This window comes from Natrix helvetica (genome assembly GCF_964273705.1).
Source record: "Natrix helvetica genome assembly, chromosome: 4".
In the NCBI taxonomy this organism is placed as follows: Eukaryota; Metazoa; Chordata; class Lepidosauria; order Squamata; family Natricidae; genus Natrix; species Natrix helvetica.
In genome coordinates, this window is record NC_138550.1 from 92,887,258 (window position 1) to 92,959,346 (window position 72,089).

At 39.3% G+C, this 72,089-nt stretch overlaps 1 protein-coding gene across 2 annotated transcripts; it reads right to left on the minus strand.

Moving 5' to 3' along the window:
• Positions 1-5,604: 5,604 nt before the first annotated feature.
• RNF152 (ring finger protein 152) lies at positions 5,605-55,621 on the minus strand. 2 transcript variants are annotated; one of them, XM_081949946.1, is made up of 3 exons: positions 54,930-55,621; positions 53,065-53,185; positions 5,605-7,168 (listed from the first exon to the last, which is right to left on the minus strand). In XM_081949946.1, the coding sequence occupies exon 3, from the start codon at positions 6,994-6,996 to the stop codon at positions 6,385-6,387; it is 612 nt and encodes a 203-aa protein (XP_081806072.1). In that variant the 5' UTR covers positions 6,997-7,168; positions 53,065-53,185; positions 54,930-55,621; the 3' UTR covers positions 5,605-6,384. The 2 variants fall into 2 exon arrangements, with proteins under 2 accessions (XP_081806072.1, XP_081806073.1); XM_081949947.1 differs by lacking the exon at positions 53,065-53,185.
• Positions 55,622-72,089: the final 16,468 nt, after the last annotated feature.

Sequence of the window (72,089 nt, forward strand, 5' to 3'; positions counted from 1 at the left end):
TTTGTTGGATATCAAGTTCTTTGTTACCCTTCTGCAAAGCTTCAACCCCCCCCCCTCGCCTCCGCCACCCCACCCTCCACAAGGTCCAGTCTCTGTGAGTTCTTATAAATTTGGACTTGATTCTCTTTAATTTCCTCCTTCATTTCCTTCAATTGTTTCTTAATTTCTTCCTGGCCTTGTATGAGTTGCTGGAGCATTTGTTGCAAATCCATCTCTGTACTCTTGGGTTGCATCAGTTCTGTAATCTTTGACTGTGTGGCAGGACTGGATGTTGCAGATGTCGGTGCAGAGGTAGCAAAGCCAGGTTTTCCAGGTGGTGGTCTTTTTGGAGACATAGTTTATAAAACAGAGAGATCAGTCAGTGTAGAGACTGGACAGCTGAAGAAGTAGAGCAGGCAGATGAGTTCAGGAGGCAGAAGATCCAAGCAGCTGGGAGTTTCTTTAGTCAGTCTAGTAATAGAGAAAAATTTTCTCTCCAGAGGGTTCAGAAAATGACAATCCACAAGAGATTTTTCTGGGTGGCACGGAGACAAAGACCGGAAGCCTGAGTTTTAAAGGTGGAGTCAGGTTTCAGAGTTCATGAAGACAACGGAAGTGTGCCATCTTGCCCTGCCAGCTTTGGGCTCAGAGGCATAGCAAACTTTTAAAAGTTCAGAAAATTCTCAGTTCACCCATAAATTCTGGAGCTAAGTCCAATGAAAGTCACTTTTATAGGGGTGAGGCATCATTAGTTGGCTCTCCCCTCTCCTCCTTCCCCTGGGGGCGAAAGCAAAATCTTTTCAAGCCGCTTGTCCAAGGGAGGGGGGAAATCCCCCTCCCTCTAGCCGCACCTCCAGCAAGAATCCGAAAGTTAAACTTTTTTAAAAAGCTGAAAAGTCCATCAATTCAAAAAAAGGGGAATGAAGAAAGGAAGCCTCTCACCATACCGCCGCTGCTTCATTCAAAAGTGCGTTCTCCGATCGGCATGGAGTGAGACGCACGCGCACCCTCCAAGACTGCTCCCCGATGCCTAGAACGAAGCGGAGAAGCCCCCGCCAGCCGACGACGACGCCAGGACCCTCCGCGAGCTGTTCCCTCGGCAGGACGCCTCTCCGGGGCGTCCTGTGCCCCCCCAGAAGCGGGGAAAGCCCACCGGGAGAGCGGGAGCAGGCAAAGGCTTGCCTGTCGCCGTAGCCGCCGGAACCAGAAGTGCTAATAAATGTTTTTAAGGGGAAAAGAATAAAAGCTTCATTCCAATATTCCCCTCTAACCTTCAAATGATTGGCTAATAAACATCACCTAAAATGTTTTGTCTCAGGCATAATGGCCTTTTTAAAGCTGCAATATTTTCTTTATTAACAGCAACTCTATGCTCTACTGTACTGACCTCCAAATATTAATTGGTAGTGATGGTGTAGAAAATAGGGGTAGAAGTTTATGTATTGCTGGGATCATTTTTCTTCCAGATATAATACTTGGAAGTATTCCTGTTCAAGAGAATGTTTAAGAACATTTTTTAAAAGCAATGCCTTGGTGGAATACTTTCAAGTATGCTTTGAAATTGTATCTTCCAAATAATTATTGTTACCTTTCTGTGACCCAAACAAGATCTAAATCCTTATTTGAGGAAAATGGGGATGCGGTGGCTCAGTGGCTAAGATGCTGAGCTTGTTGATCAGAAAGGTCGGCAGTTCACTGGTTTGAATCCCAAGTGCCACGTAATGGGGTGAGCTCCCGTTACTTGTCCCAGCTTCTTCCAACCTAGCAGTTTGAAAGCATGTAAAAATGCAAGTAGAAAAATAGGAACCACTTGAGTGGGAAGGTAACAGCGTTCCATGAGCCTTTGGCATTTAATCATGCCGGCCACATGACCATGAAGACATCTTCGGACGGCGCTGGCTCTTTGGCTTTGAAACGGAGATGAGCATTGCACCCTAGAGTTGGGAACAACTAGCACATATGTGCGAGGGGAACCTTTACCTTATGGACCTGAACCATCAGGCAATTTATCCAACTGCTTTGAATAAGGATGAAACAATGTGCTTGAAGGTCAGTATTGGCTTGCAAATATTTATTGTTTTGCCACACTGGGTTGATACAGGGAAGCTGAGAGATGAGCAAGAAAGAAGGGAGGGGAAGAGGCTATCAAGCAAAGTTCAATAATCTATTAAATATCTTCTGTAGTTCTGCCACAGATTCTTAGGTAGATAAATATTATCTCAGGAACAGCTCTTTGAAGTAATTGTATAATTGCCTCTTCATAAAAGCACGGATTAACCAAGTGTTTCTATGCATTGTTAAGATCTGATAGCTCAACATAACCCTGAGATTTATTAGTAGAATCTTGATTCTACTAATAAATCTCTGTGTTATGTTGAGCTATCAGATCTTAACATGGAAATAGCCCAGCAATTTGTTACATTTCTAGGATTAAAACTGGTAGAGTTCTAACTCTATTATTGGTGTGCATTGCCGCAGAAACCTTTGAGAAAGCCAGCTGCATTTTGCATCCAAGTTGGAGTTGGATGTTGCAAGCAGAATTGAGCCATTTTGTGGCTGAAGTAGTGCTGACTTCGTGAACAATTAGCACACATAAACATCAGATACGTGAGTAAAAACAAAACAAAACAAATCCTACAAGTTTGTCACTTCTAGGAAAAGTATACTACATGTCTGGCCTCGAGACGCTGTCTCTCCAGTTCCTCAGAAGTAGAAAAATGAGCACAGCCTAGAAAAGAATAAGTCAGGTATTTCTCCCCAAAGTGTAGATTTCAATTTGCATGATTCTGGCAACTTATTAAACGGCATTTTTCATGCCAATCAGAATAGGCCAGGGTGGTGACAAATATGGAAAAATGGCTGAGGGCCACAACAACAAGCACAGTGAGAGCCAACTCCTCTATTAATGCCACCATCTCTCTTTCTCTCTCTCACACACACACACACAAATGTGTCTTAACTGAGTGATTGGTGGAATTTAAAATACAAAGTTAGAGAACCACTGAGGTAAATCAATCTCTCAGGATTGATGGAAGGTTAAAAATTCAGGGAAAGTATCATTTTGATTTGGATTTCCTTTAAGGTATTTTTAAATCTTGCCTTTATTATTTTTATAAGCAACTCAACCCAATTTTCCCCACAGTAACAACCTTTGAGGCGAGTTGAGCTGAGACAGTGACTGGCCCTAAGTCAGCCACCTGCATTTCATGCCTAAAGTGAGGACAATTATATCCTTATGATTATATCCTAAGTAGGTTATATTTAACTATATTGCTTTGAATTCCATGACGAACAAAGCCAGTTCTCACAACTCTACTTTATAACCCTGCATCTAAATTTCTTCTTCCCAAACCGATTTGTAACAATAGCCCCACTTTGGGCAACTGTTGAGTCTATACAAGTAGTCCTTAATTTACGAAGACAATTGAGCCCAACATTTCTGTTGTTAAGTGAGACATTTGTTAAGTGAGTTTTGCCCCATTTTAAAACCTTCCTTGCCACAATTGTTAAATGAATCACTGGAGTTGATAAGTTAGTAACCTGGTTGTTAAGTGAATCTTCATCACATGATCATGGGGATGCTTCAAAGGTCGTAACTGTGAGAAAATGGTCATAATTCATTTTCTTCAGTGCCATTTGAACGTTGAACGGCCACTAAATGAACTGTTGTAAGTCAAGGATTACATCTAGTCTCAGCCCTAAAGGTAATTCATATTGAGTTCTTTCACAACAGCAGTCTCAGGACTTTCTTCTTCAGATTCACATTGAAGCCAAACTAAGCCAAACACTCACAGGTCCTAAACACAAAGACTGTTGTGTTTTCAGGGAAGCTCACCATAGTTACAAGCGAGACATATTCCTTTTCAATCAAAACTTTAGAATGTGGCCAAAGCTAAGTCAAGGTAGACTGTATTGTTTGATATCCACAAGTGCTTAGTTTTTGTGGCCAATTTCATACATGAAATATAAAACAAGCACCATTGCCAAAGTCCAATTAAAGGTAAATAGGATGCTCATTACTCATTCTGTTTTTTAATCTAAGTTATGGAGAGAAGTGACATTTTCCTTAATTTTATTCTCATCTCCACTTATTTTAATTTTTAGCAGTTGACCTGCAATCCACACACTTTGATTGTTAAAGACATATATATCTTACAGGATTTATTATATGTTGTCTTCTTTGGTTGAATTCTTAAAAAATGAAGAATAAATGGTAATTATAGTAAATATAGTAAATAATTATAATTGTTTCTTATCCAGCCCAGCCCTGAGTCCAATGAGTAGACAAGCATTTAGATTAAAAATGGTTATCTTTCAACCTATTATTAGCAGTTCAAAATGAATCTCATGATGCATAATGGCACTTTATGAATTAGGAATACGAGTTTATATGCATCTCCATAGGGACATAGTTCATTAACTTTTCAATTCCTGATATCTATTAACCGTGTTAGATTCTGCCTCCTGAAAACCCTACCAAAACCAATACTGTACATAGGGCACCATTAAAAGTAGAAATAGAGGGATATGAGGACCGATCAAGTGAAGAATGTATCATGGAGAAATGAAAATTGTGAAAAACAGATGCTTCCTAACATTGGTGAAGAAATAGCTATGTCCAGTCCTTATACTCATCGGAAGAAAATGGGAAATGTGTTCAAAGCTTACTATATGATAAATGGCAAAAATGGAGGTTAAGGCAAAGGATAAAAGCACCTCCGTTTTTTATTTCTTGGTGTCTCCCTTATGTCTCTTTTGGAGCTCCAAGCCCTCAGTCCCTTAGTTAACTGGCTGTTTTCTCTGGCAGCTTCCCAACTTGCCTCAGTTGGAGCGATCACACTAAAATTAACGTGCCTTTTCTTGAACATCTTGAGATAATGAACAATGTTTCCTGAAAAAGAAAGACAAGTTAGTAGTTTCTTTGAGCAGATGATAAACAGCAATCATTGGTTCCAGATGGCATGACTCAGCAGCTAAACTGCTACCAATACAGGTTTCATGCTTTCCCTTCAATATTAAAGCCAAACTTTTTTTATGGGAGCCAGACTTTCCTTCCTTACTGCTATGAACACAAACCCTTTCCTAATTATGGACAAAGTTGTCCAATATCTGTAGAAGACAATTCATCCTGGTAATACTTGTCAATATGAACATTTAAATAGTGCCTAAGGAAAACCTGCATGGTTTTAACTTCAGTTGGATTATCACTCATTTGACTATTATGCCCTTATTTTGACCTCTTACTTACTTTTGTAATGACAACATTTTCACATTATAAAAGCCTTTCATTATAAGGGACAGCACAATATAGGTGTATCTATTCTGCATTACATCCATAATGCCCACCAATATCTCATAGCTGCAATAATAAATAAGCATCAAAAACATAGCTATTGTATTATATCTCCTTTGATAAAGTAACTCAAACTTGTATTCCGGAGGATAAGGAACTTTAATAAAAATCATTAATTTTGCCATTTGGGTAAACATATTCTCTCTTGGATAACACGATCTCTGCTATTTCTGAATCATATATGCATGTGAAGTACCATGTTGAGAACTTACATATTCAAGTAGTGTTTGACAGAAAAACACAGAGACAATCATTTTGGCCAGACATCTAGATATCCTTCCTAACTTCCTTTATTGCTATTATGCTTATGGTCTCATTTCAATTTTTAAAAAACAAAACAAAACAAACAAAATCATTTAAACTACAGAAGAAAATAGAATGAGCATAAACATACACATATATTACATCTAGAAGATTTTCAATACTTTAAAAAAAATGTTCCCTTTCTATACCTGTGCACAAATTTTTAAAACCACTTTCATGAATGTGCAATTTGAAAGATACAAAAAAAGTCCTCATGGCCTAAATGATTACATTTCATCATTTTCCCTGCTGCTATTGAAAGAAAATAAAGAGAGAATTACATTTTTGCTATGTCTGGAAAACACTGGGTAGATTGAACTGTCTTCATTCCAATGTTTAATTCTACTTGAACATACAGCATTTTCATTTGTAAATCAACTACTCTGAAGAGACAGAGAGAAAGAAAGGGAGAGATCATGACCTGTACAGTAGAACCAGCTAAATAGACAACTTTAATCTCATAACATGATGAAATCATTATAGATTACAGATCATTTGTTAAGTGAGTATGCATGCAGTCTTCTTTGATATCATCACCAGCAGAGAAGCACCGGATATGCCTCACATTCTATTAGCGGGTCTTGCTGTCCTACTTTTTACAGCAGACTCTGGACTGTCAATCAGCTTGCCTGGCATCAATGATTCAGTCCATGTGACAGCATTTCTCCTCCTGGCCTCCCGTCACCATCAATACCACCCTCCCAAATCCCTAAATCTAGCTCACAAGAGGAGCTTGCTGCAGCCTTCTTTCAGCCGCAGGAGATCACAGTGAAACGTTTGGAGATGCATGACATGTTGTGGAGGACAATACCAAGAAGAAAAACTAGGACACAGGCCACCAGGATGACAGTGCAAACCCCTGACCAGGTGGAGCTTTTCACAATGCCCCTCTGGTCTTGCTCCTCCTCTCCTGTAACCTGCGGCATCCCAGCCTGCAGTGGCTGTTGCTCGGCTGGGATTGTGACCACAGTGAGAGACTTCTGTTGGCTGCTTGGCAAGAGACGACAGCCAATGTCTCCAGGCAATAGAGACCTCTCTTTGGAGATGGGCAAGGGCAACATGTAACACCCATTGCTAGGAAGTTTGATGAAGACTGGAGTGTGCTCTGAAGTGTGGGGTATTGCAATCACGGCAACGACGTCCGGATCATCTGGCAACTGGGAGACAGAGAAGCCAGGTGGGAGTTTAGTGACACCTCGGCACCATGGACACCTCAGGTCCTTCTGGCTGGTCCTCATCTGCTGAAGGCAAACAGAGCAACAAGTATGCTTACAGTCCAATAACTTGGGTCTCCTCCGTGGGCTGTAGTAATTGAAACAAATCTGACACTCTAGAAGAATGTCCTGGGATAGATTCTCCATGGTTGCCCAACTATTGAAAAGCAAAAGATATCACGCTGACTTGCAGTCCAGTCCAAAACCTGGTGCCCAGAGCTGTTCTTGTCCTCCCACAATGACTATTTTGTATTCTGCTACCAAACAAATGAAGGTATGAAGTCTAGAAGGAAGCATCTGACTGGAGGTCCATCAGCATCTGCGGGGGGAAAAATAATGAGAATGAATCATAAAGATCTATTAAAATACCAGAGGGAGGAAGAGATTTATGAATGCAGAGGAACAGAAAGGGCTTCTCAACTTGAGACTCCCCTAAGCAGTGTCACAACAACAGCAATCATTAAAAAAAATGCAGGCTGCAGCCAAGTAAAAACCTTTAAAGAAAACCTTTCAAGCTAGTGCCTGAATCTCCATGTGTATTCAGCCAGTAACAAAAATACTATTTGCTTGCAGGAAAAAGAGAGAAGAGTGATTAATTATTATGAGCTTGAGAAAGAAGCTTCATCATTTGCTTTAAAAAGTGCTGAATGATACAAGACAAGTGGAGTAAGAAACATTTAAACAACTTCTCAGTCATTATGTTGCAAGTTATCACATGTCATTTGATATATGCCTTGAATGATCTTCTGTTACATTTTAATGGAAATGCCCATATACATAGTACACCTTATGTATAGTGTAAGAGCTCACTGAAATGGATTAGAACAGAGTTCTCCATTCTCATTCTTTGGCATGGCTTGCTAGATATTCTGGGAATTGTATCCCAACTGGTTTAGCTAGGTACTGCTTGTGTTTGGGTACAGCACCAAAACGTATACAAGAGCTTGCATGTTTAATAAATACAGCAACATATTGATTTATGCAACATCTATATTTGCAAAAGCAATCCTTGGGCAGTGAAATCAGCAGCTGTGTGTGTTATGTTAATGGAGTGGAGCTAGTCCTCTATGTTAACTTCTAAAGCAGGACTTTAATAGAATGATACTCTGGACAGGACCAGTTTCATAATATTTTCCTTTCTTTCTGATCATTGCATTCTTTTCTCTTTAGATAATAATCAAATAAAAAGAGCATCACAGTCGTGCCAATTCTATTTAACTTCTCTTTTTTTGTTTGGAAAGTGCTATGGAAGTGTAACTTGTGCACCAAACAAGTCAAATGGGGAACCCCCACTGTTGGTAGCAATATGGGAAGTAGTTACCGTAAGTAATAGTAATAGACCAAACAGGCAACTCTTCCAGAACATCACAAGCTTTATGTGTGAACTGTACCACAAGTCCCAGCAGCTCAACTCTGTGCTTAGATTGTTGGTAGAGTTTTCCAGCGTTAGAATAGACGGGAGATTTCAACCTCAATTTTTGGGTGTGAAGAATGAAGCAGTGTGGCCATTTATGGCAACCATAGACCTGATCCAGATTATTTATTTTGTTAATCAAAGTTATACACTCCCCATCTTACTACTGAACAGACTCTGGGAGGTTTACATAAAAATTATTGAGGGTCAAACACTTGTGTGTTATACAGTGAATATGTTTTTGTCTGTTTCTTTTTATGTGATGAGGTGATCAGGATTTGAGGGATGCTAACATCTATCCCAAACTATTCTCTGATTACTACAACCGTTGCTATGCCTTGCATTCTTTCCCTGCATCTATTCAAATCTACATGACACTGTTTTCATCAGTCCACTACAGTAGATCTACAGTAAAACACAAAACCAAGACATGAAAAAGCTGAGATAACCACTACTAAGTGAACACCATGGTGATTCCAGTTGTTTTGGAAAAGATGGTGTGAATGTGGGTGTCTATGTGCGCGCACGGGCACACACACACACACACACACATGGGAAAGAAGTGATGTACAAAAAAAGTTACAAACATGACAAAACAGAAATACAGGTTATATCTAAATAGTTGGCATACTAAGCCAACAGAATGGATTTCAGGCAACAAGAATGAAAGAAAAGGCAGGGAAATAGCATCTTCCTTTTAAAACAGCTTGTAATGCATTAGGTCAAAAGATTCTAATTTGGGTTTTGGTACTAGAGACGTTTGACAATGGACTCATGTAAAAAAAAGTAGCTATCCACCATTCATTTATCTCTTTGTGTATTTGTGTATTCTGTATTTTTTAGCGTCTCCTTTTAATAGGTTACTTTAATACTATTTTAATTTTGTTTGTTTGTCTTTCAATGGTTCTGCCAAGACTGAGAGGTATACATTAATTCAAGAATCTTAGAATAAAGTTAAATAAAAAAACAGTCTCTATCAAATCCCTGGTAGGGTGTTTCATGGTCCAGTGGCCATAAGGCATGGCAAAGTTAGCATAATTTCAGTGCGTCTGTAGCCTAGCTCACTACCCCTAGATTGGAGCGGTATATAGATGTAAATCCTAAGCAGCAAAAGTAAATAGATATGTAGATTAACTCTGTATGTGTGTGTTTATTCATGAGAGTATGCACATTTTATATGTATGCACACATATATACTACTACCAAATACTATAAACCACTATCTTAAGAGTTACTTTAACATGGATTGAAATTATTAATATATAATTTCAATAAAACACATATAGCAGAGGTTCTCGCAATGCCTTGATTGTCCTGTGCCCTGAATGTCTCATGAATTTTTTTTCACATCACCCCTAAGCAAAAACTATGTACTACTTCAAGCTAGTAGTTCACATGGGGTAAAATTTTAAATACGCTGTTACATCCGTGTGAGTTTGCTGCGGCACCCTGGGATGTCACGTCACACACTTTGGGAACTGCAGACTTAAAGTGATTTTAAATGCAACCCTTAATATCATTTCGGTGCCTTTTGAAGCTTTCCTTTTGCAATTGATAAAACAGCTTTTCTTCAGAGAAAAGTGCAGGAAGAGGAGAGATTTTGATTGTCTTCAAGTTTTGCAGTATGGATTCAGATATATAACCAGTTGTGAGGTCCTTGGTGCTCTCTTAGCTTGGTTGTTTTCTTGCAGACATTTCTTGCAAACTAGGTAACATTTTCAGTGCTAGTAAAGTTGTGTACTGTGGAAACCAGATGGCGAACCAAATGACCTTTAATGATATAAAGCCTGAGTTAAAGTACAGATAGTACTTTTTATCTGAACCCTGCTCAAACTGAGAATGCATACATACAAACAAACACGCCAATACATACTCACCTGTGCACGTCATAACATGAATATTTTTCTGGTTAGTTTAGACTGAGAAATAGCTGCTGTACAAGGGTTAAAATGGATTTGAATTTACATCTACTGCATCTTAATTTATATGCAATGAGACTACAACTTGGTCTAGTTTCCCCAAATCTAGCACTCCCAGATGTGTTGGCAACATGGCAACTTCCAGAAGACCTATCACATCAGAAGCCTGAATACACCTATAGGTACCCATTTCGGGGAGACTCGTGTAAGCCACATTCACACACAACCCAATACTTGGAAAAATCCAGGATATTCGTCCCATCAATAGCGCCAACCACATTTGCTGTTTGTGCTTGCAAAGACGTTATGCACAAATTTGCTCAGATCTTGTATGAGGGTATAGCTGACTTCAGCAGCAGTCAAAAACACTGTTTTGTCATTAGTACTTTGGACTATCTGATGACAGCCAAGAAAATATTGCTGACTGAGAAAGACAGTCAGGGATATCTTTAGAACTCTTAAAGGACGAAGAGTAGGAAGAGAGAAAGGCTGGAAGGCAGTGACACTCAAGTGAGACCAAAAGACAGAGACAATCAGAATCATGATTAATATCCTTGGTTAGTGCAGATTTCATAGCAGCTGAAAGCTCTGCAGGCTGAGCTATATCTACTAATGTTAATAAAAGCTAATGGTGTATGAAAAAACCACGGGCAAAAGTCTCCAAGGAAGAGAAAGAGGTGCATTAACAGCAGAAAGGAGTAAAGAGGGGGAAAATCACAAATTAGTTGAAGCTAATTTTCTTTAAGAAAAAAAAAACGATTATTGAAAGTGACATTGTTCTTGAAATGTAAACGCAGTTCTTCACAGAATGCCTGCTGGTCTGGTGAAAGAGACTCCTTAGCAAATTCCCCTATGACTCCTGAAGTTGCAAACTCTGGACATGGGTATTCATTTATACACACTACTATTTGGCAAGGTTAAGCTCAAGCTTGTAACTAGGCAGCACATTACCTTTACCAAGGAAGTTTCAAAATGCAAACTCCTCCAATACATTAAGCTTCCTTAGAAACCATTACACACTATGCATGATTTAAATATGGCCATGCTTGCTGCCCTAAGGCCATGGAGCAGGATGGGGGTGGGGGGGCAGAAAACAGGAAAAAGGAACAGTTCGGGGTTGCACTAGAGAAATTTACTGCCGGAATGAAATGCATTAAAATATAAACAGGATGCATATGCTTGAGTCTTCACAAATTAATTTACAATTCCTACCCTTCTGCTATTAAAGGTATCTTTAACACTTTCACAAGGTCTGTAAAACCTGTGGTTAGACACTAACCTGTGGAAAATTACCAAGCAAGTGTGTTTCGTGCACTGTTTGCTTCTCTTTAACAACTCAAATAACTTACATAGGTACATGTGGACTTTTCAAACAAATGCATCAGGACAGAGAGATAGGGATGAGATTTCAACTTTTGGAGCATCTTAAGCCATTTGTCTAAAGTAAGTAGACAGGCCAATTTAGAGTTTCTGATTATACAGCCTCCACACCATTTTGCACCTAACACACTGTATAAAAGGCATACGAAGGAAATTACTATCACTTTTTTACTTGGTGATATTAAAAGCCCTTGTTTTCTAACTGTTCGGAAGACATCTGTCTGATTGATGGTGTGTAAATTAAACAGCCACTTGTGTTCTATAGAAAGCCCACCAGTCATTTAAGGAGGAACAAAATGAATGTGTTGTTGTGCTGTAAAACAACTTAAAAAAATTAAAGTAGATAGTTGGGCACAGGTGTCAACAGAACATTAGGGATTAGTGTTATTTTTTAAATCAAAATCTACACAGCTGTATTGAAGAACAAGAATATCACCAGCATGGTATTCTCAGATGCCAATAAGAGCTTTTCTTTCTAATAAAATATTTTCTCTTGTTTAGCTCTAAGAAGTTGCCAGCAAATACACTCAGGAGCGAGTGTTACTTGTTGGTAAACCATAACCATCAAAACTGCAGGTATTAGCTAGCCTCTTCTCAAGAAACTGGCCTTGAAACTAGGAATTTGCAATAGCTATCAGCAAGGCCACAGACACCTAGATCCCTATAGGCCGAAAGGTAAAATACAAAAAAATAAACAAATATTTATTCAATAAATAACCTTGTGCATAGTCTTGTGAAAGGAGATGGTGTAGAACTGAACCCCCTCTCGGATAAATTTAATTTAAATTAGACTTCAGGTCTCATGTCTTCACCCTGATGGATGACCTATGCATGAAGAGAGAAGGGCTCTTGGTCTCATTTCCTTAGGTATCCAACCATTTTCAACAGAACTAAAGATAGTTCCTGTCATGAGGGTATTCTGGGTTGGAAATTATAGGTACAATACTACCTATTACTGAATACTAACTATTACTAAATACTAATAATACTAATACCTAAATACTAAATGTCTACTTTCACTTTTCATTTAAATCTTGTGGAAATGAAATCTGATGGTATACCTGCAAATGCTGTGAGAGAGGGAGAGGAGGGGAAATTGGTCTGGTATCAGCTTTTCTATTCTTCAAACAGCAGCCAAAAGTATTATTTGGTTTTGGTTTTTCAAACAAATAGTTACCAAGTTTTTCATTTGCTTTGCTAAAGTTTTATGTGCCATTTTTTAAATCATATCACTCTCCTGCTATTATTTTTTACTTATGCTTTATCATTATTATTAAAGTGTGCCACAATCATTGGGGAGAGGACACTATTTCTTAATATATTTTGAAAACACTCTTTATAAGAAAGCAAGACATTTTTTATTCCCTGTATTCTATCCTTCATTCAATAGATGCTTTTATGGGTGCGATGGCTCAGCACACATAAAAATATGGGTGAGCTTGTCAAATGGAAAGCTGATAACCTGGGTTCAAGACCCAAGTGCCGCATGAAGGGGTGAGCTGTCATTACTTGTCCCAGCTGTGGCTCAACTAGCAGTTGGAAAGCATGGTGGTGATGCAGTGGTTAAATGTAGTATTGCAGGCTAACTCTGCCTACTGCCAGCAGTTTGATCCTGACTAGTTCAAGATTTCATCTTGCCTTCCATCTTTCCGAAGTTGGTAAAATGAGGACCCAGATTGTTGGGGATAGTATGCTGACTTTATAAACTGCTTAGAGAGTGTTGCAAAGCATTATGAAGCGCCGTGTAAGTCTAAGTGCTATTACTATTGCTAAATGCAAGAAGATAAAGAGGTACCACCATTCTGTGCACCTCAACGTATGGTCATGCTGACCACATGACCACGGAAATGTCTTCGAACAATTGTTCGCTCAGTAAGAAACAATGATGAGCACCATCCACTGGACTAAGACATGACTGGATAGGGATCTTTACATTTACTGTTTTATGGGCAAAAGAGAAACGTTTCCTGCAACCCTCCTTGCCTTCTCAGTCAACATCCAATTTTAGTATTCTCTTCACAGATACTCTGCCCAATGAAGCAATTTCAGTTAAAATAAATTACTTTACAAAAACTCTTCTTACCAATCTAGCGTCAAGTCTTCCCAGGTAGACCAGGCAAGAAACAGAACTAATTCTACTTTATTGTAAGGCTTCCTTAATAGAATCTTGCAAATCTGACAGTAAAAATCTCCTGCCGACTCTTATACAGTCTGGGAATTTAGGGAGGATCCTTTCTGAGTTTCGTTCTCTGCCCATTAGGCAGCTGCAGGCTATGCCCTCTCTTATCTGATCTTACCCTATGCAACTCTTTACATACACCCAGCACACACAAATACACACAGATCGCCCAAGGTCATTCTCTCATACCATTTCACACAGATTGCCAGATAACCAAGCTGAAATCATATAAAATCAGGATACATTAAGCTGGCCAACTTATTACAGAAATTAATTATAGTTGTTCCATGCAATGGTAAGACGTACACTATTATAAAATGCATAGACATATAACCATATTATGTTATTACATATTAGAAAAGCAAATTTTCCTGTTCATCTAAGGAAAAGCTCCTGCATGGGGATTTTCCAAGTCTTATAAAGTTGAACCAAGTAACTTTGCTAGTTGTTGTTGCCCCAGAAAAAAAGTGCATCAATAATTTTGCAATATGGAGTTGGAGGCACTGTCTCATCTAGCCTTCTCCTGCCCCAGAAACCAAGATGCCACAACATCATGGTGTTTCTCCCAGTAGTTCCTGGCTACTTTGAGGAGACATTGTGCCTTTCCCTCAAAAAGCAAATAAATGAATTGAAGGTTGAAGATGGAAGGCTTGTTATCATGTTGATGGTGGACATCTGGAGAGGTGAGGTGGGGAAGAGTGGCAGGGCAAACTCCATGAATGGAAATATCCAAATAATGTCTTTATTTGCCTGCTACTCTGTTAATTTTTCCATGACCATAGTTGTTAAAATGACTCTATCATGGTTTGTTAAGGAAATGATTTGATATTATAGTTAGGGCTGAGACCAGCACAATGGAACCAGTGATTCCCAAATTAGAGAGAATTATTATGTAAACACTCTCAGCAGCCTCCTAAGGCATCAAGGGACCAGCCAGATTTCTGTTAACTCATAAGGAAGGAAAGAAAATGTCTAGCATTTAAAATCTGCATCAGAGACAGCTAGAAAAGTTCTGTCTTCTTTGTACCACTGTCAAATGTTTAGTTTAAGGCTTCACCCTTGCCTGCAATAAAGATTCTAGTCTAGCCAAGTCATGTCTCGATAAAGGAGATTTCAATAGACAAACTAGGGTAATGAAATGTCTGCAAGAACACAACCAAGCTCAGAGAGCACCAAGGATTCCAAAAGTCATGTCTGAAAATATTGTCAGGTCAAGCCAAATGTGAGTGTAAAGAGAACTGCGATTTACTGAACCAGACAATTTCTATTATCATTACTACTACTACTAGCACCAGCACTACTATTACTGCTCTCGGAAATCAGACTCCTAGCTTTTGTGTATGTAAAATGTTTGTTTTAACACATTCCTGCAACTAATTTTCTATTTTCTGAGAGTCCTCTGATAAATCTCCATTTAGACTGGCAGATCTGAGCGATTAAAATCCAAGCGGTCATTAGATTGGGGGGGGATATAGATGTCTATATCTTTTTGCTGTCATCTAATGGTGTCCCAGATTTTTGCAACATAGAATTTATAGTCCCATTTAACTAGCAGAATGACACAAAACATGCCTTAGAGAAATATTAAAACTTTGGTTTAAAAAATTGACTATGAAAGAGAATAGAGTATCATATTTTGGGTTCTATTTGCAATGGGAGAAGGAGTTGGCCCCTTCCAAGTTCAAATGCATTTTTTTCATTCATTTATTTATTTTCTTTCATTCATTAAATCAATCAATCAATACCTATGGCTGTTCATTTCAGCAAGTGATTCTGGGCATCATAATAATCACTATACAAGAATTAAAATGCACACAGCGGTCAAGGAGGGTGTTACAGTGTTTGGTGGTCAACCCACCAGAAAATAGGAGTCTTCACACACTTGGAACTACAAGCACATAACCAGGACTTTAGGACCTTATGAAAAGTCAGCAGGCTTCAAGCCATCCTACTATCTGGATAGAGGATGTTCCATAGGGCGAGTGCAATGGCAGAAAAGGCAAACCTCCTGGGCCCCAATGTCACACACTGGCCAATGGAACATGGCGCATGTCCATCCTGCCAAATGTGATTAGAGAGACAGAAACAAATGGGAAAAGATAGTCTCTTAGATAAGTGGGTCCCAAAACATGAAGAGCTTCAAAGGTGGCAGCCAGCACCTTAAATCCCATCTTAGAAGCATGCTGGCAACTAATGTAGTTCATGGAATCACGGTGTTAAATGTGCCAAGTAAACAGCACCATTTACTACTTGTCCAGCTGCGTTCTGCACCAGTTGAAGCTTCTGAATGCTCTTCAAGGGCAGTCCCATGTAGGGCACATTGCAGTAACCCAAATTTATCTCATATATCTGAAAAAACAAAAAATGAAACAAGCAAAACCAACAAACCAATAAAAGAATCTCTGTTCAATTGTAGTTGTATCATTACACCAGGGTCAGGTTTCAATACTCCGTGGAGTCAAATTTCTCATTCTTGCAAGAATCTGGAAATAGGTAAAGATGAGTAAAAAGTCCAACGAGGCAAGAGTAAAACCCGAAGATGCCAAGTATAACAGGCTAAGCGAAGGAGCAGCGTGGAGTTGCTGATAGTGCTGTGGAAATGATAGAAAAGATTCTTTACTGACTTCTGGTTTCTTCACAAAACTGTCATTCGTGTTTCCATTACCTGAAGAAAACCTTCTGTCCATATCTTCAAATTGTACCGCAATCACAAACTGCAGTGCCAAAGAGCAACAATCTGCTTCCAATAAACCAGTGCTGCTTGAACATGGCCTTGTCTGCTCGAGTTCTCTGTAAAGACCAATGGTATAAAACACTTCTGGCATTTGCAGCTCAAATCCCAAGAGCTTGGCCTCCGAGAACTGGAAAAGCTGCCAGTCCAAATTGGGAGAGGCATAATTGAGTGAAGCGCAGTTCATGAAGTCAATTGGTCTTGACTGGAGACAAATCAAAAATCCCCAAGCTCTCTTCTTTGAACTGCTTTCACATGTAGAAAAACAAATGGGACTTGAAACTTACATTTACTGCATGTTTCCCAGACAAATCTATTATTAAAACCCACCCAAGTCAAGCATGCAACGAAATATATTACAGAGGCAATATAAAATGAAATGTGTGTCAAGCAGTCTTTTTAATGGCAATCCACCACCCATCTCAAGTATTCTCCATGTGAGGACAATTCAGATCTATTGTTAGATTTCCTTTACATTGATTTACATAGTGTTTACAGTTTACAGTAGTTTACACAGTGGTTAAAAGTGCAATATTGCAGGCAAATGCTACCCGAAGTCTGGAGCTCGATCCTGACGGAGGCTCAAGGTTGTCTCAGCCTTTCATTCTTCCAAGATCGGTAAAATGAGATATGGTCGGGGGTGATATGAAAATAATGCTTCTATATTGTAAACTGCACAGAGAGCATGATAAAGTACTATTTGCCAGTATATAAGCCTAAATGCTATTGCTATTGTGATTTACTAAGATTCCAGATTCCATCAGTCAGAATCATTCTGAACACACAATATTGTTTCAAGCTCACAGGCCTTACACATGGAATTCTATTGCTGCATAGTTCAGACTTCCTTCCTTTTACCAGTACAAAGAGAAGTGAATCATTCGTGGTGGTGTTATTATTAAGCTTTAACTGTGAAACTTGGAAATCTGGAAAATCCTTAGTTAATCAAACCTGAAACCTTGGGATCTTAATACTACATCCTGGCCTATTTGTTGCCCAACCTGGTTCCATCATTCAGTTTAAACATTTACAGGTAGTCCTCCACTTACAACAGTTTTTTCAGTGACTGTTCGAAGTTACAACGGCACTGAAAAAAGTGTCTTATGATCATTTTTCACAGTTACAACCTTTGCAGCATCCCTAGGATCATGTGATCAAAATTCAGATGCTTAGCAACTGGTTCATACTTATGACGGTTGCTGTGTCCCGGGGGTCATGTGATCACCTTTTACGACCTTCTGATAAGCAAAGTCAATGGGGAAACTACATTCACTTAACAACCGGGTTACTAGCTTATCAACTGCAGTGATTCACTTAACAACTGTGGCAAGAAGGTCTCACTTAACAATAGAAATGTTGGTGTCAACTGTGGTCAGAAGTTGAGGACAAGCTGTATTTCCTATGTTTGCAATGCACCATATATTTTCAACTCCTTTTCTCTTACATCAAGTGGCTCCAGTTGTGCAATTGTGGCTGCACTGAAAATAAATGAATTTGGACAGATGCACTCTTGTGCTAAGGCACATTTTTGTGAAAGATCAACTTCCAATCCAGTATGTGATACCTGGTGAAAAAAAGAAATCTTTAAACAGGAAGCAGGTCAACTGTTTAACCAACTATAAAAGAATGCTTCAAACAGGTTTTTTGAACCAATCTATAGTAAGGAAGGATTTCAACCAGTAAGCAAGCTGTGCCAGAAAAATAAAAAATAAAATAAACACCGCTGCTAATAAATCAATAGTGCTGTGTTAAGCATCAGTGTCAATGCATTTTTCATTCTTATTTTTAAATGGGTAAACAGTGGCAGCAGAAAAAAGCAGTGAAAGCAAAATCTTGGCATGTGTAGCGTGCGTGGAACACATGCATCAAAAAGACACCTTTGTGCTAGCAACAAAAATGAAATGCTCAACTATTTGTACTGGACAAAGAAATTGTGCCTAAACCAATCCATATTGTGCAGGATGCTGTGAAAAACAGGATTGCAAAACAGAATTTTCACACTAATCAATGACAGCACTGCTGCATACAGTATTTGCAGAATTACATAGAAAAACAAATGATGCCGTAGTCTTTAAAAATAATCAACAGAGGGATAGAATCAAGATCACGTGAAGTGTTAATACCACTTTATAATGCCTTGGTAAGGCCACACTTGGAATACTGCATTCAGTTTTGGCCGCCACGATGTAAAAAAGATGTGGAGACTCTAGAAAGAGTGCAGAGAAGAGCAACAAAGATGATTAGGGGACTGGAGACTAAAACATATGAAGAACGGTTGCAGGAACTGGGTATGTCTAGTTTAATAGAAAGAAGGACTAGGGGAGACATGATAGCAGTCTTCCAATATCTCAGGGGCTGCCACAAAGAAGAGGGAGTCAAACTATTTTCCAAGGCACCTGAGGGTAGAACAAGAAGCAATAGTTGGAAACTAATCAAGGAGAGAAGCAACTTAGAACTGAGGAGAAACTTCCTGACAGTTAGAACAATTAATCAGTGGAACAGCTTGCCTCCAGAAGTTGTGAATGCCCCAACACTGGAAGTCTTTAAGAAGATGTTGGATAGCCATTTGTCTGGAACGGTATAGGGTTTCCTGCCTAGGCAGGGGGTTGGACTAGAAGATCTCCAAGGTTTCTTCCAACTCTGCTATTGTATTGTATTGTATTGTAAACCACAAAAAAATATTTGGCACTGTTTCTCATAAAATTTTACTTTTAGAGTAGTAAATTTAGATTAGAATAAAGCTTGTCTTTGAACTGTCTATATCCCTGCATGTCATTTAACTAACCATTGGAAAGGGGACAGTATAGGTAGTTCTCCACTTACAAGAGTTCATTTAATGACCATTCAAAGTAATGACATCACTGAAAAAGTGACTTGTGACCATTTTTCACACTTACTACCGTTGAAGCATCCCCATGCTCACATGATTAAAATTCTGATGCTTGGCAATTGTGTCATATTTATGATAGTTGCAATGTCCCAAAGTCACATGATCACATTGTATGTGATTTTCTGACAAGCAAAATCAATGAGGAAGCCAGATTCACTTAACAACCGTGCTTAACAACTGCAGTTCACTTAACAACTGTGGCAAGAAAGGTTGTAAAATGGGGCAAAATTCACTTAAACAAATGTTTCATTTGGCAACAGAAATCTGGGGCTCAATTGTGGTCGTAAGTTGAGGACTACTTGTATAACTGTTCATTACAAATGCAGGTGAGTTTCCCTAAATGTAAATATTTGACCTCTGCAGCAGGATATAAGTGGAATTGTCCTTCATTATCAATTTTCAGAAGTTAATTCATGCTTCAAATTGTAGCTCAGCAATTCTATATTTCAGTTGAAATTGCCTGTCTCCTTAACTCATTTCAGCCTGCCTCATTCTCAAGAGATAAAGGTTTATTCTCTTTTTAGAGGGTAGTCTTGACCTTGAGGTCTTTAAGGTTCCTAGACCTTAAAGGGAACATGCAGAGCATGCAGTACCAATACATTTCAATGTGGTGCGAAGTCTCTTTAGTACCCTATCTGGGCATTGAATCTCTACTAGGAGGCAGCATGCCCAAATCTAACAATATCAGCGGACTGAGAACAAAAATCAATCAATCTACAATTCGGCTTGCATTAGCATCAACACAATTCAATTCTTGAATTTGTGTAGGTCTCATCTACACAAATCAGAATGAGTGCTAGACAGCCTATTACTGCTTAACTATTAAATTGGCATACCATGCATTGATTTTCGCTATTTAAAGTGCTGGCTATGTTTTTTTAAAGGAGCAATCCCCTAATAAAAACATACCATCAATTCTATTATTAAAAATTGAAAGAATTGAACAAGAACCACACAGCATTTTTAAAATATTAAACATGCTGAACTTTTTAGCACTGACTGATAATAGCCTAATATCCTTTCTTCTAATTTTAGAGATAAAAATGTCTTTTGACTTCACTGAATGAATAAGCAATATTTTTTTCCAACTCGACTGCCTTTGAGTAAAACTACCATACATTATCGTCTTTTCTTGTGAATATCATGGGAAACTGAGAAATTCTCAAAGGAGAGAGGTAAAAAAAAAAAACAGAATCTTTTTAAATATGATTTAGTGACTCATAAATGTGACATCTGGATTAGATTTATTTGTTAAAGTCCCCTTCAAACCACGCTAAGGCAGGATAGATTTTAAATTAGCTTTCCCCTTGCTGCTAACCCACAAATATGTTGAGATATTTAACTTGAAATTTTGGAGTTTAATTTCAAGGTATTTGGAAGGTGCTAAATCTGAGAACAATTAGGAACATTTTTTTCTAACCCAGAATCACAGTTGCCATAAATCATTTAATGATACAGCTTCAGCAATTATGGTCATTCAGCAATAATAATCATTTGAAAAGTAACAAATTTCAAGAAACTGTGCAATCCATTTTGTATTCCTAATTATGCCATTGAGTTTGAATTTTTCAGTGACAGAATGCCAGCTTACTATTAAATAACCTGAAATAGTTGTTGTAAATCAGACATGTAAACAATACAAACTGGATTATCAAGAAAATCTGTTGCCAATCAACCAAATACAGAAGTGTTTATATGCTGTGATGTATTTTGTTCTCTTAATTTGCTACTACTTGCAAACAACAAACCTAAGTTTCCATCTCGAGGTGAACACCAAGAAATCCAACAGTTTAAAACAGTGGCTAATTTTAATTATTTGGATAATTAGAGAGAGTATAAACCAAGCTAGGCTCCAGCAGTATGTGGACCGAGAACTACCAGAAGTACAGGAAGGATTTCGCAGGAACTAGAGAACTAGATTGCCAACATATGCTGGATCATGGATCGTCATCTGCTTCATTGACTATATTAAAGCCTTTGATTGTGTGGATGGCAACAATTTGTGGCAAGTTCTAAAAGAAACAGGAGTACCACACCATCTTATTTGTCTCTTGAGAAACCTATATGTGGGTCAAGAAATAGCAGTGAGAACTGGGCACGGAACCACTGATTGATTCAAAATTGGGAAGAGAGTTTGGCAAGGCTATATACTGTCACCCTAACTATTTAACTTATATGCAGAGCACATCATGAGAAAGACAGGGCTAAATAAATCACAAATTGGAATTAAGATTTCTGGGAGAAATATCAACAACCTCAGATATGAAGATGATACCACTCTAATGGCAGAAAGTGAAGAGGAACTAAAGAGCCTCTTGATGCGGGTGAAAGAAGAGAGTGCAAAAGTTGGCTTGAAACTCAACATTAAGAAAACTAAGATTATGGTATCCCTCTCAATTCCTGGCAAATAGATGGAGAAGAAATGGAGATAGTGACAGTTTTTATTTTCCTCAGCTCCAAGATCACGGCAGATCTCTTGGACTGCAAGGTGATCAAACTGGTCAGTCCTAGAGGAGATCAACTCTGACTGCTCTTCAGAAGGCCAGATCCTGAAGATGAAACTCAAATGCGCTGGTCACCTAAAGGGGATGAAGGACTCACTGGAGAAGAGCCTAATGCTGGGAACGATGGAGGGCAAAAGAAGAAAGGGACGACAGAGAATGAGTGGCTGGCTGGAGTCACTGAAGCAGTAGGCATGAGCTTAAATGGACTCCGGGGGGATGATAGACGACAGGAAGGCCTGGAGGAATGTTATCCATGGGGTCGCGATAGGTCGGACATGACTTTGCAACTAACAACAACAATAACAAATAAACCAATTTATAGTTTCAAACTTGCAGAGATTACTGGCACCATGAAAAGTAATACAAATCCAGGCAATGCTTTTAAAAAATCTCTAATTCTGTCTGCCTAATTTGAATTGGAACAATCTGGGGAATGGTTATCACTTTCTTTTTCACAATCAATATTATCTCTTATGTTACGTGTTGTGGCTAAACATTTCTCCTTCATTTTGAATGTATGGAACATTTCCTCTCTTTTTGCTATATTTCTATTTCAGTTCCATTCTCCTAATGTTATTGTACAGAGGGGAAGATTAATTCAAGAGAAGTTGCATGGAACTTTGGATCTTAACCATTTTCAAGGTTATTCTTTTAAATATGAAAGCTACATATTAGCAATAACCCTCTCAGCTGCATGCATTCAGAATTAATTTCAGGTTTAATTTTCAACAACAAAATCTCTGAGAGGAAATAGTACAAGTAGTCACTGTTTAGCAAGCACAATTGGGACCAACAACTCAGTCATTAAGCAAAATAGTTGCTAAGAGAAACCAGGGCTGCGCCTATGAACTTCAGTTTTTTTTGGGGGGGGGTTGTTTTTGCTTTATAGACTTGTGAAGGTTGCAAATGTGAGGATTGGTCACTGAGTTACCTTTTCATCACTGTCATAACTGTGAACAGTCACTAATTGACACAGTCGCTAAACAAGGACAGACCATACTTGAGAATGACTGTTGAAATAATGAAATGATGGATCAGGCAAATGCAAAGGAAAGCAAAATCACAGGAGTGATTAGAAAGATTGCCAACAGATGCTTTTAATGTACGTATGTATGTATGTATGTATGTATGTATGTATGTATGTATGTATGTATGTATGTATGTATACATGGAAAGAAGAGATACAAAACACACAGACATTAGAGGGCATAGTGGCATTTCCACGGTGTATGCAGCACTTGCAAACCTCATCAGAAGCTGCCATGAGTAATCTGTAGATTTTGAATTAGAGCAGGTGTCCACAGAGTGTGATCAAAAATGTCAAGATGGTAGTTAAGAGTTTTACATAGGAGGCGGAAGAGGGAGGAGAAAGGAACATTATATATGTTTTCCACTTTGAGTTACTCATAAAGTAATAAAGGTGATGTCAACTGTCCCATTAGTATATGCAGCAAAATCATGATTTTACCAAGAGTATATAATTTTAGTGATAGATCCATACAGACACAGAAGAAGCGAAGCTAGCTCTGAGGTTTTTGCACAAAAAACAGCAGTCAATTTCCCCTAGTTCTCCATGTGGACCACCCACTGTTCATTGTCCACCAATCTAACATTTTCCTTTTATTTTGGGGGGACAGTCTGAAACTATGGAAGGTTCCCACTGCACGGCCTTGAAGTGTCAGGATTTCCTCAGGCAGAAAATGGCTCACATACATTCCTCACCTCCCTCCCAGCTTCCAATACATTCCAAGCCTTCCCCTCCTCCCTTTCTCTTTTCTGTTGTCAAATTGTGAATAGAAATGGCTTACGAGTCAGTCTTGACAGGCGGGATAAAAATCTAAAAAATAAATGTTTTTCTGAGATATTTCCCCCCAATTATCATATTTCAACCTAATTGAACATATGTATTGTCAAAGAATGGTCACAATATAACTATGATTTTATGCTATAGTTTTGTTCAAAAAAACTGCATAACACAAAATGTTCCAATCATCTAAAAGCAGAAGGGCAGGTAAGTTTCTATATCTTTCACTGGTGGTCTGTCTTCAGTTCTCTACTTCATATAGAATTATGAAACAACACATACTGTACATATATCAAGATATGTTCTAATTTGTAATAAATTAAAACTGTTTTAGTCAACTAAAGTAACCAGAATCATGTTATAATGCATTTCAAATTTCTTTATCAACAAGAAGAGATGCATGCATAATTTAAAAAAGGATTTGTGATAATTTTACATTTTAATTGCTTTGCAAAAAAGTGATGTGCAGACTCTAAGGAGTCCTTAAAATACTTTATAGTTTTACACTTTTTACAGCTTTGCCTGGATTATATAATGTTAGCTTGAGAACATACTAACCATATGGATTTGAAATGTACATATTTGACATGGAACATACTATCCAAGAGTAATGACTGCAAAATTTATAACTAGAGCTCTAACACTTAAGTTCAAAGATATTTCTAGGTCACAATCCTTACCCATTTTACATATTGCATAGACCCAGGATTTTTAAACAGAATTCCATGAAATTCTAAATTCTGTGAGAACTTTATGGGGTAATGTAAGACACTAAGGGCAAAATGTAAAAAAAAAAAATCACTCAACACAGCCAATTTTTTAATCACTACAGTTTGACCTGCGAGTCCCTTGGACTGACAGGCGATCAAACTGGTCAATCTTAAAGGAGATCAACTCTGACTGCTCTTCAGAAGGCCAGATTCTGAAGATGAAACTCAAATACTTTGGCCACCAAATGAGAAGGAAAAACTCACTGGAGAAGACCTAATGCTGGGAAAGATTGAGGGCAAAGGAAGAAAGGGACGACAGAGAATGAGGTGGCTGGATGGAGTCACCGAAGCAGTAGGTGTGAGTTTAAATGGAGTCCGGGGGATGATAAGGACAGGAAGGCCTGGAGGAACGTTTTCCATGGGGTTGCGAAGGGTCGGACATGACTTCGCAACTAACAACAACAAAGTTTGACCTCTTTCTTCATGGCTTGGAAACAGTCTGAAAATCCCTGGTATCTGAAAATCCCATGGATCTTAACTTCTGCCTTCTTAACAGAATATTTCCCAGGCACAAGCCAATAATCAAAAGTCCACTCACAATACAAATTCACCTCACCATCAACTGGTGCAATTTTACAGTATATTATGGGTTTGATCTTTACATAGCACATGCACTTTGTCAAACAGTTCCATGCCAAATGTCATCAAAGTGTGAGTTCTTCCTCTTGTAGAGTAACTTGGAACCTGAAAGTCTTCATGGCACAGAGCCAAGTTATTTGCAGTATATATCTGAGGATATCTGTTGCCCTGGTGCCACCAGATCACATAATGTGGGTACACTCCAGATCACTTTCCTAGTAGGTCCTAGACAACATGCCTTCTCCGCAGCAGTCCCTCACCTATTCCCCTGAGCTCTGGCAGGCTGCTACCCTATAGACGTCTGGGAAGCCTCAAAGACAATACTTTTCTCATATGGGTAGAGTGAAGATGGAGCCCATCAGCAACTGTCTTTGCAGATGACATCACAATGCCAAACCATTTATCATATATTGATATATCTCAACTAAGGGCGAGTAAAATAACTTTGGATGTTCTTATCTGGTCTCTTAGCTGACACTGATAATTAGGGCTCATCTAAAGGCATTTAAGAACAACTACAACTCTGCAATAATAAATTTCTGGTAGAGAATAAGACCTGCACCAATTTATTATTGCTTTAGTTGTGAAGTGTTTTCTTTTGCAACACTTTGAAAGGCTGACTTGGTAGACAATCCGGTTTCTCCACTGGTAGAAACTCTTTTTCATGCCCTACCTCCCAGCTTCAGAAGTTCAACATTATATAACATTCTCTTTTCCATCTACCCATATAATTTCATATTAGAATTTGTCTCCAGGGTGACTGGAACTCACACAGCCTGGCACCTTGGAGTACAAGAAAAGAAAAATGCAGAGAAAGAACACTTGCCAATTCAATCCCTTTCTTTTTCTGAGCTATTGTGCATCTAGGAGTTGTCTGCTAACCATCAAAGCCTGGATCAATCCTGGCCGCATTCTCCTGTTTTGTCAATGTAGCAACAACGAACTATGATTACAGTGATTGTGAAAAGTATCTGGTTGCAAAAGGCCAGCTTCACAATGAATTTTAAATAAAAACAGGAGGAATGGTGGCTTTGCAACAAGTAGGTCCTCCCGATAGCAACTGTTCAGATTTTTCTTGTACCCAACCAGATAAATTTAGAAGCGAACTGAAAGCATGAATGGGATAGTTCTAGTAATTTGTTTTCATTCCAATCTACTGTCAAGTGGGGGCAAAGGATCTCTTATTGTTTAAGATATTGCAATTGTTCAAAGATGACTCACTGGCTGGCATTTTTCCCCACTCTCCTATTGATCAATTGGCAAGAGTATTAAATGGTTCAAAATATTTGCTGGCTGTTTTCAATATTAGTTGCCTGCACAATTTCACTGCCATGGAAATTTGCCCAATTCTGGCAAATCTCCCCCTAATGCAAACTTATAGCATTTTATTCTGTGTCTTACATGATCCCACACCCCATTAAAATATAACAAAGTAAGATACTATATTCTCAGCTTTGGAAATGATGTTAATGAAGGTAATATGTGTGCTTTACATTTTAAGTTTTAAAGTGTTGCCCTTATTAAAACAGCACCTTACCACAAAATATCTGTGGTGTGCTGAACAGAAGCTTCTGGAGTCCACTGTAAGGGCTGAATAAAGGTTCTAGGTTACCCAATCCTCTTTCAATGTGACCCAACCCTGTTTTGAAGTAACATTATTGTTTTTCATGAAATAGGTTTTTTTTTTAAAAAAGAGTAGAAGTGAGAAAACATAAACCACATGTGACTATGGACCCAAAACACTGCCTCAGAATGACGGAGCATCACGTGCACTTCTCCAGACAGCAGAAATTTCCACACTACCCGATGCACAAGCACACGGTGTGATTACAACAAGCAAATTAGCACAGAACACAAAGGGGGGAAAGCCCCTTCATCTTTTTCATCTTCCCCATTCATCTTTCTTTAATTTAATATAGCCCACTCTTTTGTTCAGAAGGTTCTCAGGCAATTTTATCATCGGGTAAGAAGAACACAATATAAGTATGTCACAAATGGTCAGCAATGACAATAGATAGATAGATAAAATATGCATACATAGAATTTAGGTACTTTATTAAAAAGTCTCTGTTAATTCAAAAATAAACTTTTACCTATGTGGCTCCTCTGGTGAACTTCAGCAGAGAAAGAGTTTCCATGATTATTCTGGATAATCATTCTTTTTGCCATGACCCTTTTGAGAAGGATCTCAATCTCAAGCAAATGCTTTGCATCAAGAAAAGTACTAGTAAAACACTGGAATGCTAATCATTGACAACTGTTGTTGTTGTTAGTTGCAAAGTCATGTCCAACCCATCGCAACTCCATGGACAACATTCCTCCAGGCCTTCCCGTCCTCCACCATCCTCTGAAGTACATTTAAGCTCACGCCTACTGTTTCAGTGACTCCATCCAGCCACCTCATTCTCTGTGGTCCCCTTCTTCTTTTGCCCTCAATCTTCCCAACATTAGGCTCTTCTCCAGTGAGTCCTTCCTTCTCATTAGGTGGCCAAAGTATTTGAGTTTCATCTTCAGGATGTGGCCTTTAAAGAGCAATCAGGGTTGACTGCTGACAACTGGCATATACAAACTGCACACTGACAACTATGTATATACAAAACCTACCGTTCTCAAAACTGAGCATTACAGAGACTGCTGGGATGTTTCATCAATCTATCTATTCCGGGATAACCAGCAGTTTTCAGGAAACCAGTTTTACAAAGAGAAACAGTTTATAGTCCTCAGATGAAGAAACAGGATTGTTTCAGAGTAGGACAATGTCCTGAACATCACTTCTAGCTTGGATGTTTGAGAAAACCATTGCAACATACAAGTAGTCCTCAATTTACAACAGTTCATTTAGTAACTGTTCGAAGTTACAACGGCACCAAAAAAAGTGACTTATGACCATTTTTCAGACTTACGAGCATTGCGGCATCCCCCTGGTCACATGATCAAAATTCCGACATTCAGCAACTGACTCATATTTAGGACGGCGGCTATTGTCAGGGGAAAAAAAACGCCCTGGGATCTGAGATCAATGGATCGGGCTGATTCCCTTCCGCATATCTTTTGAGATATTAAGAAAAGTATATTCTAATTAATAAACAAACTTTAATACGAAAATAATAAAAGTAAATGAAACAGAAAATAACTAATTGTTACATTTTGATAATGAAAGCTCCGGTTGCCAAGTTGGCAGCCGAACAAAGAAGAAGAGAATTCTGGAACGTGTGACGCATGCGCAATAAATCACTTTCAGATAAGAACTTTTATGACCTGCGCAATAACTCTTTCTTAGTTTAACTCTTGAATGTCAGTTCATGCCTAGCAAACTTTTTAACATCGTGACAGCTATGTCCCAGGGTTATGTGATCCCCTTTTGCAATCTTCTGACAAGCAAAGTTAATGGGAAAGGGAGTTTTGGTTAACAACTATGTTGTTAACAACATAGTTGTTTGGTTAACAACTATGTTGTTACTAACTTAGCAATTGTGGCAAGAAAGGTAATAAAATGAGATGAAACTCACTTAACAAATGTTTTACTTAGCAACAAAAATTTGGGATCCATTGTGGTTGTAAGTTGACTACTTGTACACAGACCAGTAGGATTGAGGGTGAAAAAAATCTGTTTTGTAGATATTGACAATAGTAAACTAGACATTTTCAGATCAGGTGTTCTAAACAAGATGTAAGAAATTACCAGAACTAATGCTAAAGAATTTTAGATAATCATCAGGGAGGATTTGCTGACAAGTACATTCTTTTGCTTCCATATTATACTGAATTTTTAAAAAGACCCTGGTGTAAAAAAAAAAAAAACCCTCTACATACGTTAAGTGATAAAACTGAATGCAAATTGAGTTTAGTAAGAATTCATTTACTCCAGAAAGCAGTGGAATAAATGAATATTTTTCATTTTGTTCATTTCATTATTTTTGCTGCAAAAAAGGGCTGAAAATTACTTACTGAAAACTGTGGGAGAGAACTACACATAATTGTCTTTCATTATATCTTATTTTGCTCTTGCAGCAATCACAATAATGATCAGAGGAGTCTCCTTTTGACCCAGAACGTGCTGCACTTTTTTACAATGAGTCAAAATTTAATAATAATATTTAAGTTACATTGTAGGCTAATACACATAGATCAATTTGAAAGCACTGAATTGCTTGTAAAAAATGTTAACCCACTTATAACATGTATCTACAATTCCAGTCATATAAAATCAGTCAATAAGAATTATTAGGCTACCAAAAAAATTTAACTAGCACACTTGTCACTCTCCCTTTTAGTCTTTTATGTCATGTCTGTGCTCTAAAGATGTTCGTATAGGAGAAGTTTAACCTGCTCCCAAGATCATCTCTATATTCCTCTTTTGCAATACTTTTGTATTCTTTGGCAGCTGAGACGATGCTCTGCTGAAGAACTAATTTTCAGTTGCAAATTCTGAAAATTTGCAAGTCTTGAGGCAAGCTTTCCCCAATTAAGCTTTGAAGAGATTTCCTGCCTCACTGCACCTGTTTCTTCAGCTTTGACCATTCTAATAAATCACGGGTGTCAAACTCGATTGCATCACGTGACATATTGGGACTTTTTTTGCCTTTGCGGAGCCAGTGTGGGTGTGGCCTGCACGTGGCGCAACCAGCCCATGGACTGCCAGTTTGACAGACCTGTAATATATCTTCTAAGAAGAATGCTGGCTTGGTCCCTTCACATCAGTGACGTGCAGTCAGGTGAGGCAGGTGAGGCACAGCCTCACCACTCTCATCATGAAAAAAAAAAAGTAAAAGGAAAAAGCTGAGCTAGTTGCTGCCTCACCGTGGATGACTCTGCTTAACCTCATTGGTGCTCTCCCTCCCCAAGTGTAGTGACTTCCTCCCCAGGCCCCCATTCATTTCTCTCTCTCACACACACAGCTGGATAAAACTATATAAAAATCTAGCCCAGCTTCACTGATTACAAGTTTGAAAAGGCAACGTGGCTCCACCTGCAATCAAACTACACTTGGGGAGGGAGAGCACAAGCGAGCACTGAGGAGACCACAGGAGGAGGCAGGAAGCCAGGCAAAGAGCCATGCTGTAGTACACACACTTCCCCCCCAGCCTCTTTCTTTTGGAAGGCTCTCAGCTCCCCTCCAGCTTCTCTGCCTCTCCTCTCACCCCAGCCTGCCAGCAGGAGGTGGTGGGTGGGCTTTATTCTGTTCCAGGCATTTTCCACCCAGACAGCAGGCTGCATTTGCAATGGTGGAGGTGTTTGGGAAAGGCATCAGGGGAATGGGGGGGGGGATGGCAGAGGAGCTGCTTTCAAGCCACTGGAAAAGATATCCAATCCAACTTTTGTGTGTGGGGGGTTTGTTTGAGAGTGAGTGAGAGAAGGAAGGGGTAGGAGAGATAGTCCAATCCAACTTCTGTGTGTGTGTGTGTGTGTGTGTGTGTGTCTGTGTCTGAGAGAAGGGGAGGAAGGGAGAGAGGGAGGAAGGAGGGGAAGGAGAAGAAAAAGAAAAAGAAAGAAGGAGCAAAGGAGAAAAACAAATGCTGTCGCTTTAAATTGGAACTGAGCATGCCTGGCTGTGGAATTCTGGGAGTTGAAGTCCACAAGTCTAAAAATATTTGAAACCCAGCACTGTGTCAGTGCCTCACCAGTCATAAACCTCACCGCACGTCACTGCTTCACATCAATGTCTTGGTTGTCAGGTCAAGCAAAAGAATGAAATGACAGAATTCTGTGGCTTTCCCCCCAAGTTTTCATAGAGTACCTGCTGCTTATCCTCCCTTCCTTGTCCGTTTTGTTTCTGCTAGGGTGAGAATTTTGTTGTTGCTGAAGAAACTGTGGTCACTTTTTGTTCTCCGCATTTTTAAGTCAGCGAATGTGAAGATGGTCAAGAGCAATTTTAAATCTGTTTTGGAGATATTTGGCAATAAAAATAGCATGTAAGAAATATAAAAGCAATTCTTCCCAATTTTAGGAGACAGCATGAAACCAATTGAAATAATGGCCAACAGGTTGTAATCTACCACACTTTATATTCAGAGCCTTCAGTAAGGTAGAAAGACTGAAGCTTTCTGATCCAAAACAAGGTTCATCTTCTTATTTCAAGTATTAGTGGAAACAAATATTTCTGCAAATGTATTTTAGACATCTAAGATACTTATAGGCATAAAAAAGCATATGCTCCTTGCTTAAGAATTGAATCACAATTAGCGTAGCAGTGTAAGAGGGGAAAGGACATAAGTACACAGATTTTTTCCCTGTAGAAGTGCAATGAAATTCTCAAAACTGAGTGGTGTTTCTTAAGTCAGATACCCCTACCTCCATTGCCTCAGATTGTTTGTCTATGTGGGTTTATCCATATGTTAAGGAACACACACATTATATTGCAAGTCATTCTTCCCATTCTCCCTTACCCCCTGGTGTACAACCTTAATCTACTTTAAACCACTTTGATTCAAGAATCTAATTGTGGCTGACAATGCCTGGATCAGCTTCGTTTTGAAGTTCAGCCATAAGCTAGTGTGCAAGCAAAATAGGTTTTCCTACTGTTACAGTAAGCAATTATATAAAGGCTGGGAAAATGTTAGTCTTCAAATATACTATCAACTGAGATGACCTAACCTAAATTACAAGAATCCTTTCTCTTTTAGCCTAATTGCTTTATCTAGCTCTATCACATTAAAAATTCTTATTATTTGATAATAAACTATTACTACTACATTATGCATTAAGAACTATTAACCAAAATAAGAACCATATATGGATTGTAAAACATATTTCTAAAAAGTAGGGAATTGGGATCCTTAAAAAAACAGCATGTCATATGGTTAAACAGTTATAACAAGGAACTTACCATATTTTTCAGAGTATAAGACGCACCTTTTTTCCTCAAAAAAGAGGCTGAAAATCTGGGTGCGTCTTATACATCAAATAAAGCATTTTTTTGCCTCCCGAAGCCCCGCCCCTTCACCAAAATGGCTGTGCACAGCCTTATGGAGGCTTTCAGACAGCTCCTGGGGGCTGGGGAGGGCAGAAATGAGCAAAAAAGGGCCGTTTTTGCCCCCCCAGCCCCCAGCAGCACTCTATAAGCCTCCATAAGGCTATGCATGAATTGTTTTGACAAAATAGCCAATTTTTGTGAAAAACGGGCCCTATTTTTGCTCTTTTTTGCCCCCCCCAATCCTCCCAGGAGCACTCTGCAAGCCCTCCCCAAGGCTATTCATGCCTTTTATTTGAAAAAAATGGGCCTGTTATCATGAAAAATGGGCCGTTTTGGGGAGGTTTGCAGAGTGCAAAAACTTTTCCCCCTCCTTTCGGAAAGCTCTTTAATTAGAGTGATTGATGAGAATTACATTGATCAAGTGATGGGCCAGCAGAAACAAGTCCTAGGTGCTGCAGGTTGTCAGTGATTTCCTTCTCCAGCACAGGGATAAATACACCTGGAAACATCTACCTACCTACCTACTCTCTCTCTCTTCCTACCTACTGTATTTCTCTCTCTCTATCCCTCTATCTACCTACCTACCTACTCTCTCTCACTACCTACCTACTGTATTTCTCTCTCTCTCCCTCTATCTATCTACCTACCTACTTTTTTTTTAATTTGCCTCTTCAAAACCTTGGAGTGTCTTATACTCCAGTACATCTTATACTCTGAAAAATATGGTAATAACCTAAGCAGAATCCTATTCAGAAAATATTTTCCACCAAACTGAAGGAAAAATATCACTCTTAGTTTTAATACAGTACTACATAACCCTGTGACACATGAGTCATCCTTTGAGACAAAAGTAGTTCAGTCTGACATGACCAGAATGAATATTAAATTTTAGATTTATCATATCTTTTTTTACTCCAATGCTCGAACGGTACCATGATCAACTAAGAACATCTATATAAATAAAAATGTAATGTTTGTTTGTTCAAAATCTCAAATCTCCTAAAGTTCTTCACCGATTGCTTTGAAATTTTGACACAACGTTGCATTTGACTACGTGCATGTTTTTATATATGTATATTATATAGATGTCACACCTGTGACAGGTAAAAACATGCTTTTTTGTAAAAACATGCTTTTTTGAAAACCAGTGCCATCTGCTGGACGTAAAAGCAACACACGCTATACCATAGCGTTCATTTCTTGAGTATAGTATATTCGGAACAGTTCCGCCTCTCTCCAGCTTCATCCCGACTGTCCCTTTATGTGTGTGGCTGGGCTGCGGCTGCACCCTTTCCCCTTTCCGCCCCTCCTCTGACGAGCTTCGCCATTTCCACTAAGGGGAGCCAAAGCCTTTCGGCCTCCCCCTCCCCTCTCTCTCCTCCCTTCCCGCCAGGCCTTTGATGTCTGCGGTGGGGCGGCGCCCCATGCCTCGGCCGCTTCCTCCCACCCTTAAGCTGGCCTCCCCCCACCCAGCCCAGTGGAGCTCCAGAGGAGGTGAAGCATCTCCTCAGCCCAGCCGGCTGTGCGCGCTCTCCACCCCCTCACAGGGAGCCAGCTACGGCCTCACCAAGGCAGCTCCGACAGGGCGGCAGCGGTGTCAGCCTGAGGCGCAGCGGGGCTGGGGCGGCCGCTGGGTGCCCCGTGAGGTGGCAACTGCAGCGGTGATGGCGTGTCTGGATGGGGCCGCGGCCAGCGGGGGCTGCCTCGCGTCCGCGTCGCTAAGGGCGGCTCCTTCCTCCTCCTCCTCCTGCTCCTCAGGGGATGCCGGCCGCCTCCTCTCGTCGTCACCGCTGAGGGAAGCCGGGTCGGGGGCGGCAGCCGCCTCCTCCTCCTCTCCTCCTCAGCTCGGCCAGGCCGGGGCCTGTGGGAGCACCCTCCATGGCGGCTCTTGCAGGGGCCACCGTGGCTCACTTCCATGCAGGGGCCGCCTCTGCCGGGGGACTTGCACTTTCTCTTTTCTTTCTTTTCCATTTAACCAGACTGGGCCATAGCAACGCGTGGCCAGGTACAGCTAGTATATCATAAATATAAAAGCAATTGTAATACTTTTGAATACAAATGAACTTCAATAATAAGTCAATATTAAGTTACCTAAACCAATAAACAGAATGACCATGGAAGGGCAAAAGAGCGGTGGGAGGTGGAGCAACTTCCAACTTCCTGCGGGCTTCCCCACTGACTTTGCTTGTAGGAAGCAGGCCAGAAGTGTCGTAAATAACAGCCATATAACTCGGGAACACTGTAACAGCGACAACTTTGCAAATAAAAGTGTCTGAACATCATGGAAATTTCAATTCCATAGGAGTAATGCGTCCCAGATTTTTTACACATTCTTTAAAGTTAGTCGATGTTAGGTACTTGAGTCAAAGACTGTTGCAGTATAATGCATTATTTGGGATATCTTGAGACTAAAAACAGATAAATTCAATGAATTTTAGTAGATTATAGAGAGATAACGTTGATTCTCATCACAATGAGATTTGTATCTGTATTTTCTTCTATTTGATGAGCAAGGTCACAAAATAAAATCGGAGTACACATTTTAAAATCTACTAGATTGCCACTTTTCCCTGAACTTTTATAGTTTTCTCATCCATCAGCTTTGAAAGCATGTTAATGCAATGGCTGATCCTTTCTACTCCCATTGATTTAGACTATCTGAAGTTCTTTGCCAAAGTCATTCAAAATCCCTGGAAGTAACAAAGAAAGTATTAAAATCTCAGTTTCAGATGATTGCTTTGTAAAACTAATACAATAGTGTATGACATGTATGTGAATGTGGTATATATGCATTTGGGTCAATATTAAAGGTTGTGGGGGAAATGACATTGCCATAGGTCTATACTACAGGCCACCCAACCAAGCAGAGGAAGAAGATGAACTTTTTGCTAGTCAGCTAACTAAGGTATGTAGGAAGCACACCACAATAGTAATGGGAGATTTTAACTACCCTGACATCAACTGGGAAACAAACTCTGCACCAAGTGGAAGATCCAACAGGTTCCTAACAAACCTAGCAGACAACTTTGTTTTCCAAAAAGTAGAGAAGGAAACAAGGGGATCAGCCATACTGGACTTAATTCTCACTAACAGAGAGGAAATGATAGAAGGTGTTGAAGTCATAGGAACCCTGGGGGCAAGTGACCATGCAATATTGGAATTCAACATTATCCAAACACAAGTAGTAGAACAAAGTCAAACTAGAGTCTTGGACTTCAAGAAAGCTAATTTCAATAAACTTAGAGAGAGCTTGGGAAAAATTCCATGGATGAGAATCCTCGAGGGGAAAACAACTCAAGAAGCTTGGGAAATTTTGAAAAATGAGATTAGAAAAGCCCAGTCTAACACAATACCAATGAAGAAGAAAAACAACAGCTCCCAAAAGAAACCAGCATGGCTGCATAAACAACTATCTGACAAACTGAAAGACAAAAAAAGTAAGTATAAAAAGTGGAAGGAGGGGGACATAACTAACGCAGAATATCAGCAAATAGCCCGAGCCTGTAAAGATGAAGTGAGGAAAGCTAAGGCTCACAATGAAGAAAGGCTTGCCACAAAAGTAAAAATTAACAAAAAAAGCTTCTTCCAACATTTTAAAAACAAGAAAAGGGTTAAGGAAACAATTGGTCCATTGCTAGGAGAAAGTGGCAAGAAAGTGACAAGCAACAGGGAGAAAGCAGAACTATTTAACTCATGTTTTGCATCTGTCTTTACACAAAGGGATAAAACAGTCCAACCTATCAAAAGCAGCACCACAAAATTAGGAACACAAATTGAAATAGGGAAGAAAATGGTAAGTGAGCACCTGTCTACCCTAGATGAGTTCAAATCACCAGGACCGGATGGATTACACCCCAGAGTTCTGAAGGAACTAGCAGACGAGATCTCAGAACCACTGAATTATATCTTTCAGAGATCCTGGAACACCGGGGAACTACCAGAGGACTGGAAAAGAGCTGATGTGGTTCCCATCTTCAAAAAAGGGAAAAAATTAGATCCAGGAAACTACAGACCTATCAGCCTAACCTCAATACCAGGAAAGATTCTGGAAAAAATAATCAAGCAACGAATTTGCGAACACCTAGAAGCAAACAAAGTAATAGCCAAAAGCCAACATGGATTTGTCAAAAACAGATCATGCCAGACTAATCTTATTGCATTCTTTGATAATGTGACAAAATTAGTGGACCAGAGGAATGCCGTTGATATAGTTTACTTGGACTTCAGTAAGGCTTTTGATAAGGTAGACCATAACCTACTACTAGATAAAGTAGAAGAATGTGGGTTAGACAGCATCACCACCAGATGGATTGGTAACTGGCTGACCAACCGCACTCAACGTGTAGTTCTCAATGGAACTGCATCTACATGGAGGGAAGTATGCAGTGGAGTACCCCAAGGCTCTGTTTTAGGCCCAGTACTCTTCAACATCTTCATCAATGATTTGGATGAGGGAATAAATGGGGAACTCATCAAATTTGCAGATGATACCAAGCTGGCAGGAATAGCCAACACTCCAGAAGATAGGCTTAAGATACAGAAGGATCTTGACAAACTTGAACATTGGGCACTATCTAATAAAATGAAATTCAATGGTGAAAAGAGTAAGGTTCTACATTTAGGCAACAAAAACGGAATGCACAGGTACAGTATAGGTGATACCTTACTCAGTAGTAGTAACTGTGAAAGGGATCTTGGAGTCCTAGTGGACAACCATTTAAATATGAGCCAGCAGTGTGCAGCAGCTGCCAAAAAAGCCAACACAGTTCTAGGCTGCATCAACAGAGGGATAGAATCAAGATCACGTGAAGTGTTAATACCACTTTATAATGCCTTGGTAAGGCCACACTTGGAATACTGCATTCAGTTCTGGTCGCCACGATGTAAAAAAGATGTGGAGACTCTAGAAAGAGTGCAGAGAAGAGCAACAAAGATGATTAGGGGACTGGAGACTAAAACATATGAAGAACGGTTGCAGGAACTGGGTATGTTTAGCTTAAGAGAAAGAAGGACTAGGGGAGACATGATAGCATTATTCCAATATCTCAGAGGTTGCCACAAAGAAGAGGGAGTCAAACTATTCTCCAAAGCACCTGAGGGTAGAACAAGAAGCAATGGGTGGAAACTAATCAAGGAGAGAAGCAACTTAGAACTGAGGAGAAATTTCCTGACAGTGAGAACAATTAATCAGTGGAACAGCTTGCCTCCAGAAGTTGTGAATGCCCCAACACTGGAAGTCTTTAAGAAGATGTTGGATAGCTATTTGTCTGAAACGGTATAGGGTTTCCTGCCTAGGCAGGGGGTTGGACTAGAAGACCTCCAAGGTCCCTTCCAACTCTACTATTGTATTGTATTGTATTGTATTGTATTGTATTGTATTGTATTGTATTGTATTATATGAACCCAATGCCAATTATAGGCATTGGGTATAAGCTAGTATAACCATCAATAGCTGATTTCAGAAAAATACTGCAACTTGATCTTCCTGTTACCTTTTCCAAATCACTATTTTATTTGAACAAAACCTCAAATTCCAAAATATCACCACTACAATTCATAAACTATGTTTCAAGAACGTTAGTAGTATGTTTTTACAAATCGTAAATAAATTCGGATAAATACATACAAATCTTTGCATTAAACAAATTCACACAGAACTGTGTTTTTCAGACATAATCTTACACTTGTTTGTCCAGAAGTAATTAACTGAATTCAATTGGTTGGGTTCACACATGTTGAGAAACAGAATATTTTAATCACAGTTCATATGACTAAACCAAAAACAACCCAAACAACTTGCAGACATGCAGTATAATTGGGGTGGGTGGGTGTTGGACAATTCCTGGTTTGTTTTCTTGCTTTTTAGCTGTTCTAGCATCTGCCTCTGTGAAATATTTAAAAGTCTACATGTGATACAAAAACAAATGAAGAATGAACTAAACCTCACAAATAAAGCATTTAGACATAATTCTAAACCGCATTTGCAATCAATTAACCAGAAAATTATATTGGATATAAACTCTTGCTTAAAGATCTAAACCAAGCCATACATTTCTTGATGACTCTTACTGCATATGATAATATGCCAAAATAAAAGAGCTACTGTTGTGTTCTGGTACAGCAATTTTCTCCCTGGAAACTGTACATATTTATTTAAGATTGAAATCAATAAGCCAAAAAAAGGTGAAATGTAGGTGGAATATAAGCATGATTAATTTTCGTTCGTCTGGAATATGTGTTTTATTATACTCTTCCTAAATGGCATGCATATTATTTTACATATTCTGAATACTGTTTGCAGTGTTTCAACTTGTAGTCTAAAAACCAGTTGAACAAGATCAATGAAAAATTTTGTTTAATCTGAAGAAACCAAATCTTGTTAAACAGATTACTTTCTAATACTACTGTAGTTCTGGTGGGATGTGATGAAACAACCCTAGTAACAGTCGAGAGGGAGATCTTTGTTTTGGTTGCACTGTAAATTCTAACTTCATGCAGAAAGGCAACTACAGGTATGTTTTAGTAATATGCAAATATATTTATATTTAATCACCTAATTTATCACTGATTAACCAACCAGACTGAGGCAGATTAGTCATTAATTAAAATTTGTAGCAACCTAGTCCTAAATGGTCCAAACTCTAGGAAACAAATAGCCAACAGATTCCACATTTGATGTTGATATAAACACCACATACAGATATGCCATATAGAGGTCATCCTCAACTTACCACAGTTCACTTAGTGAAGTTACAACAGTACTGAAAAAAAGTGACTTATGACCATTTTTCATTTATGACAGTTGCTGTATCCCCGTGGTAACGTAATCAAAATTCAGATGCTTGGCAACTGACTCATATTTATGATGGCTGCAGTGTCCTAGGGCAGGGGTGTCCAAACTTGGGAACTTTAAGACTTGTGGACTTCAACTCCCAGAATTCCCCAGCCAGCTATGCTGGCTGGGGAATTCTGGGAGTTGAAGTCCACAAGTCTTAAAGTTCTCAAGTTTGGACACCCCTGCCCTAGGGTGATGTGGTCACCTTATGCAACCTTCTGACAAGTAAAGACAATGCTGAAGCCATCCACTTAACAACAGTATTACTAACTTAATAACTGCAGTGATTCACTTAACTATTGTGGCAAGAAAGGTCATAAAATAGGGCAAAACTCATTTAACAAATGTTTCACTTAGCAACAGAAATTTTGGGCTCAATTATGGTCATAGGTTGAGGGCTACCTGTACTGTATGTTCCTCCTAGAGTCAAAACATTACAGGTAGTCCTCCCCTTACGACCACTTTTAAAATCCGATGTATTTTCTCAGAGTAAGAAGTTGGTCTTCAAAGATACAGATGAATATTAATAAAGGACTAATATTTATTTTCGGTTCTCTCAACTGCATCTTTAAAATCCTATTTCTTACTCTGAAAGAGTACATTGGATTTTAAAAGTCCTGGTGTCTTATATGGACTATCCATTCAGGTCTTTTGGTGACAGGATGGAAATGGGTTGCCATTACCATTCCCAAGATGTGTGTGTATATCTGTGTATTTGTGTAGACTAATGCATAGCTCCTCTGAGATGGTCTATTATCCAAGAACTAACCAAACTTGATCCTACTTGGTTTTCTACATCAGCCAAAGCCAGCAACTGTTGCTACCTGTTGAGGTAAACTTTAAACAACTGTGACCCAAATGACTATGATTAATCTTGTAGAGAAACTTAAGTTGTAGTACCTATATCTCCATGATTCCCAAAAAGGAATATTTCATTTTCCTATTCCGGAAATAAAGAAAGTGGACTCTCATTGGTGTAAAAATCTATTACTGAAAACAATTGCATATCATTTGGTAAGCTACAGATGGCAGTACAAGTATTGTTGTTTTGTTTCTTTAAGAAAACCAAACGTGGGGGAAGGAGGCTCTCAGAGTATTACAGTTCATTAACATGAATTTTGAATTATATTCCTACAGACAACAGAACTACTTTTGCTTAAATGAATGCCCCAGGAACTCTTTCATTTTTACTTATCTCTAGCTTTAAGCTTTTAGGTAAGACTTCCTTTGGATCAAACTAGATTACTGGTGACTTCATAAAAATGTCTATGCAGGGTTTTTCTGCAATTGGTTATAAGTAGTTTGCCATTTCCCCTTAGCATCTTAAATTTACATAAGTTTGGGTAACACTTTTGAAAGAGAAATATGGATTCTTGTTTCTTCTAGCCTGTTTAGTTCAAACTTTTCTTTAAAATGAGTTTCCAAGGTTTTGTCAAATCTTCCTTGAACTTGAAAACTGATTATCGGCTTATAATTACACCAATAATATGCATTATGGAACTGATACAAATGACATAGAAGAAAGGCAATACTAGGAAAAACCAAACCAGGCTATTTTAAATAAATTAAAATAGTATACAATATACAATACTCATAAATAAATGCCTGAGTGCAAAACGTAATTCTGCCTTAAAAGAGTCGGGGGGGGGGGGGGGGAATAGACATTTGTACTATCCAGATTTGCTCAAAGTTAAATAAATACATAAAATAGTATAAGTCTTAACCACAGGAAGAATTGGCTGGCAGCGCTTACAGGAAGTAGGTGAGGTACATGTGGTGCGTGTTAAGCCATCCAGAAGCGGAAGCTCAGCAAAGCAGGTTTCCTTGGCCAAAAGAATAAGCTCTCCCAACAGTGCTCAGTTGCAACATTAGCTAAAGACCATGCCAGATTGATACACAAGAATCTTTGACTGTATAAGGAAGGAGAGAGACATAGCATTTATCCATTTACTGAAGCAATAAGATGCCCCTAAACCAGGAGTAGGAATGGAATGGAATGGAACAGAATACTTTATTGGCCAAGTGTGATTGGTTAAACAAGGAATTTGTCTCCAGTACATAAACTCTCAGTGTACATACAAATAACAAGGTACCATATTTTTCAGAGTATAAGACTTTTTACCTCAAAAAAGAGGCTGAAACTCTGGGTACGTCTTATACATCGAATACAGCATTTTTTGCCTTCCGAAGCCCCACCCCTTCACCAAAATGGCCATACATAGCCTTATGGAGGCTTTCAGAGAGCTGCTGGGGGCTGGGGAGGGTAGAAATGAGCAAAAAATGGGCCATTTTGCCCCCCCCCCCAGCAGCACTCTATAAGCCTCCTAAGGCTATGCATGTCAGGCCTGTAGTTATATTCCATTTTAGGATTTTTGGCCTGCCACACTTTCTATTATCATTATGTTGTTTCATTAGTGTAGTAGTTGGGAGGGGGGAATAGAAAGGAGTAGAATGGTGGAATGTGTTGTTGTCATTCTTTTCTAGAAGCCAAGGTCATCTTTTGTCTCCGCACCTTGACACCTGACCGGAACCAGTGGGATGGAGATGCCAGCGTGGAAGAAGAAGATTGGACCATGTGATGGATTTATGGGTGTGGGCATAAGATCATGAACTTTCAACTGGGTGGAATCCCAGGAAGCTCTTCAGAGTTGGAATTTCACACATGTGCCAACATGTCTGTCTTATTAAATTGGAACTTTAAGGATAGCTCTGCCTTGGACTCTGATTTAATTCTGCATGATTTTTGGAACGCTGACAATGCATTCATTTATTTCGATAAAAAACGGGCCATTTTTGCTCAGTTTACCCCCACCCCCCCACCCCCTCAGGAGCACTCTGCAAGCCCCTCCCCCCAAGGCTATTCATGCCTTTTTTTGAAAAGAAAACAGGCCCATTTTCGTGAAAAACGGGCCATTTTGGGGAGGTTTGCAGAGTGCAAAAACTTTTTTTTTCCTTTTGGAAAGCTCTTTAACTGATTGATGAGAATTACATTGATCAAGTGATGTGCCAGCAGAAACAAGTCCTAGGTGCTGCAGGTTGTCAGTGATTTCCTTCTCCAGCACATGGATAAATACACCTGGAAACATCTACCTCCCTACCTACTCTCTCTCTCTCTCCCTACCTACCTGTGTTTCTCTCTCTCTCTCCCTCTATCCCTCTATCTACCTACCTACTCTCTCACGCTCTCTCCTACCTATCTACTGTATTTCTCTCTCTATTTCTCTTTCCATCGCTCTGCCTACCAACCTACCTACTCTTTCTCTCTCTATCTCTTTCTATTTCTCTCTCTCTATCCCTCTACTTACCTACACCCTCTCTCTCTCCTTACCTACCTACTGTATTTCTTTATCTCTCTATCTCTCTCTATTTCTCTCTATCTATCCCTTTATCTACCTACCTACCTAACTACTCTCTTTCCCTACCTACCTACTGTATTTCTCTCTCTTTCTCTCCCTCTCTATTCCTCTATCTACCTACCTACTTTTTAAAAAAAATTGCCTCTTCAAAACCTTGGTGCGTCTTATACTCCGGTGCGTCTTATACTCCGGTGCGTCTTATACTCCGAAAAATATGGGTAATATGATCAGTGTACATTCAAACATACAAACAAGATAATATAATCATAAGATACTAATAGGATAAAAGGTAAAGGTTCCCCCGCATATGCATGCTAGCCATTTCCGGCTCTAGGGGCGGTGCTCATATCTGTTTCTAAGCCGAAGAGCCAGCGCTGTCCGAAGATGTCTCCATATCATGTGGCCAGCATGACTAAATGCTGAAGGTGCATGGAGCGCTGTTACATTCCCACCAAAGTGGTCCCTATTTTTCTACTTGCATTTTTAATACGCTTTCGAACTGCTAGGTTGGCAGAAGCTGAAACAAGTAACAGGAGCTCACTTCGTTACACGGTGCTAGGGATTCGAACCACTGAACTGCCAACCTTCTGATCGACCAGCTCAGTGTCTTAGCCACTGAGCCACCGCATCCCTCAATAGGATACGGTAATTATAATAGGATATTGTAATTATAATAGGATAAGGTAATATTGATTAATATAATCAATAGGATAAGGTAGTAGAAAAGATGAGAACAATAATAATAATAATACAGCCATAGACTACATGAGTAAATATTCTTAGACATAAGACAGACCTAACAGTACTGCGGGAACCAGGTATTTTCAGAATTAGGATATAGCCAGTATATCCAGGAGTAACATCTAGAAAATTATAACAAATGAAATATCAGTATAAACCAATTTCTCCTGAACAGACTAATGATTTAACTTTGGATAGTACAATGGGGTACACACAAAGTTCCTATTTTGTTCCACCTAAAATGAAAACTTCTTTATAAGCAATTCAATGGAAGAAAGAACTAATGCTGTAAGTTGCATGTGCTAATATATTACACTGCAAACATTATAATGCATGCCCATTATACATACACATAAAAACATGTAAATATATACGGTACATTTAAAGCTGATTTGCTGCTTTAATTAGGTACTTATTAGCATCAAGCTCAACAAACTGAAAACATTACAAACTGTGAGCTACAAAACATTTTACAGGTTTTGACTAGTTCCTTGAATTAATTTTCATTAAGCATTTCTCAGTTTTTCAAAGTAAGTTAATTGATGGGCCAATGGATTTGGGAGAGTTGTCAATAGGAACGTTTATGCAAATGTGCGGCTTCTCCCAAGTTAGATGAAATCAACTCAGTTTTTAGTTCATAGGGATGGGAGGTGAAAGCACTGGGGCATTTTGGATACTGTGTTCAAATCAGGTCAACCACTCTCAGTATAACTGCCTTTAACAATTGTGATATATTTGAAAGGTGAAGAAGATGGGACTCTACACAGACCAAAAGGGCAGAATTTGTATCAGGTGAGCTTACACAGCATGTGAATGACTTCAAGGAAGGCATAACAAAGTATGCAAAGACATAGTTTTTCACAATGAAAGATGGCTCCACAAACACCAGAGAAGCCCCTTAAGAACTGAATAAGGCAACAATTGTCTATAAAACAATATCAGGAAGTGTGAGAAAGACTGCCAAGATGGTACAAGCCATACATTGGTTGGTATGCTGTAAATAAATGTATGGCAAGTGTAGCCAATCACACAGAACAATATACCATGCATAAAGGGTCTTCCAAACATAACCTGGCCAGCTTTTAAGATAGTAGTTATGCACATATACATGAATGAGAGGTGCTTTTAGTTCCAAGAACAATTAAGGTTGCAATTGCATTTGTTTGGCCAGTTGCCTTTTGAACAGCATCTTTGGAACAATCATTTAGGACAATTGAGAATCTCCATAGACACAAGACACGGGGATGATCTCCAGCTTGAATGGCTTTAAAAGAGGCGTGTATAAATTCATTTGGACAAGTCTATCAATGAGCATTAATACTGAAGAATCAATGTTACTTCCATGGCTCCAAATACCAGTTGCAAAGCAACCATGGGGAAAGAGTAATAAGCTTCCATCTCCTGTTTGTGAATATTCAAGAGGCAATTTGTTGGTCGCTGTGGTAATTCTGTTAAAGATAAAAGGTATGGGAAATCTCCATCCTTCTAGATACTACTGAACTATTACTTCCCACTTCCATGAATATGCTTGGCCTACCCATGTTTTGTGAACCTAAGTACTATAGTCCAGGTTTTACAATTAGTGAAAGAAGTCACCAATCGCGGTCTAGCCAATACAGAAAGAAAAAAATAAATTGTTTTTACTGTAGATTTACTGATTTTAAAGCTCAGTTGTGTTCCGACCAAAATCCCCCACAGATTCAGAATCTAACACTAGCCCACACCCTAAAAAGTGGCCATCATACCAAATATTTTTCTGTCTTCCCAGATTACATTAGAATCATGCCTACCATCTGAAAAAAATAACTATTTAAAAGACCTTCCCTTCTTGAACTCTACAAGCATGCTTCTCTTAACTAGCCATTGCCAAAACTTTCCTCCACAAAGCCTGCTTCCATTTTTTCCTCTTTCCAAAGAAGTTTTCCATCACAATCTATGTACCTAGTCTTCAATGGATTGTTTTATCTTACACCCACACACTCCTGCTGGTACCTCTTTCTTATTCATGAATTGTGCCTTTTCTGATATATAGTAAACAAGGGCATGCTTCTCCAAATATTGAAAATTTAAAAAAAGTTATTTACATTTCGCTTGCAGTAAAAAGAACTTAGTGTAAAAACGGTGACTAAAAATAAATGAAAACATTTCCCACTAAGTTGTCTCTCAACATGTTTCCATTTCACTCAAAAAGAATTTTTATTTTAAAATGTACATTCCTGACAGAATTTAAACTCCCAAAATGAAACAACCACCATAGACAGATTTCTTTCCAGAAATGGAGTATAGGTAGTCCTCAACTTACAACCACAATTGAGCCCAAAATTTGCACTGCTGGGGAAGACAGTTGTTAAGTGAGTTTTGTTCCATGTTACAACCTTTCTTGACACAGCTCTTAAGTGAATGACGGAAGCTGTAAAGTTGGTAACATGGCTGTTAAGTGAATCCAGCTTTCCCAATGACTTTGCTTGTCAGAAGATTGCAAAAGAATGGTTGATCACGTGACCCCAGGATGGAACACTTGCCGATTGCCAAGTATCTGAATTTTGATCACATGACCACAGGGCTGCTGCAACAGTCATAAGTGAAAAACAGCTATGTCACTGTTTTCAGTGCTGCTGTAACTTTGAACAGTCACTAAACAAATGGTGCAATTTTTTTTAAACAAAATTTTATTGGTTTTTTTAAAAAAAATATTCAAGGAAAGGGGTAATGGATGAAGTACAAATTTTGACAGTTACATTATGCAGGAAATGGCCCTCCCCCCCCATTCTCATAACTTTCATTTACTAATACATTAGTTTGTTATTACTTAATACTATTTTGTCAGCATATAAACTTTTATCTTAAACTAGTTTCAATCATTTTATATCACACAGATTTTCAAGTTCATTTTTGTGATCTGAGTTTTCTCAATGTTGCCTCTTCTCCCCCCCCCCCCCCCGGGCAGAGCTCTGGCACCTCCCGTGTCCTGTATGTTCGGTGTAGTATCATCAGGTTTATCTAGGCGGACTTTATTTTTTTCCATGAAGGCCTCAGCCTCAGTGGTTGTGTTGATTCTAACTCTCATGTCCTCCCAGAGTATTAGCATACCTTCTGGCAGCAGCCATCTAAACCACACCCCTTTCTGGTATAATTTATTCGCTAAGAGCGAATATTTTTTTCTTTTATCTCTAACTTTCTTTGGGATCTGTTTCAGAATGGCTATTTCTCTATCCTTGTATTTTAATGTTTGCCCCCTTTGAGCACTCAGAATCTCATCTCTTGTGGTCTTTCTAAGAAATTTGATGTGTACCTCCCTTGGAACATTGCGTGTTCTAGCATATGTTGAGTTTACTCTATAAACCAGGTCCATGTCCCACCCCATCTGTTGTCTGTCTTTTTTTAATAAATTCAGCCAATAAATCTGCCATAATATCCCTCAAACCTGCTTGACTGTTGCAAAAAAAAAATACCCTGAACAGTTGCTGTAAAGTGGTAGTTACAAAAAATACCAAGTCATCATTCATCTGTTGCACTGAAAAAAATGTTCTCTTACATGATAGGATAGCATGCTAAATAATTTTGCAACTATGAGGTTTTTTTTCCTGAAGGCTGCAATCAGCTAAGAAAACCAGCAGAGTGAAAGAGATCTTTGGTAGCAAAAAACAAAAGCCCCACACCAATCAGCCCTCCAAGTGTTCACCGCAAGGCTTTGCTCCCTCTATAGAAGAGAAGAAGAAACAAACGACCCGTGTACTATCTTCAGTCTAGGATACTAAACTGAAATCAGTCAAGATCAATCCATTAGGCATTTTAAGGTGGATTTCATAGAATGATTAACCTTTACTGGGTCATATTCCATAAATTCAGGGCAATTATTATGAGCTGTTGTACCACCTTTCCCCTTTAAGGACAACAGCTGGAAAGTTGGCTGGAGCCCAGAAGGTGGGCTGAGGCAACAATTCCTGCCAATCAGAAAACAGATTTCCCCCAAACCCTGCAAAGCTTCAGTATTAAATGTCTGTTTTCCAATTTAGCTTGCACTATAGATGAGCTAGAAAGAAAACAGCTCAGACACACTATGCCATAAGAACCCAGGGGACTAGAGCTTTTTTTCGAGGGATGCAAAGACCTCAGGCTGCTTTAAATCAAATTTTAGCCCCAATGACTCTTTACCCAGTAAAAGCAGCAGTCATCGCCAGTGCAATTTTGCAGCCTAATACAAACCTATGTAAAATAATTGAGTGCAGACACTGTTCCAAAGATATGATTGAAATTGACTTGCTTTAAAATCTGCACTACTAGCAGGTTTGGAGTCTTCAAACTGGCCAAGCGTGCCACAAAAATGAGAGAGAGCAATTGTTTTTTTTTTTAAAAAACCGTTACTGTAATTTTATCCCTTTTTTGCAGACCTCAGGGGGCAGCAGCAACTGCTCCTTTGACCCATACAGGAATGGTTTGCAACAATGCTTATCAAAGACTAAGGGCTCACATGTTGCATTGGCACAGAGGCTATTCCCAAGCCTCCTCTTCATTTCTCTGATTTCTTACAATTCCTAAGAATTAAACTTGTCACTCTTTCACAGCTTCCTCGCTCTTCTCACTTTTGTGCTTGCTGGTTGCTGCATCAGTCCCCTGGGACTGCATTTCTACTTTAGAAGTATGACAGTCAGACAGGTCCTCGAAAATTCCTAAACAGATATTTGCCATTATGAAATTTTGTCCCGTTTCTACATGTTCATTCCTCCACACTTATTAGAGCTCCACAAAATGCCATCCTGTCTTCAGTCCTGGAGACAGATCAACATCAAGGCAGATTATTTGAAAAAAAGCAGCTCTGCAGTAAAGCCACAGCATCTAATTCTTGGACATCATTCATCCCTTAAAATCACGTTTACATAATTCAGAGGCTTTTATCAGGAAATTGTGAGCATTCTGCTTTATACTGTCGCTCTTGGGCATAAAACTCTCAGAGTAAACAAAATCCACCCAATAATATTCATAGAAAATTAATATCAATGCAGCACTTCCAATGCTGGAACAAAACGGATCTCTGACTGGAAGGATTTTTTTTGCAGTCTGAAGAGATGCATCTGCACTAAACTAACTAACAAACAAACAAACAAAAATCTCCAAGCTCACATCTAGCTTTTCAGTAATTGAAATAGCCTACGGTACACTTTTACACAGAAACTAAACTAATTTAACTCCATGGCAATCACTAAATGAAGTGTGGTAGGTTTTAGAGCACAAGCAGCCATAGGTGTGACAAAACTGGTCAAAATTGGACCCTGGATGGTCTTCTAAGTTGTTATATGTCTCAATACTTTGCAAGCACATTACTGTATTTCAGTAGCATGAATACATTGTATTGATGATACATGATACAATACACTGTATCATGGTCCTCTTAACTGGAGAAGGGCTGGGAAATTGCTGGAAGGATACTAATATGTCATCACAGAAATACCAAGGCGCAAAGCTCAGTGCATTTTGGGCTGGTGATTTTAATTATTTAAAATCACAACCTTCTAAAATATAGTGAAGTCCAAGACAGACAAAGATGATGGCAAACCTTAATCATTACATAAAGCAACAAATGCAAAACAGGCAAAGTCCTAACAGAATAAAAATAAGTTAGTGAATGAAAGCTAGATATAACAGCTTTCATGTTCTATAGGGCAAAGTTCTACAATGCTGTTGCAAACACTGAAAGAGCCTTTTATCTTGTTGTAGACTACTTATTTTTATTTATAAGATCTCTCAATCTGTAGAATTTTGGGCAGTGGACCACAATTACAACATACTATGAAATGAAAAAAGTCAAAAGAAATAATAAACCACCCATGATAGCCACCCAAATTAAAGAACTGAAGGAGCTAATATAACTTACTTCTAAAAACTGAGGCGAGTTGGTTGAAACTTACAGGACCAATGTTAATAAATGTTTTCTGACAAATAGCAACTCTGTCTTGTAAGGATTTAATTCATACAACCTCTATGCACCGATTCAGAACTTCCACAACATTTCTGGTCTGGTCTGAGTGGCTATGTATAACCTCATCCAACAGACCAATGATCTCCTCCAGCAGTTTCATACCGATGTTCAATAATAGAGGAAAAAGTACCAAGCTCTGGGCTTCCAAGAGCTCAATCACACACCCCTCCAACCACCAACTAAATCAACTGCTTTGGTAGAAACAAAACTATCACTTAATGATGACCTCAATTTCCAACCTGTTTAAGCCATCCAGAAGAATACTATGGAAAATGATCCCAAAGAGGTCTAAGCAAATCAAGAGGAACATATTTTCTACCTCTACTCTGGGGTGAGTGAGAGATTCTCCAGGAATCAAGTACTGCAGCCCCCCCCTCCCCAAATTTCACTCACTCTCTTATGTTGTTACTGATGACATTTGCTTGATTTTTCCTATTTACTCGGCTCTTTTTCCTTCACTTATATTTCTTTCCTTCACTCACTCACTCACCCATTCTTGCTCTATTGCTTGATCCATTGGTCTCTTAGCCCATCACCTGACCATTGATGTCACTTGCTCTATTGCCCAGTCCATATCTATCACACGCTCCTACTCTATTTTTCAACACTCCTTTCCTATTTTCCTTGCCTTGTCTCTCTTGCATACTTGCTCGATCACTTTTGCTTGGCTGCCTTTCATTTGCCCTTCTTTGTCTCACTCATCCCCTTTAACAGACTGTACCTGAAGGAATATTGTCAACAGAAATATAATTTGTCTCTAGTAAGTTTAAAACCATCTGAAGTGTTGCATTTGAACCTTCTGCTTGCCCAGTTCGATGTAGCTTAAGCCTCCGTTTAAAATCCCATTTAAAGGGTAACGTCTTAATCTGTGTTTAAGAAAGAAAGAAAGAAAGAAAGAAAGAAAGAAAGAAAGAAAGAAAGAAAGAAAAAAGGGAGGGAGGAATGGAAAGAAAGGAAGGAAGGAAGAAAGAAAGAAAGAAAGAAAGAGGGAGGGAGGAATGGAAAGGAAGGAAGGAAGGAAGGAAGGAAGGAAGGAAGGAAGGAAGAAAGAAAGAAAGAAAGAAAGAAAGAAAGAAAGAAGAAAGGGAAGGAGGAATGGAAAGAAAGGAAGGAAGGAAGGAAGGAAGGAAGGAAGGAAGAAAGAAAGAAAGAAAGAAAGAAAGAAAGAAAAGGGAAGGAGGGAGGAATGGAAAGAAAGACTGAAAAAAAGAAAAAAGAAAGAAAAAAGGGAGGGGGAATGAAAAGAAAGAAAGAAGAAAAGAGAGGGAGGAATGGAAAGAAAGAAAGAAAGAAACGGAGTGAGGAATAGAAAGAAAGAAAGAAAGAAAGAAAGAAAGAAAGAAAGAAAGAAAGAAAGAAAGAAAGAAAACTGGGGGGGGGGAACGGAAAGTAAAAAAAGTAAACTTAATAAAGTGAAACTCATGTAAGCCACAAACTGCTGCTGGATCAGGCAGGGAGGTTGTTTTATCCTCGAAAATCCCAGCCTGGCTGATCTTATCCCAAACCAAGATTGGCAGATTAATCACTATGCTTTAATTATGTTCAATTTGTAATAATGAAAATACATCCTGCATATCAGATATTTACATTGCAATTCATAACAGTAACAAAATTACAGTTATGAAGTAGCAACGAAAATAATTTTATGGTTGGGGGTCACAACAACATGAGGAACTGTATTAAAGGGTCGCGGCATTGGAAAGGTTGAGAACCACTGCTCTAAGGGAAGTTATTTTTACTTTCTGAGCCTGTTCTGTATATTTTAATGAAACAGAGCAATTTTTGAACTCAATTCAGTGTGGTCACACACAACTTTTCTAACCATTCCTAACACAAAGTCTGTTTATTCTTATATGAATTCTTATTATGACATACAAATGCAGTCTGGCATAATATCGGCATCTAGACAAACTATAAATTACAGTTTAAGTTGGCTTGTTTTCACAATCTGTGAGATCCTTTTTCATTTTAAATTACTTATATGTTGTTTAGGGCTACAAGTCTTGATTGCTTTCTGGCCACACCATAAAAAGAGGGGAAAGAATGGTACAGGCACCCATATGAAACTAAGCCATGATTTAGCATTATGTGCAAAACTTCATAATTTAATAAATGAAAATATGTTCTCACTAAATCTTGCACATATACTGTATATCCTGAAAAAAGTTTGTTCCTGTTTTCTTCCAGGCACTGACGAGAACCTAATCTTTATTAGCTTTAGGGAGCTTGCTAACTTATTTATCTTGATATCCTTTAATCCTATTAAAGTTCATTTTATTAACTTGAAATGGAAGAACTGCACAAGACTTAAGGACAAAACACAGATCAGGTATTAACTTCATCAGAATTAGCAAGCCATTTATACATTACATGAATACATTTTATGAAAGAGTTCTGTGGACCACTTCCAAATAAAGGCGTGTCCAGAAACATAGATACAACAAATCTAAATCAAATAGTTGACTTTTGTTGGCATGATAAAAAAAAATTGGAAACGTTCACAACATTCTAAGAATGTTAACATGAACAAAGTGTTTTTTTTTCTAAATATGGGGCTCATGCACCAATGTCTCACACTCTATTTTTATGAGCGTACAGCTAGTAATCAGTGTAATTTTCTTCCAGCATTACCCAAATAAATTCCCATTTTAAGTCATTTTCCAATGAACCACAAAGATTTCTTAGGTGAGCCTTTTGCATTTTAATAGTAGCTGGGTAAGAGCAATGTTTGATAGATTGTACCCAAAGTTTTTTCTCTTCCGGCTTTACTTGACAGCTGTAGAAATGTCACCTTGGAAAAGCAGCAGCTGTTACAAATTATCCACTTAGCTGAGCAATCCCCTGAGTTTTTTTAAAAAAAATATTGTAAATGAAGGCACAAGACAGGAGGGGAGTTCCCCCCCCTTTTTTTGTTGCTCTTTTGTTTCATATTAGTCCATGTTCTAGAGAGAGTGTTAAGAATAGTCTTATAAACAAGTTTCAAAACATTCTCTTCTTAGAAAGGTTCTCATTGCACAACAATAATTAAAGGAACCAAAACAAAGTCACCCTATATATTTATATATATCCTCAATGACAAACTCAACACTTAAATGAAATCAGTGACAGATTTGATCACAATCCCTCAAAGTAAAATGTTATTTTACATTCTCTCAAGGTTCTCCCGGCAAGCCTATTACCTCAGCCGGAGTTTAAACGGGGGGGGGGGGGGGGGGGGGGGGGGGGGAGGAGAAGACTAGCATATAGGTGGCATATTTGAAGGAAAAAACAACAACAAATTTTACAGAATACCATTTTTTGTTTAATGACCAAAATTCTGTCACGCAGAAGTGTCACTTTCAAAGAGGACGAGGACAAAATAAGACACCATGGTTTGTAGATTCAATGATAACAGAAATTTATGAGTGAAAAGACCTTAACAGCTTAATAGACAATGAAAAGACTATCATCTATCTATCTATCTATCTATCTATCTATCTATCTATCATCTATCTATCTATCTGTGTGTGTGTGTGTATCTGTATCTATATCTATCTATCTATCTATCTATCTATACACACAGACATACACACACAAATATCCTTTGCCACAAATTAATCAAACACATCCCTTATGTTCTCCACCTCCACAACCTCAACAACTGTAAACCAGTGTGTCATATATTTTATCAGTTTTCAAAAAATTTCCAAATGGTGAATAGCTTCCAAAGTCACTGAATTGCATATTAAATATTGCAGCCATTGTGAACACTTGACATTTTATCCCTACTTGTTTTGCTAATCATCTGGTTTTTTAAAAACAGTCTGTAGTAGTAACCAACCAAAATTGGTTGCTATAAACAGATGAATCATGGTACAAAAGATGCTTGTTCTTAGTTATTGTCCGCAAATTATTTTCAAAAATAATTTCAAAAATTATTCTTCAAAAATTTTCCTCAAAAATTATAGCAGTCCACATTGTTCTCCAAATGATCAAACATCTACCTCCGTAGGCAGGGATTTAAAATGAACAACCAACCAGTTTCTGCTTCAGTTTCATTTGCTTTTGTACCAGTATGTAAATCAACTCCAGGGCTTAGCACCTCTCACTTAAAAAAAAAAATCAAAGCTATGCAACCACAAACAGAAAACAGAGTTCAACAAAGTGGCCATGCACAGAAAATGCTCCAGCAACAGCAGCTTTCACACAGCAACAGATATTGAACGTGTTTTGGGTGGCATTACCTGAATCTCTCATTGTGTCTCATCCATCCCTTTCTGACTGATATCGAGCAGGAAACATTCAGCTGCTTGCAGGCAGGAGGCGACAAGCATGAAGCACAGTTGTGACAGAGCTTTGTTCTGCCTGCAGTGTATTACAGGAAGCCAGGGTTAGACAGCAGCAGCAGCAGCAGCAACCAACAAATTGGGCAATCTGAGTGGCCTTTTCAGCCAGGATATGCCCATATTTGGGAGCTAGAGAGGCACAGGAATGAGGAATATTCTCTTGTTTATAAGGATACCTCAATCTCCCTTGCCAGCAGTCCCAGGAACAGGCAAGCTATGGGTATTACAGATGATGTGGCCAGAATATAGTTACTTGTCTACATGCATGCATATAAATATTGTCCTGGGCCAACTTGCATAATCAGATGTTCTGCAATCATCATCACTCTCTAGCAACCCAAGCTACGTTGTCCCTTTAAAAAAAAGATGCAAAGGGGGGTGGGGGGTGTTTGAGGTTTCTGAAACAAAAGCCCCGTCCCTCCCATAAGGGACAAACATATAATGTTCCCCCTTTTGGGTTGACCCGCAATGCTCAGTCACCCCAGGCTCCCTGTTCTTTTGCCTTGCCCTTGCAGTGATCACTTCAGCCTGTCAAGCAGGATGGGCCAAACCAAAAAGACCTAGACATCTGTCTCTTCTCTTCCTATCTCCTCCTCCAGAAGAAGGGGGGGAGGGAATTCTGGCTGGAGATAGAAAAGAGAAACAGACAGCCTCCCCAGCCTGCCCCCACCCCAAGCTGCAGCTGGGTCTTTTATAGGCAGCTTGCTTGCTTTCCTTTCCTCCCCCCCCCCCCCCAAAAAAAGCAAAAGCTTTTTCAAAAAGGGGGAAGAGATGCTTTAGTGTCTTCCCTATCTGGCTAAGAGAAGTGAAGAGAAAGGTTATCTTTTCATAGCTCTTGGCCGCAACCAAGGCTTACGCAGAAATACAAAGCTTTTCTCCGCACCAAGTCCTTTCCCCGAGACCCCGCTGGGTAGTAAGTAATTCAGACCTCCCCCCGCCCACCCTAGTTTATAGACTCCTGCAAGCTTCATCAGCGTCCCTTTTATTCAATCGGCTGCATTTTAGCATTCCCCCCCCCCTCCAGCCTATGAAATAATAAACCTGGACTACACAAATTAGGATGAGTTTCCCTATTAAAAATAAAAATATGATGATGATGACGACGACGACCGATTCCCCTACCACGCATATTTGCAAAATCCTCCAGGGCATTCTTATCAGAAGTGAGTCCTTTAAACTTAAAAGACCTTCCAAACCGCTTCCTTGACGCGCGTGCAACAGTTTGAACTGCAGAGGCGAAAGGGTTAAACCTGGGGGGGGGGAGGCCGGTGTGCAGAAAGAGTTCAAGACGCCACACTGTTGTCCCAGCATTACAGCCTATCTATCTATCATCTATCTATCTATCTATCTATCAATCATATGTCTATCTATCATCTATCTATCTATCTATCTATCTATCTATCTATCTATCTATCTATCTATCATCTATCTATCTATCTATCTATCTATCTAATCTATCTATCTATCTATCTATCTATCTATCTATCTAATCTATCTATCTATCTATCTATCACACAAACAAGACTCAGCGCGTGTGCGCAGACAGACGGCTCCCCGGGTGCGCCTGCCTGCCTGTCTGTGGAAATATTTCATCTGAGGTTAATTTCCCTCGCGCCCCACATAGAGCGGGTGCCCCACCACCATCACGCGCGCGCTATCCCGCAACCCTGAGAGCCGAAACCAGCTCGGTGGGGAGAGGCGGCTTGCGGTCTTTTATTTATTTATTTAAAGAGAAATAAATAAGCCCGGCACGTTTTGCTTACATGGCTCCTCCCCATCCTCGCAGCCTGCAGCCTTGCGCGCCTTCCCTGCTCCACTGTCGGCGGCTAATTGAACACCAAAGCGGTGGGTGGCTGGGTAGCAGGCGGGGGTGGAGAATGAGCTCCAAATGTGAAGACGAGCCACGGGGAGGCGTGGCGGGAAAGCTCCGCCCCTTCGGTGCCCCAGCTCCGCCCCATTGAGGAGAGGGGCTTTGTGTGTGGTGGTGCTTGGGTTTTTTTGCACCTCTCGAGTGTACCAAAATCCCTCTTCTTGTTCCTCTCCTCGCCGAATTCCCCTTTGCGGTCGACGCGTTTGCAAAACCGAGGCCGGCGACGCGGTCGCTGCATGCAAAACGCCGGCGTTAACCGAGCGAAGCAGGCGGGAATGTCAAAGCGTCTCGGAAGTGTCGGCTTCACACGACCTACACATGGTGGTTTATAGCATATGGTGGTTTATTTCTTCAGATGCGTGGGGTTATTCTGGGTTATCCTCAGTGCGCGCACGCGCCCCGCTCAGGTAGGGGTGGGGGGGGTGAGACTGCTCCAGGAAAAAAACAAGCTTTTGATACTAAAAACAACAACAACAACTATAACTCTGTATTTTTCCAAGGAATATATTAGATTCGATCCGGGCCTAAGAGAGGAGCCTGGGAGATCCACCGGGAAATTAATGTCGCGATTCAATTGGATTCCATCTCCCAAATGCTTAAGCTGGGTTTTGCTGTTTCTTGTCCTGTTTGACGTGCCTTTTTACTGCTCGCCTGTCAGCTAGAAATTCAACAGGTGATTTTTTTATTTATTTTTTACTGCAGAAGTAAATTGTAAAGCTGCATTCGGTGCTAGAGCAGGAAAAATTAATAAAAAATAAAAATACTAGCCGGCATTGTCTCCTGGGTATTTTTTGTCTTGAGTGTTTTTCAGTGCTGGCTGAGTTGCAGTAAAGTTTATTGTAGTACCAGCGTCCTTGCTCACCCTTCACGGAATTCTCTGAAAGTCACATACTTCTTATTTCCAGCTGGTTCCTGGCTTGAACTGATTTCTTGCTGTTTTCCTTTTAATCCCTAATTATCTGTATTTGCAACAAGAAATGCAACAAGAGCCATTGATCTTCATTATCTCCATTCTAAAAAAAAAGCTGCTTCCTTTTGAATTTCAGATAGCTTACACACCATCAGGGTATATAAAGGATCTCCTCGGCCCTGCCAGAACCATTCCAGCAGCCTGGAAATTCTCACTAATTGACGCATCATTTAATTTTAAACATAACTAGGTCCCTGAAAATCTCTCATTATATCTGTGCCTTAAATTAAGCAAAGCACAATGCTTAATATCCAGAAAAATATATCCATTATTTAACTGTTTCAAATAACTTTTTCAATTGCTGTTTTGAAATAGTAAATTATGCAAGTGTATTAAAATTATATTTACAATTGTTAAATATGCAATTGTTTTTGATGCTAGCAGAAGATGCTATGCACATCTGTGTGGGAAAGTAAGACTCACTATCTTCAGTAGGACGTATTCTATGTATATACAGAGGGTTCAGAGGGAGAGAGACCAAGCAGACATAGTAGGGAACATAAAATCAGATTGGATTTGTTTACATGAATGAGGAAAAATAGCAGGACACCTGGAAAGATAACAGTTGCATCAAACCATATGAAAGAGGCAACAGATATTGACGTACATAGACTGGAAATTAAGAAAAAAGGTACAGAGATTAAAACAATTGCATTGGTGCCCTGATACTACACATACTTTGTAAATATGTTAGTACACCTATTTCAGAAAATAATATGAGAGATGGTTCACTTGACATAATAATGGGTTTTGCTTGCATTGGTCCATACTGATGTGATGCGTGCTTGCAGTGACTTCAGCGGGCCTGTTTGAGTCATTTATCATAGTTCACTCTGAGCTCATATCTGATTTGTGTCCTTGTCTAATCCACGTGATAAATTGCCTCTAAGTTTATAACCCCCTTATTGCTGTACAGCAGAGTTTCCAGAAAATTTCATATACAGGCCATAGCATAAAAAATAACCTTGGATTGCATTTGCTATTTTCTTCATAAAGATAAGGATAGGCAACTTTTTGATTCCCAAGATTAACATAGACTAGGGATGGGTGCTCAGTTGGTAAGTGACAAAGTGTGGACCAACCTCATAGTTAACTCCTGCATATACTTTTACAGCCTTCCACATACTGACATAGACTATCATCAGGGATCACAATGTAAACTACTGATTATTACAGAGAGTCTTCCCTCAACTTCACAAGACTCTTAACTATCACTCTTCTCCATGGATAGTGTACTATGATTAGCCCTAAATTTGAAGGCAAGTAAATCCTTGAGTTACAATCACACTTGAGCCCAAATGTATGTTGCTCAGTGAAACATTTGTCAAGTGAGTTTGCCCCATTTTATTAATTTTCTTGCCACAGTTGTTAAGTGAGTCACTGCGCTGGTTCAGTTATTAACACGGTGGTTAAGTGAATCTGGATTCCACATTCACTTTGCTTGTCAGAAGGTGGCAAAAGGTGATCACATGATCCCGGGACACTGTAGCCCTCATAAATATGAATCACTTGCCAAACATTTGAATTTTGATCATGTGACCATGGGGATGATGCAATGGTCATAAGTGTGAAAAACAGTAATAAGTCACTTTTTTCAGTGCTGTTGTAACTTTGAATGTTCACTAAATGAACTTGCAAGTCGAGGACTACCTATATTAGTATTATTGCAAGCTGTTTCTCCTCTGTAAATATCCATTAACTAAAAAATTGAAGAGTTAATTTAATCTAAAGCAGTGTTTCTCAACTCAGCAGCTTTAAGATGTACTGTATGGACTTCAACTCCCAGAATTCCCCAGCCAGCAATGCTGGGAATTGAGGTCCACACATCTTAAAGCTGATGAGGTTGAGAAACACTAGTGACTAGTCTAAAGCTTGGATGTTTCTTTAAGGATTCAGCAACCCAGTGTCTCATCTCAGCAATATTCCTCAATCTGATATACTCTCCAGATATGATGAACTACAGCTAACCGAATGTATTATGCTTTGGTTTACAGGTGCTAAAGTATGACACATCTGGAAAGTACTGGATTGTACTGGCTTGTACTGAAAGTACTGTGGGCTTATAAACTAAGAAATGTAGATGGTAAAAGACTTCTTGGATTGCTTTCTCAAGCAAGAATAGGAGGCAATCAGACCAAGTATGTATTTGTTTTCACATTTCGGACAGAAGGGCTGCAGATAAATATTAGACAAGTGATTTGTGCAGTATTCTTATTTCAGAAAGATAAGGAAAAGTTTTTTGACACAATATTAGATTAACACCTCCCCCCTCCCCCAAATTCACAAATTTTTAATTAAAGTCATTCCTCCGACTGGTACCAGAGAGCAGATATTACTGAAAATACCATATTTGTCTTTGGGATAGTGCAAAAATCCCTCTGAGGTTATTGGATCTGAGATGAATCATATACATACTGTAGTCCTCCGTTGATGTTATAGACAAATAGTGATAAGTATTTGTGAATCAACTTCATGTTATAGTAAAATTAACTATATGCCTAGACATAATTTTTTTATGATGGGGTGATGTTTTTCACCTATTTGATGCTATTTTCTGAAAGGAGGGGGCTAATGCTATTTTGTAAGATTTATCCATTAATTAACAATTGAAGACACGAACCCCTGATACATTATTCTGTAGGACCCCTTCTTCTTAAATAAAATATACTGATGTTAGGATTGTATAGGAAATAAATATTTTGCTTTTCATAATCAAATTTTAATTTGCTACCACAAGGGTCTCCAGTTTTTCCGCATTATTATTTTTAAAAGTATTGTTAATACATTATATTCTTTTGATACAGTGATATTTGTACAGTATTTGAAGATTATTGACAATTTAATTTTTAGATAAGTTAGACTATTGAGGATAAAAAAGAGTTATTATAACAATGTTAATTACAGTTTTGGATGTCAGTATCATTTGTTTTTTTTATTATTATCTAGAATTGAACACATCTAAAAGTATGCAGATTGCATCAAAATATGTGTTGTACAATAGAATTTTTGGTCTTCAGCCAATTAGTTAATGTTAAGATATCCATTGTATTGTTAATGTTTTATGTACATGTTTATAAAAGAAAAAATAGATTAAAAAGTAAATTTAACTATTAAAATATTAAAAATAAAGAAAGGAAAAAGGCTGTTAGGTTTCTATTTTCTCTAGTTTTGTGCATCTGCTAATTTACAATGTTTATAAATTTTGGGTCCTCTTAGAAACCTATGATTATATTTGCCATTATTATAAATGATTACATTTGATTATATGATTATAAATATGATTGCAAATTATTATATTTCATTATATCATGATTATAACTGATTGCATTTGATATTAATCATGATTATAAATGATTATACCGGCATTTGCCATGCTGCATGATGTATTGTATATATGAAAAACCATTCTTGCTTAAATTTAGTTGAACTTCTATTATATAAAGTGCATACTGTTGAGAAAAGGATCAGTGGAGTTCGCTTTATATTTTTAATAATATTTTTGAAAATACTTGATCAAATTATAATGGAACCAGAATTTTTTTATACTTGATGTAAGAAATGTATCAGAAAGACAGGCTATATTTTAAAGAGGTACATATTAGGGAAAAATTGAATTGACTTCTGGTATGTTTACCTATATTTTTACAAGTCTAGAAGTGTCAATTTCTTAATTTTTATACAGACTTAAGAAAACATTTATTTTTCTTAACAATTTGTCATCACACTTCATAACTCAATATGTCTCTCATGAACATGAACTCCAATACTTACCATACTTCATTTTTAGCTGCTATAGGTTGGAACGAGGGAGTAACAATCCAGAAGTAATAAGAACAATCTTTTCCTTATAGTATGATCTTTGGAACAGACAGACACATAAAGATAGTGGCTTTTCTTTTAAAAGATACCAGTTTCTAAAGTTGTATCAGTTGCACTGATCAGATATGATTGCATGCCATAAAATCTGCTGAAGAAATCAACATGTATTATAGACTGACTGGCAACCTCAGCAAAATGCTGTGATGCATTTCTGCTTTCCCCTGTCAAGAAGCAATCCGAGTTCAAGTTAGATGTTAACCTGTAGAAAAGAGAAGTATTTTCCTCACAAGTTTCCCTCAGGTTGAGAAATAATTTGAGCTTTTTAGTTAGAAGTCCCTTACTTATTAGATACCAATGGCTGTATGCCTGATTTTTTATTTTAAGTATAAACCCCACCCCCATGATAACATATTGGCTGACAGTGGATCCACAAACAGTTACACATACCGTGTTTCCCCAAAAGAAGACAGGGTCTTCTTTTCCTATGAGCCCCGAAATAAAGCACTTGGCCTTATTTTGGGGAAAGTCTTATTATTTTTAAGGTGCAGGGGGCGGCGAGCATGGTCACCTCATGGCTGCTGCTGTGTTGCAATATTTTCGGGGAAGGCTTATTTTCGGTGAAACAGGGTAGTACAGGTAGTCCTTGACTTACAACCATTGGTTTAGTGACCAAAGTTTCAACAGCACTAAGAAAGGGGACTTATGACTGTTTTTTTCACATTTACAACCTCCCATGGTCATGTGATCAAAATTTGCATGCTTGGCAACGGGTTCATATTTATCAGGGTTGCAGTCCCAGTCTCGTGATCTTCTGACAAGCAAAGTCAACGGGGAAGCGAGATTCGCTTTACAGCCTTGTTATTAACAGCAGTGATTCACTTAATGACTGTGGCAAGAAAGGTCATAAAATGGATCAAAAGTCACTTAACAATTGTCTCACTTAACAACTGTTTCACTTAGCAGTGGAAATTTGGGGCTCAATTGTTGTCATAAGTCGAGGACTACTAGAAACACAAGTCCTTCCACCAAAGGAAGATGTTCATGCTCCTATGATGCTTCCTTTCCAAATAAAAGTTCCAGGAAGGCTGCATGGTATGTCATAAAAATCATTTGTTGCTTCCAGGTGTGTGTCTCAGGACAAGAAAAGTAAAATGGGGTGGGGGGGTGTTGAGTGGCTACCATCGTGCAATTGCCACATGCATTTCTACTCTTGGTTACTGCTTGTATAGCATCTATCCCGGTCACTTGCTTGGAAGTTGAAGGTGAGTTATTTAAAGGAATTTTCTCTTACAAATTAATATTGCTCAGGTGGAGCAGCAAATGGACTTTCCTTCATGATCAAGGAGCCTAGCAGCCAAGGCCAGCCAACTTATTTTGGCACCGGATTGTGCCAGAGACCATTATACAGAAAGCATTTTCCCCTTTCCAGTGGTAAAATCCAGTTATACAACGACCAGTTTGTTGCCCTTTCAAGCTACAAATACAAAGGCTTGTATTAAAAAAAAAAACCAGCTGCCTGCAGAAGCTCATTCATTCTGTCAAGCAGCAAGAAATGCTTAGATAGATCACCTTCCTTGTAGATGATTCCAGCAGCTCCTTTCCCTCAGGAATATTATTTCAAGCTTTTACAAATTCCACAAGGGTGAATCAAAAACACATACGTAACTGTGTGTTAAGCAAAGTTAAGAGACCATATTTGGGGATCGTAGCCGTCCTTAGCACAACGGCAAGAATTTGCTAAGCTTTCATGAAGGAGAATATGAGTCCCAAGGACATTCATAACGGCAAAAAAGCAAGAGAAATCTCAGCCCCGCTGTTTGTATTAAGAGCCATCTCAGATCTGCCCAATATACATTATTTCCACACACCACATTTTAGCATTTTAACTAACTGCCTGGGTAAAGATCTCAGGCAGCTTCCAAAGTTTTAAAAGGTTAGGCAGCACATCACAGCCTGACAGGGAGAATAAACATTTTAAGATAGTGAGGAAACACGCCAAGAATGTTCCTCCAGGCCATTTCCTTTACTTGTTTATGTTGCATATTCAAGGCTCTGAACAGTATGGGATGTGTTGTGCTATACTATACAATATACAGCCCTATATGTGAGAAGGGAAGCAGCAGCCTTAAAGGCATTTCAGTTGTTTTTCCTCCAAACCAATCACCGAGGTGGTGGGTGAGGGACAAGAATGTAGCAATAAACAGCATCCCCTCACACCACCACTCCACAACAATAAGTCATGCAATTTCCCCAAGCTGCTATTAGTTCCAGGGAAGGTGGAGGAAGCTTCTGTCGGTACTTACAGAATTTCCCTTTCAAGGAGTCTCAGGGAGCGTTTCTAATTAGCAGGGGAGAAAACAATAAGATCATTTCTAATTTGATGCTCTCTCTGCAAGTTAATAAAAAGAGAAGACAAAAACAGCAGATGAGCCATTAGATAACCAGTTTTGGTAAAAGAGGACTAGGTAAGCCATTTTTCCCTGCAAAAAAACAGAAAGGGAAAAAAGGAATTTTGCAGAAGATTGAGATAATCCTTCTTAATACAAGCAGATTATAAACCTAAAGGAAATTGGAGAATCGACTTTAGATTTCTTGCTCCTGTTGTTTTGACTCCTGGCGCAATCTTCTCCCTTTTTATTAGTTTATTTTTTATGTTCCAGAAACAGCTGCCCTTGCAAGTTGCTGCTTGCTAGAGACCAATATTTCTTGGGTTTGTTCAGCCATACCAATCACCAGAAAGATTGCTGAGAGTAAGTCGCTTCCTGCTTTCCTTTTGTTATAAGAGATAAATTCACAGTTGAGGGATCTCTTTGTACGTCAAGTGATTGTTCTGTCAATGAAGCTTTAACTCAATGTTTCTCAAACTTGACAACTTTAAGATGTATGGACTCCAACTCCCAGAATTTCCCAGCAAATAGAATGCTGGCTGAGGAATTCTGGGAGTTGGAGTCCACACATCTTAAAATTGCCAAGTTTGAGAAACACTGCTTTAGTTATACTGTAGAAGGTTGCCTATGCTCTTGAAGATAAACTGACAGTCAAGTATCACAACTAAAACTTGGTCAAACTCTTAATGCTTAAAAAAATTAACCTAACTTCTGCTTCTTGGTTTGGATCAGTGTTGTATTTCTGACTGATACGGGAAAAAAATAAGCACACTGCCAAAAATAAACTTCCATCTGTCCACCCTATTGCCCCAAGTAGGCAGCCAATAATAGTCATGGTAGATTCAGATGCAATCTGGTCACCGTATTTCCTACAATCTCTGAGTTACTTTGTTGACAAAAGGGAATACAAAAAGTGTTTTCCCTAGCTTTCTTTGATGCAGAGCAATCAGATAGCCTTAATCCCCTCATGTTTCCATCACCATGAGCAATAATCCACAAACCGACTATTTCTTTTGTTTTCCAATTTTCTCATCTGTTATGCCAGATAATAAATAAGCTATGTGTGAAGATATTCAACAATTCTCTGCAAAACAGACTGAAGCCTAGCCTTTTCTAGTCCCATAATCTCAGGAGGTATTGCATACAGTTGTTTACTGCTTTATTTTAAATCCATGTATTTCTACTGTTTCTTAATTGGAAGCCAAACAAAAAATTAAGCATTCATAAAATAATGAGCAGCATCAGGTATTAAAACAGAAATCTAGCAAAATTAAGGGGGGGAAATTGAACAACCAAAGGCTATTTCCTTTGAGGGTTATGCTAATTTCTGTAGCAATAATGTTCCATTTCTATTAGCAAAAATAGAAATAATGTGGAATGCATCAGCCCTGTCCACCAAATTGTGTATTTAATGGTATGGAATAGAGGAAAGCTCACCTGGTGTCCCATTTCAGTCTCTGTTGTGCTGCCATTGTGTACATAAAAGGGTTAAAAGTGGAGTAACAAAAGGCCACACTAATTATCTATACTATTGTTTCCAGTGGCCCTGAAACTTCCCTTCTAATAGATAGCTATACAGATAAGATAATGTAAAGTCTTGCCTCTTTCTTATTCCTGCTTTTTGTCTCATTTTGTAGTTAACTCTTTTTGCGGTTTGTTGATATTTAATAAATAAACTTTTTTTTCCCCTACCTGATTTCGGTGGTGTTAGTGCTTGTTCTGATCTGGATTAAATGATTGTATAAAGGTATGCTAGATACAAACATAACTGGAAATTACCCACAATAATTTTCCAGCAAATAATGCAGGCTTTCTTCCTATTTATACTAACAATCATGCTTGAACAAACAAATTGTCTTTACATTTAAAACAATGGAAAAAGAGAAAGAAATGGGAGCATTACAATTTTTTTCAAATTCTCTAGATGCCACTGTGAAGCTTGGGTCCATAACTAAAAAGACCTTCCTACGGGACTTGATTTTAATCAGTGGCGGATTAAGGCTCACTAGTGCCCTAAGAACTGACAAATCTTGGTGCCCCCCCCCCTCCTTTGTACTGTTGAACGAAATGTCCTTCTGGGTTCGGCTCCAAGTGGGGAAAAAGACACTGGAGACATGGAGGCTGCTTGGAAAGATGGTTTTAATGGTGGACAGGACCACATGGCTTGAGTCCTGAACAGAAAAGGTGATCACATGCTTCAGTGTTGGTGGAGAAGAAGAGAAGGAAGGGCTGAGATGCTGAAAGTCCCTGGCTTTATGCCCTCTCTGGCCTTTGATCTTGAGCTTGTATTCTGATTGTCAGACTCCCATGGGGCCATGAAGGGGCAACTCTCTAGGCTGCGTTTTGAATCCAAGTTGGTTGAGTTCTCAGATGCCATCTGGTGAGTTGGGTAAAGGGCCAATATTATCATGCCTTAATCCCATCCCCCTGGAGCTGAAGGAGAGAACTCTTTATTATGTAAAGGGGCTGGCTTGGGTTTTTTAATAGCCCATTGACAAAGTGGGTGGGGGCAGGAAGCTGCAGGGAGCTATTCCGTCTTTAAAATGTTTGTCTCTTTTCACATCCAGAGAAATATTCTGCCTTTTCAATATTTCCTAGGATATTTCATTTTTCTGGGAGAGGGCTGGGTGATAACTTCCTACAGTACATACTGTACAAATCTTCATTGGTTTTTTCTTTCTTTCTCAACATTGTGGTGCCCTAAGCACATGTTTACTTTGCTTAATGGTTAATACACCACTGATTCTAATTGTTCTTTTATCTATAATCAGAAAATTTGGTTCTATCTCTCTTTTTTCCAAATTTCCCAATTTAGTCATAGCTGTCTTTTTTTCCAAATTGCCCACAGTGTATCTATGGGATTTTAAACAGAATTGGTTAATTTACAGTGCACTCAGTAAGCCCTGCATGTCCCTGAGCTTCATTCACAGGTTGTTTGTTCCTGGTGAACCCTTCATGCTGTAGGTTGTTGGTTGTTGTTGTTTTTTAGGTATCTGGTTCGTGTTATTTCTTCAGATTTCAGTAGATAGCAACTCCAGGAATAGCAGGGGTGTGGTTCGGCACAACTAACACAGCATAACAGTTTGTTTTAAAGATACTAATTTTTATCCTGTCTTCATTATTGCTACAGTGCTAAATAATAGGATAAAGTGAAAACACATTTTTGTATGACTATTAGTCACCCACTTATAAAACCAACTGAAGAAAAAAAATACTATTTCCCTTCTTTGTTTTGTTCAAGTACCTAGACCAATGAAAAAATATGCCATTGTTTTTTTCATTAAGAGAAAAACCCTCCACTTCAACCATCTATATAAATAAAAATGTAATGTTTGTTTATTCAAAATCTCAAATCTCCTAAAGTTCTTCACCGATTGCTTTGAAATTTTGACACAACGTTGCATTCGACTATGTGCATGTTTTTATATATGTATATTATATAGATGTCACACCTGTGACAGGTAAAAACATGCTTTTTTGTAAAAACATGCTTTTTTTGAAAACCAGCGCCATCTGCTGGACATAAAAGCAACACACGCTATACCATCGCGTTCATTTCTTCAGTATAGTATATTCGGAACAGTTCAGCCTCTCTCCAGCTTCGTCTCAACTGTCCCTTTATGTCTGTGGCTGGGCTGCGGCTGCACCCTTTCCCCTTTCCGCCCCTCCTCCAACGAGCTTCGCCATTTCCACCAAAGGGAGCTGAAGACTTTCGGCCTCCCCCTCCCCTCTCTCTCCTCCCCTCCCGCCAGGTCTTTGCTGTTTGCGATGGGGCGGTGCCTGCCCCATCCTTCGTCCGTCTCCTCCCAACCTTAAGCCGACCTCCCCCCACCCAGCCCAGTGGAGCTCCAGAGAAGGTGGAGGTGGAGCATCTCCTCAGCCCAGCTGAGCTCTCCACCCCCCTGACAGGGAGCGTGCTCTCCACCCCCCTGACAGGGAGCCAGCTATGGCCGCACCAAGGCGGCTCCGAGGGGGACAGTGGTGGTGTCAGCCTGAGGCGCAGCGGGGCTGAGGCGGCCGCTGGGTGCCCCGTGAGGTGGCAACTGCAGTGGTGATGGCGTCTCTGGATGGAGCCACGGCCAGCGAGGGCTGCCTCGTGTCCACGTCACCAGGGGTGGCTCCTTCCTCCTCTTCCTGCTCCTCAGGGGACGCTGGCCACCTCCTCTCGCCGCCACCGCTAAGGGAAGCTGGGTTGGGGGTGGCGGCCTCCTCCTCTCCTCCTCAGCTTGGCCAGGCCGGGGCCTGTGGGAGCGTCCTCTGTGGCAGCTCTTGCAGGGGCCACTGTGGCTCACTTCCATGCGGGGGCCGCCTCTGCCGGGGAACTTGCACTTTCTCTTTTCTTTCTTTTCCATTTAACCAGAAAGGGCCACAGCAACGCATGGCTGGGTACAGCTAGTCTATATATAATAGAAGGGTGAGTGGAAGGGTAGGTAGACAGATAAAAATCCACTAAATGTTAGAAGAAATGTCCTTCTGAGTTCGGCTCCAAGTGGGGGAAAAGACACTGAAGACATGGAGGCTGCTTGGAAAGAAGGTTTAATGGTGGACAGGACCACATGGCTTGAGTCCTGAACACAAAAGGTGATCACATGCTTCAATGTTGGTGGAGAAGAAGAGAAGGAAGGGCTGAGATGCTGAAAGTCCCTGGCTTTATGCCCTCTCTGGCCTTTGATATTGAGCTTGTCTTCTGATTGGTTGTCAGACTCCCATGGGGCCATGCAGGGGCAACTCTCTAGGCTGCGTTTTGAATCAAGTTTTGGTTGAGTTCTCAGATGCCATGTGGGGAGTTGGGTAAAGGGCCAATATTATCATGCCTTAATCCCATCTCCCTGGAGCTGAAGGGGAGAACTCTTTATTATGTAAAGGGACTGGCTTGGCCTTCTTAATGGCCCATTGACAAAGTGGGTGGAGGCAGGAAGCTACAGGGAGCTACTCTCAATTTAAAACATGTCCCTTCCTTTTCACATCCAGGGAAATATAATATTCTGCCTTTTCAATATTTCCTAGGATATTTCATTTTTCTGGGAGAGGGCTGGGTGATAACTTTCCACATAAATATCTACTGGAAAGCATGAGAGAACCAATGACTTAATTTTGGCTTTTGTTAAAAGCTGCTACGGGGCATTGGCATTCCCATTCTATGAAGCAGTACTTAATTTCATAATTTAAAGCAGCACTGTCTCATTTATGAAACACGCACAGCAGTTATGCATATGCCTTTATTATTGTCCGCACTGAGATTGCAAAGAGTTACATCGTCAAGCTCACATTGCTAAAGCAAATAAGACTTTTAATTCTTATATGTTATGTTCCATGACTGCAAGTGCAGGCTACAGCTAATTATAAACCAATTGATTAGTTGCAGACATTAAAAGTCATAGAAATATAAATAGATAAAAACTCATTGCATGACCTCACTTTGTAATCAAACTCCCCTTTTAAAATTATCCTCAGTCTTAAGTGTGTGTGTGGGGGTGCATGTTGCGGAATGTACTGTATATACTAGTGGTGTTTTGCAGGCAGTACGCCCCGGTACGGATGTACCGATCCCTGCCGGGAGCACCGGGTACCATTCCGGTACGGTGCTCCAGAGGCCCCATCTGCCCGCCTGCTCTCCTTACCTCTATTTGAGCTCTTCAGCGCTTCGGCGCACGGAGCATACAATGCCTGCGCGATGCTCTGCCGAGCAGCAGGAACATTGCAGAGTGTCACAGGTGGTAAGGATGCATGCATGCGCTGCACACATTCATGTGGTGGATGCCGGACCCTGTTGCACTGTACCAGTTGCACCAGGATCCGGAACCCACCAGTGGTATGTACACTGGTAAAATCAGCAAAGGTAGTCCTCAACTTATACAAGTTACAACAGCCATGAAAAAGTGACTTATGACCATTTTTCACAATTATGATGCTTGTAGCATCTCCATGGTCATATGATCAAAATTCAGACTCTTGGCAACTTACTCATATTTATGACATTTTCATACTGTTCTGTTTTTCATTGCTCCATCTCTCTCCCACAAATAGTTTCCAGGATTCCTCTTCTACAAGGTTAAGGCAAGCTGGAAAAAGCCAGGAAGGTAGATCAGTGACATTTCCTATCCCCATTGTTGTTACTCTAGGCTACATAAAATAGCCCACAGCTTGATGAGAAGATATCTTCCGATCAGACATGCTTCTGAAGATAACACCAGAAACAGGATAGGCTGTGTAATCAGTAGAAGAAGTCAGACTTTTCTATGAAATGGCAAGAGCTAGGTTCCTTCGTTTGCCTTTTCAACCCAAAATTAAAAAGGAGATAAGCTACTCTTTATTACATGCAATTGTTTGGGGGCTGATTTGATCACAATTCTGGGATTGCCCATTCCTTCTATTCCTCCCTTCCTTCTTTTTTTCTGACAAGAGTTCATTGGCCAACTTATAGATAATGCTAGACAAAGAAAGAAGGCAAAAAAGGAACAGATTTGTGTGGAATTTTTATAATGAAGTTATTTGAATATATACATTCAGAAGCAATTATTGTAATTTCCACAGAAATAAAAGTGGAGTTAGATTGGGACTATCTTCCTAGGCTATTTTCAGGTAACAAATCATCGGGTAGTTTCAAGGAACTTAGCTTCTCCTCACAGGGTTATTTATGTTTAAGTAAGACTCAGGCAGTCTGGTTTAAAGTCCTCCAACAGAAGATGTTTTCAGATAGACAACTGGGCAGAATTCACTCTGATAAATTTGTTTCCAAAATATTGTACAGTTGTAAATAAGGTGATATTTCAGAGACATTTAAAATCTCCAGGTATCTCTCTCCAAACAGCAGAATACCTTCCAGCCCTGTCAGTGAATTTCATAGAAGAGGGGACTGCACAACAGTGTTTTGAATGCCTGCAGAGGTATTTTATTTATGAAAGAAATATCACTAAATGTAAACTTGTTGTCTTAATGCAATATGAAACTTTGGGGAGTTGTGACTATAAATTCTGATTCCAAACTCTCAGTGGCCTTGAATAAGTCATTAATCTATTCCTTTTCTATATTCTCATCCATGAACAAGATAACTTAATGGCTGCCTTGCTCACAGGTGCAGTGTGGATTCATTAATGTACTGATTCTTCTCCCTTCAAATTAATATCAATGTTGTCTCATATATATTCCTTCCTTTCGTCCCAGGATGAGCCAGTTTAAATTTGCTCCCTTTAGTATTTTTATAATTAACAATACATCTTTAACAAGTTTGGTCAACAGCACTGGTTAGATTAATTAGTTTTTTAAAACATTTTTACACCACAAATTAAAAAAACTCCACGTCAAACTATATACCTTGCATGACATTATCTGTTTGTCACTGCTGAAACTGAAAAAAAGGGAGTGATCAAGAGCATAATATGTGCTATGATTTTTTTCCTGGACAGAAAAGGCTAGATTAAGCCCTCTCCCTACATGTTCTGATTTAAATTATTAAGAACAACAGCCACTGTATTAAATAGAGCTATTTCTTTAGTGAATAAACATAGGACTGCAGTTTTAATCCACTAAATACACTTGAAAGTATTACTGACTGATTTTAAATGTAGATTCCTGCAAGCTTATATTTCAGACCTGAAGAACTGGGGGAATATAACTGCTACCTACAAGACGACAAAAAGAGAAGATGTAGTACAGGTAATCTTTGACTTACAATCATTTGTTTAGTGACCGTTTGAAGTTTAGAATGACACTGGGAAAAAAGTGACTTATGACTGGTTTTCACATGTACAAAAATTGCAGCATTCCCATGGTCACGTGATCAAAATTCAGGTGCTTGGCAATTGGCATGTATCTATGACAGTAGCACTTCAAGGGGTCATGTGATCACCATTTGTAACCTTCTGAGATGGCTTCTGACAAGCAAAGTCAATGGGGGAAACTTAGTAACTGCAAACTTAATAAAATGCACTTAACTGTGGCAAAATGGTTGTAAAATGGGGCAAAACTCACTTAACAACTGCCTTGCTTAGCAACAGAAATTTTGGGCTCAATTGTGGTTGTAAGTCGAGGACTGCTGGTACTTGATGACTTCAGAAGTCAAGACACTAATGAATATTAACCAGATTAACCTTCTAGTCATAAAATGTACCATCTTCTGAAAGCAGCCGTTCCAATACATGGAAAGTGAGTGGAAAAGGGAGGAAATTGCCTGATTATACCAGGGGTGGGTTCCTGCCAGTTCTAACCTCTTCTATAGAAGAGGTTCCACAAATCTACAGTGCCGTTTAGAACCTGTTCCAGCTCCCTCCCCCCGCCCATCCGCATATCATCAAGATGAAGAGCGAGAGGAGGAATTCTGGGAGTTGAAGTCCACAAGTCTTAAAGCTGTCAAGTTTGAACACCCCTAGGGTTTTTTTTCTAAAGGGTTAGGGGTGCGAGGGTCTTGTAACTTGACAGCTTTAAGACTTGCGTGCTTCAAATGCCAGAGTTTCTGAGCCAACATTTTGGTTGCTAAGCAAGAGCGTTGTTAAGTGAGTTTCACCACATTTTACAAGTTGGCCACGCCCACCCAGTCACATGGCTGGCAAGTCACTCCCACAAAGCAGGCCACACCTACAGAAGAGGTTTTTAAAAATTTTGAAACCCACCACTGGATTATACAAATAATATTAGAAGATGAGATCTGGGATCATAGTCTACATTACCTAGATCACTGGCCCCCAACCTTTTGGGCACCAGGGACTGGTTCCTTGGAGAAAGGTTTTTCAGTGGGCTGGAGGGGGCGTGGTTTTATGTGCATCCTGTATCCCATGGATGGGGCATAACTTGTTTGCGTGGTCCAGTGCAGGTCCACAGACAGATGGTTGGGGATCCCTGATCTAGATGATGAGTTGCTGGCACAAGGTCAGTTGCACTTAAAGACTAGGAATAGTGTGTTTGGCTGAAGTATGTTGGACTTAAGCGAATTTTACTTTGAAGCCTATGGAGGCCAAGATGAAAAGCTTAGACTAAAAAATTTACTTAAGAACTTATGCACTGCATGAATAAATGAGGTGCTATTAACAATAGTGGGATCTATTAAACAACTCATTGATAAAGTTCTTGGCTTTCATTGTTTCTGTTAGAATGGTCAGAATATGGGAAATATACAAGTTGAAACCTGAACTCGTGAAACAAGATAGCAAATGTTATACAATAGACACAGCTGAGATTTGATAGGAGGATTCTTATTACCGAAATGCAGCAACTGAAGGATGCTTTTGGGCCGGAATAGAAGCAGCAGAAAGATGAACTGCATTTATGTTCAATACTCATGCCTCATGAAAGTTCAAGAGAATAAATTTAGCGGTAAGAACATCTCTATTTAAAATAATTGAAAAAAATAATAGGTTATATCATTGGTGGGATTCAATTTTTTTTTACTACCTGTTCTGTGGGTGTGGCGTGGCGTGGCTTGGTGGGCATGGCAGGGGAAGGATACTGCAAAATTCCTGTTTCCACCTCACTCCAAGGCAAGGATACTGTAAAATTCTCATTCCCTCCCTACCCCACTAACCTGCTTTCCAGCTCTGTTATCCTGTGCAGAGCAGGACCCAGCCAATCAGCTGGGACTTGGGAGGCAGTGAATAGATGGGGACGGAGCCAGCCAGAGGTGTCGATTCTCCAAACTACCGTATTTTTCAGAGTATAAGATGCACCCTTTTTCTTCAAAAAAGAGGCTGAAAATCTGGGTGCGTCTTATACACTGAATACAGCATTTTTTGCCTCCTGAAATCCCGACCCCTTCACCAAAATGTCGATGCACAGCCTTTAGAAGACTTGCAGAGTGCTCCTGGGGACTGGGGAAGGCAGAAATGAGCGAATATGGGTCATTTTTTGCTCAATTTTGCCCCCCCCCCAGCCCCAGGAGCACTCT

Excerpts from the sequence above, each read along its gene's own strand:
- RNF152 (XM_081949947.1), bottom strand. The coding sequence starts at position 6,996 with ATGGAGAATCTATCCCAGGACATTCTTCTAGAGTGTCAGATTTGTTTC.